Source organism: Aythya ferina (genome assembly GCF_964211825.1).
Source record: "Aythya ferina genome assembly, chromosome: 3".
Taxonomy (NCBI): domain Eukaryota; kingdom Metazoa; phylum Chordata; class Aves; order Anseriformes; family Anatidae; genus Aythya; species Aythya ferina.
The window spans coordinates 33,380,641-33,452,729 of record NC_140298.1 but is presented as its reverse complement, the minus strand read 5'-3'; the positions used below and the strand labels follow the sequence as shown (position 1 = coordinate 33,452,729).

At 45.5% G+C, this 72,089-nt stretch overlaps 1 long non-coding RNA gene across 1 annotated transcript; it reads right to left on the bottom strand.

Moving 5' to 3' along the window:
- Positions 1 to 19,406: 19,406 nt before the first annotated feature.
- LOC311435265 lies at positions 19,407 to 37,200 on the bottom strand. Its single transcript, XR_014692011.1, has 4 exons — positions 36,960 to 37,200; positions 36,486 to 36,603; positions 27,739 to 27,885; positions 19,407 to 20,243 (listed from the first exon to the last, which is right to left on the bottom strand). It is a non-coding gene; the product is annotated as an uncharacterized lncRNA (long non-coding RNA).
- Between the last annotated feature and the right edge of the window lie 34,889 nt (positions 37,201 to 72,089).

The following is a 72,089-nucleotide window of genomic DNA, read 5'->3' as shown; positions in this document are numbered from 1 at the left end:
ACATTTGTAGGGAGGGCGGGGGGCAGAAGGGAGAAATGTTATGAAATAAAAGATCAGAGGATCAAGAGCACTTTTGAGGCTCAAACATGCCACACACAAGCTCTGGGCCTGTGGTCAGCCGGAAAACATCAGTTTAAAATTCCACAATAGCCCTGGTATTTAATCCTTCTAATGCAAATTCCCTCCACCCCAGTCCTAGATCGGCACTACTACTGTGGTGGCACAACCCGAGCCTTTAAGCCCTTTTGAAGTATGCAAGAGTCCCTGTTTCTCAGCAGGAGGGCTGGGAAGCTATGTCAACAATGTCAAAAATGTTCCTGTGATTACTGTACCTTTCTGAGCAGAAACCAGGAGAGAAAGCAATTAATGCCTCCTAATCTTGCTCATAAATAAAACTTGTTCTCCATTGAAGCGTCATCCCCGTAGCCCCCTAATTAGAAGGGCTGTCTGTCACTTCCAGGCCTGCACCAGTGCAAGGAAGGACACCCGTTATCTCCCTCTGCCCAACACATGGGTTAGATGTAGACTTCTGCAAGCGAAGCCATGTCGGAAAGCAGCTGCAAGCAGCACCATGCACTTTTGTGATATTCTTCACGGTTCGGTTCCCAAAGCTGCCAGGTGTTGCAGGGCCTTGGGGTCCATCACAGGACCTAGGGCCTTGGGGTCCTGGCCAACCCCTGTGCCAAGCAGCTCTCAGCCAAGGCGTACAAGGGGTGAGGTGAGGGGAAGGAGCCGGAAGGCGCAGGTGTTGACACGCGATGGTGATGAGAGCTGCAGACCACTCCAAGTCAGACAGAGGGAGAGGCACGGTGTGTATCAGCGGGGAGTCCGGCCTTATCAGCAGGTGCAGTGCCAAGTATTTCCACCAGCCCCCCCTGCACGAGCTGGGGGACTTCCTATCAGCATCAGGAGCGAGACCGCAGGGAGCTGGGAGCAGTGCTCGCAGAGCAGCTCTCAGAGGACCTCCAAGTGTGTCTGGATCACGGCCTCTCTGGGCCTTGACACATGGATGCTTAGTCCTGAGATAAATACCTCAAGAGAGGGCAAACAGGGAGGTGGTGGGATGAACATGGGGCATGTGTAGGATGAGATGAGCTCATCCTACAGCTGAGTTCAGCACAGGATAACAGATCTATACTTTGCAAGGTCCATGCATGTGGGACAGTTGGGGTAGAAAGGGGCAAAGGAAGGGATGGGGAGGCTGGAGAGGAAGCACCCACAGTGGCTATGGTGCTGGTGGAGGTGGTGGTCCCCACCTGTGGGATGTCCAAGCATCTGCAGGACAGGCCTCACAGCTCTGCATGACAGATGAAGAAAAAGAGTCTCATCTGCACCTTTTTAGTCAACAACACCACCAAAACGAGCCACTGAAGTGCAACCCATCTCCGAGAGCCTTGTCCAAGACCTGAGCTCTCCCACTGCTCCCCAGCTCCAGCACCTGCGCAGCCACATGGAAGCCAGCCCAGATGGGAGAGGAGTGCTTGAGGCACTGCTTTCTCCGTGCCAAAATGGTGCTGCCAAGCCATTCCTGTGGCTGTACACTACCTTTGCTGAGCCCAAAATGCCTTGCAGGGAGGAGCACAGCTTTACTGGGAACACTGAGAGCTGGTCCCCACTCGCCCTCCCCACAGACCACCACTGAGGAGCTGTGGGACCCACCTGCTGCCAAGCACATGATCTTGCAAGAAACATTGGTCCTGTTTAACTTCAGCAACATAAAAATCCTACCCCTAATTGAGTGGGGGGAAAGCATTTCAGATCCCACACCACCCTGCGAGGCTTGCTCGCCCTGTGTGGAGGGGGGCACTGGGGCCTCAGGAATTTGTGATATAGCATTTCTCCCCCCTGTTGACTGCGCAGGACTGCAATGAAGCCAGGCTTGGCACTACCGTCCCCATCAGCAACTCTGCTAAGAGGAATTTGAGTTTTTATGACCACTGATAAGATTAAACTCTTTGTTGCAGCTGGTCGAGGCAGACGGCTTCGGGCCGCGTAAAGCCACTGCTGCAGGGGCAGAGCTGAGGCAGTTTGGTTGCTCTCCTTGGGAATTCCCACACTTGCAAATGTTTGGATTTTGTGTCAGCCACAGTCTTAACTCCACGCTTGCTGGTGCTTGCAAGGCGTAGACCTGTGGATGTAAAGAGCACTCCTCCAGCATGGGGTTCTCCCTGCTTCCTTGCTGAGCTCTGCTGGCAACCAGAGCATCCCTCCACAATCATTCTCGACACTAGCTCTCAGACAGGTGTGTCCAATAAACTACATTTTATTCTATCCTAAACTCTCTGTTTTGCTCTTAGGTGCAACTGTTAATGCAATGACTGCTCTCTGGCAGATGCATGCCAACAGAGCACTGATTTACTTCCCCTTGGTGAGAAATGTGCATGGACCCTGCAAAGATCAGCTTTCCTGGGTTGTACTCAGTTGTCATCTCATCCTACACATGCCACCAACATCATCCTTCCTGTTCAAGGCCAGGCTGGATGGGGCTTTGGGCAACCTGGTCTGATGGGAGGTGTCCCTGCCCATGGCAGGGTGTAGGAACCAGGAGATGTTTAAGGTCCCTTCCAACCCAACCCATTCTGTGATTCTATGGTTCAAATACCTACCTTGTCCTCACAGCCCACCTGTGGAGCAGACGGTGGTCTCATTGGAGCAGGACAGAGGGAAAGGAGAAGTACTGTGTCAAGCTCATGCATCCCACTGAGAACCCAGCTGTTTCCTCACTCCGGGGTGCTGGGTGCTCAAGAACCAAATCAGGCTAGCTGAGGTCCCTCGTGCCCTTTCAGCCCGTGCCAAGGAGGTAGGGTATCCAGGGACAGGTGTGCAGCACTGTTTCCATTTTAAGAGAATTATTCACACTGAGCCCAGCCTGCGGCTGCTTTCTGAGATTCCAGCCTGCCTGGCAAGCTGTAGGTAAGGCATGTCCTCCTCCACCGCAGCACCTCGTGAAATCAGGCAGTGCTGTTAGTTGCCTTTGCGGGCAGGAGGAGCAGGGAAGTCATGTTTGCCTTTGCAGATCGTGGCACAAGTGACTTGGCCCAGGCATTGCAGGGAGGCAGTAGCATAGCAAGGAGCTGACCCAGGCTTGCCTGTGCCTAGGGCAGGGCTGTAATCCCTGTTCATGCCCCTTGTGGCTCTGGTGACACCTCCAAGAAGCTGCAGGTGAACTGAGAACCTTGTTGCTGCATCCTGCCTGCAGAGTGCTTCAGAAAATCAGCAGCAGCGGGTGCAATTAATGAAGGGAAAAAAATAAAATGAAATATTGGCAGAGCAAGATGTGAGAACAGGGGCTACCCTCTGTCAAATAAAAAGGATAGGTGTCAGAATATCTTGCTCCCAGCCTCCTTGGTTCTAGTCCCACCTGCACAGGTGACAATTAGGACACAACCCTATGACATTTGGATTTTACATCATTTAAAATGAGCATTCTTGGAAACAATGTGCAAAGCAGAGTCATGTCTCTGGCCTGTTCTTTGCCATGCAGGTGTGTTACTCCAGGGTACAAAGCTGTCTCCATCCTGCAACGGGACTGTTCTGAGCCCCAGCTGGGCATTTAGGTGCTGCACGGAGTGTTCCCCATCACACGAAGTGTTGGTACTGATGTTGAGCCTGGAGATGGGGTCACACTACAACCTGCTGGGCCTCAGCGATGTCATATTTCTGTGGGGCTGCCACCAGCAGAGGTCCTGAAATACCAGTTTTAATTAAAAGCTGTGTTTTCCATTATGCTGCACAGCTCGTACATGCTGACTACTGCTCTTTCACCTCACCGGGGCTAAGTCCACTCTCTAAAAATATGTCATGTGTCAGTCAGACAGAGCCCATGGGGGCTACAGCACTCACAAGCCAGAACTTGGCTAAAGCAGAGAAATCTCTAGGAAACAAATGGAAGAGGACAGAGCGACAGTGGGGGCAGGGAGAGCAGGGGGGGAGCTGAGTGGAAATAAAGAGAAAAAGGAGATCTTGGAGGCAAGTGAGGGAAATGAAAGCAAAAAAAATGAGGTAGGCAAATATCTGTGGTAAAGAAACACCAGGTGCCTTCATTGGGATCAGCATATTTTAGGCATTGACTATGTCCAGAGCTCTCCTCCTGCCTCTTGCGAACATTGGTCCATGTAGAAAAGCCCAAGGAGGAGAGAAAAAGCACTGTTATGTTTGCTGTAGAGGGGAGAAATAGATAAATAAAAAGTTTATAGAATTACCTGAAGTCTCTCAAAGACTATTGGGTAGAACTGGCCTTCCAGTCAAGACCTTCTCCCAGCCTTTCTGACTCAGAGAAGTTCCCAGGTTTACCAAAAGATTTTGCAATCACTGATCTCCCTCCAGAGCCCAAGCTGCCCCTGGTGTCCAAACCCACCCTTTCCAATGCAAGGCTGTCCCTCCTCAACAGCCTGTGCACAACCATGGTGCTTCCTGCCCTTTCTCTCTCTGCAGCCATGACGCCACTGGGATTTGTCCCTCCTGGTGACTTGGCACCATGGTCACTGAGGTTGCTGCAGGCAGGCAGCTTGCAGCAGCCAGCAAACTCAGGGAAGCATGTCTAGCCCATGTCTAGCTGGAGCTGAAGGGCTGGTGATGGAGGAACAACAGTCCATTCTCATTGTGCCAAATCCAGTCTCTGGGTCTGGCTTGCCACTGTCTATCTGGACGACTTTTTACAGAGGTGTAATGGCTTACAAGCATTCCCTCTGGCCCTCCTGATGTGGTTTACCACCCCAAGGACCATCATCTGCCCCAGAGAGCTTGGTTGGTGGTGCACCAGCATGATGGCAGGATGGAGGAGGTTGAAGTCATTCGGACAACACTTGGTGCCCTGTGATTGTGGTGGCCATGACCCTGGGGAGGAGGCCACAAGCTCTGGTTGCCTGCTCACCCTCTCGCTGCTCAGGGAAGGAAAAGGTAGGGCTGTGCCGCCTTATCTCCCATCACCTGTAGATGGCTCTTTCATACTCTGGTAAGGCTGGAGCAAAGCTGCCTCAGCGCAGCGCTCCTAAAAAGCTGCCAGTGATACCACTCCAGTGGCCTCCAAGAAGGAGGAAAGGGGAGGAAAATGACCCCCCTGTAACATCCAAAAATATGTTTGGCTCATGTGGAAGCAAGTAGGAAAGCTTAAATCCTGTGCCTGCCCTTTCTTCCGACTCCCCACACCTAAAACGAGTAGATGCTCGGCTTTCCCGCGGGGACGTCACGGAAGCAGAGCTGCTGGACATGACCTCACGCGCTTGCCCTCCTGCCTGACAGCGGGACAGGGCTGCCAGGACACATGACTGCGGTAACACAAGATGAGAGCTATTTGCCCCGACTATATTAAGAACATTTCACAGGCTCCAGCTCTTGGTCCTCGCTGGGATCTGGTGTCAGCAGTTTTGAAAACACTCCTCTCTCCAACAGCAGTGGAAATTTGCAGGCTCCCCGTGAGACCCAGCACCCACAGGAGTGCCCAGAGTGCCAGAACAGGCTAAACATAGCACTGCTAATTTTGGAGAGGTTAGGTGATCAGATAAGGAGAGATGGGGCAGGAGGATAGGGAGAGAGTCAGCGGAGCTAGTAATGTTAGGCAGGGATTAAGAGGGAAGAGATTGTTAAAGGGTCTTGCTAATGGGCTCCAAAAGGAGCAGAGCTATTCAGCATCATTAGCTGCCTGCAGAAACCTGCTTTTCCCGCAGAGTTCCCAATGCTGCTTTGTGAGCCAGCTCCCAACACATGCAGAGTGCATCCACCTCTGATATCATGTAAGAATGCAGGATTCTGCATGGATGACCCACTCAATGCAGCGGGTTAAGTGACTGTTGCCACTGAGAGCAAAATTCACTGTACAAGTGAGTGGGAAACATCTTAGGATGTTTGCACTAAATGCCTAACTCTGCTGAAGTTCACACGACATCCCACAGCTCTGCTGGTGCAGTGTTCCTCAGCTGAGGAAGAACAAAGTCATCTATTTTAGCTTGACATACAGCCAAAGCTGGTTTGCCTTCAATGGACCAGCTTTGCACTGAAAGAGATGAAGGAGAGCTCACACGGACTAACCATCAGCCAGCAGGTACTGACTGGCAGCTGGACTGAGTAATATATTCGCTGGCTTCATTTAAAACCACATAAGGGTCTTTGCCTTTCTCCAGAACAAATCAGTCACTGGAAGAGCCTAAATGAGCTCCTGAGGCTTATACAGATGGTCTGTCACTGGAGACTGTTGTGTGTTGTCTGGGTGCAGGAATGGATCCTGTGCATCAGCATCTCACCGATGCTGGGCGAAGGGTGCAGCAGGTGACTGCTCACTACCTGCAGGTGAGGAGTCTGGCCATGGCTCAGTCCTGTGGCCATGTCTTGGAGCTCATGAAGACATTACAACAAGCTGCACTTCAGAGTACCACAATTACAGCAACAGAGGAAGTGAGGAAATAGAGAAATTAAGAAATTAAGAAATTAAGTCACTGATTCAGTGACTGAAGAGGCAATATTTCTGCTGACAGAAACAGCTACGATGGCTGTCTAAAACGTGGGGGCTCTTGCCCCCCAGATCAGCTGCAAGTTCACAGCTTTGCGTCTTGTTCCCTTAGCTCGCTCCTGGGCCAAGACCAACTTCCCCAGAAGAATCTGCTGGGAGAGGAGAGGTTTGTAAGCCATCTGGCTTCTGACTGGCTCAAGTGCCAACTGAGTTCATGCTCTGGGCATGCCAGGAGGCAGCTTTCTTTGAACAAAAGGGAAAAGGGGGGGAGAGGGAAGCCCTCCCGAGGAGCTCCCACTCTGTGAAGAATTCCCAAATGGCCTCCCACTTTCACATGATTTGGGCATTCGGCGTGAGGACAAGTGAGCCCTGACAGAGCCCTGTCGCATGCTTCAGAGACAAAAATAAGTACTGGCTTCATTTCCGTGTTCCCTTATCACTAACCCCCTGGCTTCATCCTGGCTTTGGCCACTGAATAGCTCACTGTGCCAAGACTCTGGACTTAAGAAAGAAAAAATATTTAAGAGCTGGGCAATGATGTTACCGTGTCTCACTAAGCCACCACAGATGGGATAAAAACTCATGAGACCCTCTGACTAGGGCTTGGTGGCTGCTAGCACAAAGCATGCAATTTCTATTATGTTAACCTGCAATTATTGTGCAATTGGAAGCCTACATTAGTGTGGCTGGGCGTCATGTCACTTTGCAGATAGCTGATGAATGAATGTTAAAGAAGTAGGGAGAAGAGCAATCTGCCCTTGTGCACAATCCATGTGCTAACCAGATCATCATACGGTGTTGTTAGATGCAATACCCAAACAAATATTGTTCCTAGGTCCCTTCTGAGAAGAACCTTACTTTCTCATGAAATGGAAAACAGACCACAAAGTGAAACTTGGTGTTAACATCCATAGGAAATCATGAGTTGCATGGCCAATCCCCGTTTTTTGTGCCCTTTCTGAATCTACTCTGCAACAGTTGGATAAAATGTAAAAGTCGCTTTGGGATGTTCATTAACAAAGATCTGTCTTTTGTGCAGTTTTGGGAAGGCAAAGCTCCAGCCGTGTGGTCCTGCAATCAGCTGGCTCTTTGCACGTAGTGATTGTCGTACTACTTTTAAAGGTTTCTATCCGAGCATCCAGAACAGAATGTAACTTTGACTCCTTTTCCTCAGACTCTGACTCACTTATGGGCCCTTAGCACCCCGTTTCACTCATCAGGGCTACAGTAGCAAAGGTTAGAAGCTTAAGGTCTTTAAAGACTCAGCCCCCAATTTAGACTGAGAACATATATTTCTCTCTGATGCAGAACTGGATGTTCCCTGTATGACTCCTCTACATAAAGCTCCAGTAATAGAACCCTCAAATCTAGCCAAACCTCTCAAGCATGTCCTGCCAATGCTCTTCCTTACTTTCCCTGCTGAAGAAAGGACTGGGCCTGGGGTTAGGAAGACTGCCCAGCTTTTTTGTGGTTTTACCTAGGTCACTCATTCTTGCAAAATTAATTTAAATGTTAATTAATTAAACAAACAAACAAACAAAGCAACCTTTTTTTTTTCTAGCTCCAAAAAGAGCATGGTGTGAGCTTACTGCCTTCAGAGAGAGAGATGAACTCCAGGAGTGAGTTAGGCTGAATCTTCTTATTCACATGGTTGCTTCTCAAACAAACAAACAAACAAAAAACTATCCAAAGGAGGCTATTACCATATCTCATCTTCAGGTACACAAATTTTGCAGCCTGAGATTTAAAAGATATCCTCAGAGACACCTGCTCCTAACCCCACATTCCCATAGGTATTTTCCCTTAAGTTAGACTCCCGTGCTTCTTGCGGTTTGTTTTTAAATATGCCCCATGATAAGGCTTTCAATACCTCTGCCACATGTAAGCATATGATCATTTCATGCCAAGTCTTCCCATGTGGCTGGCAGCAGCAGGGCAGTACAAGCAAAGAACAGCACTGAACAGATCAGTTTATCACAGCAGCTCTGGCTGGATGATGCTTGCTGCAGGGAGAGCAGGCACAGCATTTCTGCACAGGTGTGATTGCTGTGCTCAGGTGTCTGTGCTCAGGGCTCTGCAAATGTTCACATACCTGCCTGCTTTCCTTTTTTTTTTTTTTCCTGGCATGAATGTGGTTTTGGTGCATGGGAAGGCCTGTGCCTGGAAGTTTGTACATGTGGCAGCAGAACCTCGCGTGTGCTTGTCTCAGCTCATGACAAAGAATCAAGTTTGATTAAAGCTCTTCTTAACATTTGAGAGCACATTTTCCTGGATATGTTAAACTGTGGTCAAACATCATCCACATGCTTTGCAGTGGTCTCATTAGAAACAAGTCAGAAATGATGAAAGTTTTGAGCTAGAGTGAGGGTGTGTCAGGCCTTTGGATCTGGGTGTGTAAACAAGGGCACAACAGATTTTGTGAGTATAAACTCTGCAGACCTATAAGACTAAACTCCTGTGACATATTTATGTTTCCTCATACACAAATCACATTGACTCTCACACTCCCCTATCACGCGGAGTCACCGGACTTCAAACGAAGTGGAGGAGGCAGCTGGATTCACTAAACAACATCTTGGGTACTGTGAAAGTGTGCCAGATAATAAGGGGAGAATCGCAATTAAAATGTCAAACTGTATCACATTTCCATAACAAAGTCAGAGAGGATTTCCCTCTCTGTGCCTTTCCTTTCTGTTTAACTTGTTTAGGGAGCTGAGACTGCTCTTTCCATGCTGTGGTTTTCAACCCCTGCAAGACATACGAAGTATATTGTTCTTGCAGTATTTGCTTCCTTCATGAGATAATTTGTTGAATACTTGAGCAAAACTGTGTAACAGAAGGAGCTGAAGCTGTCTCAGAGGAAACTATTTAAATCTTCCTGCTCAGCACGAAGCCTTCTTACAGAGCTCTGCTCTTTGCTCTGCACTAATAATACCCCCACTTTGTTCTCATGATCTTGAAGGACTTTCCATCTCTGCTGCACTCTTACAAGGTATATAATGCTGATTTGTGCATGCAGCAGCTAAGGAAAATTTTAATGTGAAATCCAAGGTTATGTAGACAAACGCTCTATGTTATGGCAAAGGTTCTCTTCAACCTTGGCACACTGACTGCAGGCAAAAGCTTGAAGCCATGCTAGATTTGTCCAAAGACTCAGATAAAAATGGGAACTTCAGGTGTTTGGCAGTGATAAGAACTGCTTTGGACCTAAAAATAAATGTCTCTATCAATTGCCCCTCTCCAACTCACCTGGAAATCATTCAGTGGCTTGCCAGAGAGGGAAGAATTAAAGAACTAGACCCTAAAAAATAATGAAAAATTTCGACACGGACCAAATATCTACTTGGGGAAAAAGTGCTTCCCAGACAGATTTTACTGCAAGTTCTTAACTGAGTGGCCATTTACACAGAGTCTTGAGGCTATTAGTGCTATGAGCATTATCAAATGTCGTTTAGTGTTTGCTGTAACATTTAACGTGCAACTGGGAACCAAGATGGAAGCTGGTTCCCTTACCAGCTGGCTCTTGTCCCCTTGAAAAATATCTCTAGCTCTGAGCTAGCCCTTCCCAACCTCCATAAACACATCCCCTGCTTTTATACACTGTAATAAAGGAGGCCTCACTCTGTTTTGCCCGGCTGTGGCTGCCCTGGCCTTGCACAGGCACATCCAGCAGCTGGGCGTGAGCTTGAACTCTGGGATTCCTGCCGCGGCACCATCTGTGGAGGAAAGGGTGTGGAAACAGATGCTACCGGATGATGTCTGAAGCCACCCGAGCTGCTTCCCAGCTAGAAGGCCCCGGGCAGAGAGCAGCCAGACATCCCAAAGGCCGTGGACCTGCTGAGCAGAGTGCCACTGAAGAGGTGTCAGTGTGGTCTTTCTTACTCATGGAGCAAAACTGGAAGGAGGCTGCAGGCCTTTTCTTGGAAGAAGGCTGTGGAGTCCCTCTGGGGGTGACATAGCACCAGGACCTAGCAACTTCTTCTCTGAAAACCTTCCCCTACCTGCCACCGAGGGAACAGAGCACACAGAAGAAGAATGGCCTGTTCAGGAAGAGGAACCAAGTCTCTCCATGCTGTTTGTATGGATATCCTGCTGTGGAGAGACTTTTTTGGCATCTTGTGAGCTCAGCTACTCAGCCCAAAGGGAGAGGAATTGGTTAAAATGGATGTGAGCCCCTCTGTTCTGCTTTCATTTCAGTGTTGCAATGAACTTACTTTAAAGATCAATAAGCTCTGCATAAATTAAACTTGAACAGGCAACTGTTCCATTCCCACCTTCTCTGGTTTTCCCTCCACCTTCCCTGTACACACCACCTCTCTGTCTTGCCCCATCCATTCTGGCTTTCCACCCCTCTCTAAAGCAATTCAGTGTCCCCCCCATTTTTATGGACTTCCTACACTGAGTCCAGCCCCCTGTTCACAGATAACTGTCTCACAAGGGACACTTCTTTTTGCAAATTATGAACTCAAGGCATCTCCTGAAGGGCCCCACAACTACCTGTAAAGAGTTGGTGACTGTAACTCTCAGAGCAGATCCGTGGAAGCCGAGGGGACAAAACCCCTTGCCCTGCACGGTGCATGTTCCCACGCTCACGTCTGACCGCATATCAATAACCACATGCCTGGAGCAGCCCTGGAGCTGGCTGGCGTGACAGGACCTGCTTCTTCATCAGGACCTGAATCCCACGCCAGGCTTGTCCTTTCCTCCCCTCTGCAGCTGTGAGGCTCGCAGCCCCTCCAGCTGAAGTTACACCTTCCTCCTTTCAAAGCCAGGTCATGCCGAAACCTCCCGCTTAGCTCCTGCCGGTGGCTGTGTCTCCCTGCAGCACTCCTGGCCAGGACATCTGTTGTACTGTGTCCTGCAGTACCTCGTGAGTCATCTCCATTCTCTCGTATAACTGCAGGCACAGAAACGCTGGGCTGCGAATTGGCTGGTTTGGGCCGGTGAGCTTCACAGAGAGATGCGTCACTCCCCTCCTGTGGGAAGTTCCTATAATGCCTAACAGAAAAACATTACCCTGCCTGTGCCTGACAATTGCTCGGGCAGGTGGCGTGTGCTGGCCCTGCTGCTCCTTGTGCTGAACTCAATCATTTTGCAGTTACCTTGTGTTCCACCCATCTGTTAGCTCCATCCACCTTTTGGTTGCCTCCAGTCAAGCATTTCTGGACTTCATTTTGTACTTCGTCTTTCACCACATCCCAAGCTCTATCCCTACCCTCAGAACAAATGAGCAATTCCCATTCTCTTACACTCAGAGCTGGGCTCTTCCCATGGCAGTGCATCATGAGCTCGTCCCTGCCTGAGCAATGCCATTTCCAAGCTGCACGGAGCTGGTGGCAGAGGTGGGAACTCCAGCCCGACCTCCCCTGTCCTGCTGTGGGTTCAAGAAGAGTGCTCACCCCCCGAGCACCCAAGCACCCTTGAGGTCCTGAATGCAGGAGGTGGAGGCCGTGCCGTCCCCACATGTCTGCAGACACCCAGGCTGGCTCTGCAGCTCAAGGTCACCCAGGGAAGCTGAAGGAAAGGAGGCAACTGGACCTGGGCCACTGAGGTGCCCGGGTAGCACCGCTGCCACTCTGCGGGTGAAATATTTCCCACCATCTGCGCCGCCTTCCTAGAAACAGGGAGGTAACTCCTGCCCTAGCTGGCTGCCAGGCACTGACTTTTCTCTGCTCTCGTTTCTCATGGAGTCAATGCAGAGAAGGACGGCTCTGAGGCCTCCCTGGACTGCGCGCCGGTCTCCCAGGAGACCTCGGCACCGTTCTGGGTAAAGGCTTTGTTCTCTCGTCTCTGCCCCTGAGAGAGGGCCAGGGCCTCTCTGCTGCAGGTGAAACTCCAGAGCTGCTGCCAGTCACTCCTGCTGGGGCACCAGTGCTCCCCAGAGCCACCAGTGCCTGCCCAGTTGGGGCCCACTGGGGCTGGGCTGTCAGGAGCCACATCTCCACGACACATGACACCTTGTCTGGACACCTCCCTGGATAATGCACCTCCACTCCCCACCTGCAGTCACAGCCCTAGAGTTGTGGAAGGGTGTTCCAAAAGCCTCCTTTTCAGAAAAAATAAAAAATAAAAAGAAAAAATAAAAAGGGAGAAGAGGCATAGAGAAAGAATATCCCCCTTGTTTACTTCATTCTTCAGCAGGTAACCTTGTGATTCTGTGCTATTTTGGTGCCGACATTCCTGGGAGCTTACCGTAATGAGAAGCAAACACTACAAACGAAAATAACAGCATGAACCTAAGCACCAGTCCTGGATTCCCACCTAGAGATTGACTCATCTCCAAGGGCCGCTTTGAGATTCAGCATGACCCATGAGGAATTAATAGGGTGCTAGTGAGGAAGGGACGGACAAATGGGCTCCAAACGGTGCAAAAGGCTGCGAATCCCACATGCCGTTGCCCCGGCGTGGTCCCTCTTAGCCTGATGTTAAGCCTGCTGCAAAGCAGGACTGCACGCTATGTCCAAAAGCATGATCCCACCCTGCGGTTTTTAACTCTCTAGTGCTTTGCATGGCATCACCTTTAGCCACATGCTGCAGCAGCCGCTTCAGTTATGTTGCCAGAGTCCTGTAGTGTCAGGGAGTGAAGACACTGAGCAAACACACCGAGGAGCAGCAGGCATGTGGTACAGAGGTACAGCCCTCCCGTGAGACCTTATATCCTACTTGGTCCATCAGCGGTTGTCTCCCAGATGCCCCCCACCCCTATAGCTTTTGCTAACAGGATTTTCTCTCCCTTCAGACTTATGGTAATAATAACACACTTCAATACGGTCAGTCTAGATGGAAACCTGTCTGCAGCCTCTGAGCTTGAATTGCATGAATATCTGGATGTTGCTTTGGGAGAGGGCAGCCCCTGCACAAAGTTTTCTGTTACAAAACCAGCCCTGCCATGGTTATAGGGAAAGGAAGATGTATTTCTTCCCTTGTGAAACTTGGTGACATTGGGCTGAGCACAAAGCAGAGGCAGACTTTCTTTTTAATGTCCATCCTGGAAAATGCTGCGCCGCATCCAGCCTCCAGCCCTGCCGCCTCTCCCGCGATGCAGTTATATAATGCAACCCGAGCTGCCAAGGGACTCGGTCTGAATTCACCTGATTAAATTATTAGCCTCATGTCCTGGCAAACATTTCACCAGGACGCGTCGCAAGCTAGATAAACCTAGTGCCAGGTTTCAGGTGTCGGAGCAACAGGAAAGCATCGCCCGTGTTGGAGCGTCCGCTCCCGCAGCGGAAGAGCCCTAAGCCCATGGGAGCATAACAGCTGCACGTCACTGCTGCCTGTCAACGCTGCTGCCACCAGCCTCGTGCAATGTCACTTGTCCCCAGGGCTGCCAGGCCCCCCGTGTCCTGCAGGCTGCCCCCCTCGTGTGTTGTAGGGACCCCGTGCTCAGCTCATGCCTTCAGCCGTGGCTGCGTTCCCCAGGGCACAGCGGGTGCTGGGAAATCTCTCAGATTAGAAACTGGCTCTTGGGTGCCTGTGAAGCTTTGGATACCACGTGGCTGCTTTGGAGAAGCTCCAGGGGTATTGCAAGAGTGGAGGACTCATAGTGGCCTTCCCAATGAAGATGGAGCAGGCAATGGCATAGAGGAATTGAAGAGAAAAGTCCACCAAGGTTCCCTCTGTGAAGCCCACTCTCAAGGACAGCCCTGGGAAGTGGTCAAGGGGAGCCGAGCAGGCTTCATGCCATCACCTGGCTGCCCCTGCTACTCTGCCGGATCACCTGGCAATGCTGGCGGGAGCATTAGGTCATAACCCAGCAAACCAGAACTGCCAGAAATCAGGGGGGCAATCTGTGCTGGGCAGACTTTACAAAGCTGGCTTCAATCTCTGTGTGCCCATGAGGATGGATCCATATCTAAAAGGTTCATCTAATGCAAAAGGACATTTAGAAAGAAACAGCCCAGGGTAATACAATTGCTGTTGATTACCCACAGGTGTGACAGGGCTGCAGAAGGCAGGAAATACATTTTTCTGACTAAGAGATACCTGGAGGTTTGCCTGCGATGAGCTTTGTATTCATTTCACTTGCTCTAAGTGTACTCAATGGAGACAGATGTGCTGTTTTGTAAAAGGTTTTCCAGCTCCCAAGCAACCCAATGACTGAGTACACTCAGCAATCAATGTTACAAGCACTGCTTATTCTACACCCTGGTGCACTGCCAGGATCCCACACAGATCAACCTGACCTAGCTGAGGAAATCATTGAGAAATAAGAGAGAGAGAGGGAGAGGGGGAGAGAGAGAGGAAAAAAAAAGAAATCCCCAAATCCCCAGAAACACAATGTTAAACCCTCCCACCTGATCTGCAAAGCAAAAGCCAGCCCAGACCAAATATAAACCAAGGCTGCACAGCCAAAACAACCAGACTGTAGAAGGTCAGACAATCTCAGAAGAGCATATCGCAGCGGGGCAGACGTGCCCGCAGCCAGCTCACACAGGGGAGGAGGAAGGCTGTCTCCCCGCACGCACTCCTCGGGGATCCTCTCGAACTCTGCTCCTCCAGGAAACCACAGGGATGGCTAGCCTGGAGGAAGCCCAGCAGCTCTCAGCTGGCATCCCCATGCCTGGCAGCGGCCAGCCCAGAGGCAACACCAGCTCTGCTCCTCCACTGCCCATGCTTGGGTGGCACTGCAGTTTGTAGGATCTATGGGTCCTACAAAGGTGGAGTGAAGGAAGGACCCCAGCAGGCTGACACCTGCAGCAGGACGACTTTAAAGTTGTTGTTGAGTTCTTACTCACATAACATGTCTGATCCCTTTTAATCTTACTAAGCTAATAGTAAATCCTGCTATAGCAAGTGCCCCAGCACAGCCAAAAGTCTTTTCTCTTGTTCAAGTGTTGCTGTTTACTATTTTTTTTTCTTTTCTCCTAAGTCCTAAGATAAAGCTGTCCCCTTCTCACACTGGCAGGAGCAAAAGCAAACACATTTCTAATGAGGAGGCTGGAAAGTTCTTCCTGGGGTGACTGGACTTGCAATATGTTTATGCTTTGTAAAGATGGGATTACTTGTCATGGTGCTGGTCAAATGGTCGAGGGTGCCAACACCTTCTGACATGTCTGCATGGGTAGGAAGCTCAAGGGTTTAGCAGTCACTGCTGGCCTCAGCTTCAGCCCAGACCTCAGTAGAAAGTCCTTCTAAATATGTACCCCCCCATCGATGCTACTCAATAACCAGAGGTCATCCTCACCCCGAGTGTCCCAGGTATCCCCCTGATGCTCTTCCCATGGAAACTGCCACAGGGTATAGTTATTTCAGACCAGCTGGTGACACTGTCTCTCAAACGACCTTCAGGCTGCAAGGAGTCTGCTTTTCCCTAACTCCACTTTTGGCAACCTCTCTGCTACGTGACGTATCTGTGTGTGTTAAAGTTAACCTTGAAACCACGGCTGAGCGGCCAGGCTCCCAAGACCATCGCCTCCAGGAGCTCCATCAATCCTGTGCTCCCCACCTGTGTTGTGGATAGGACTTCACAAGCATTGCAGCAGCTGGAAATTGCTTTCTCTTCAGGCACGTTTTTATCTTTCTTATGTTTTTGGATTCCAGTACCACCTTGAAAGACTTCAGCTGCCTGTCCAAAAGGGAGGATTAAGGCTGGAGCTCATAATTTGAACTCCATTCCTTGCCAGCCCAGCTGAATCTCTCAGCTGTTCTTCACCAGATAATGCACTTCCCTTTCATTTCATACAAAGATGTTTAGCCTATGGTGTTTACAGTCATATGTTATCCGTACCAGGACAACGCTGAAGGGAGCATCCCTCATATAATGATAACCCCTGCATATCTTAGAAACACTGAGGTTTTCCACCTTGTGTTCCTGGACAAATTCCTGCCCAGAGCTTGTGTACTTGCTCTGCGCCGCAGTAAAAGCATGTGGGACCATCACAGCACAGCTGGATTTTAGAAAATCATCCCTCAGATGCAGGACGCTCAGCCTGTGTTCTTCCTGTTTTGGGCAAGGACCTGAAAACTGCCCAAGAGAAAACAAACAGGTTGATTAAGGAGTTTTGCAGCTTCTCAGAGAGGATGTTACCCAGCTGTCCTACAGGACCCTGACAAAGAAACCTCTCTCCTGCCACCTCCCCAGGCTCCTCTGTCATTCACACAAGCCTTGATGCAGGGTGGCTGCAAGCCTTGATGCGTGATGGATGTTTGTCTTCTCACACCATGATTATAAAATCCCAGTCATGGACACTTGTGAGGGATATTATGGTGGTTATTTGGTGAGCCCACATCCACCAGCTGCTTGAATCCATCACTATAGATGGTATAGCTCTTAGAGCTAATGAGAAAGTCCTGCTGATGTGCTGCTATTCTGCCTTGAAGGCTGTGTTCACATGGGATGGAGGACCAAGGTACCAGCAGCCTCAGATGTGCTTTGGGATGTCCATGTACTGAACTCTTGGAAGTGCACTCACAGACCCAGTGCCTGGTGTTTGTGTGAACAGCTCTCAACTAAATATTGTCAACTGCCACAATATTTCCCATTTATCTGGTTGCAGTGGGTGCAGAAATCAGGTGCTTGTTCAAGAATCACTTCTTTTATTTAAATGTGCAGGGGGTGAAAAGGAGAAGGCTGCTCTACCTCAGATGGCAACTGATGAAAACTGAGCCCTGCAGGCAAATACCACTTCTGGGCCGTCAGGGGGGTTATAACTTGTTGTTTTAAAGACAAGTTTGCTTGCTTTATAGCAGAAATCTCAGGGTAGATGTTTCTGAGCAGCTTACAGCCAGTGAATTGAAATAATCTAACTTAGACTGGAAATGAAACATGACCTCAAATATACCCCAGGTGATAATCCAAGGGGAAAGCGAATTGAAACGTAGGAGTTGATAAAAAGTGAGTGTACCCACATTTGTACAATATGTAGCAGGTAGTGCCCTGCACTTGTTTTGGGACTAGTTACTAAAAACAATAATGCGAGGGAACAAAAAAAAAAAAGGTGTGCCAAAGAACAGAGAAAGGGTGTGAGTAGCTGCACTTTTCTAGCACCAGTACTTTAGCCAGCGGGAACTCTTCCAAAGGGATGGCTTAACTCCATGCCATTACTTTATGCTTTGCAAATATTTGCCTTTGAAAATGACAGTATTTGTGGGTACTTGCAATTTTCTTTGACAGCTGCTACCAGTAGCTTTCCATAGAAAAACAAACTGGGGAAATGTAATTTCCTGAGGAAATTTCCATGAAAATGTTGCAGGTAAAACGTGGCTAATTTAGTAGGGGACTGTTACCTTTTGCACCATAAAAAATGTCTTGCTTCAGTGAAATTAATTTCCACATAGGCAGACTGGCTTCCTTTCTTACATTAAAATTATGGCAAGGGGGAAAAAAATTAACAAAACCACACACAACAAAAACAAATTAACAACAGAGAAATGTTCTGCTTTATGAAAATACCTCCCAAAAATACAATTGTCCTTATTTGTCCCCTAGAAGGACAGCCATGAGAATGGGCTCTTTCCCCCAACAACCACACGGACCTTGGGAGTGGGGAGGCAAACCTGTCAGGAACAGAGAGTTGTGATATGTGCTCTTTCCTTTATTTGAAAGGATAAAAAAGGAACTGGGACACTACTAGCTTCTGCCAGATGAAAAGCGCCAAGAACTTTTCAGGAGCTTTAGAACTGGCAACTATGACCAAAACGTTCAAAATGACATTTGGAGATCATTAGAGTAATAGCAAGAAGAAAGACCATAATGAATGATGATCTAGTTAATGGGTTTCATGTACTGAATAAATAAAAGAACAAATAGGCACAGAACAAAACCTGATGTGTCTCTCACATATAAGAGCTGAAAAACTTGATTCAGCACTAATCCAAGTAATTACAATAAGGTCAGGGAGAAATGCATAGCCTTTTGCAAGGTATTAAGCTGACAGATTTGAAGAGGAGAGGCGGGCAGACAGGGCTGGGTTGTAAATGTGCATGTCTCCAGGCTCACAAGAGCATTGCCCTAGGCTTTCTGGCTTTGCACTGTAGTCCCCTCTCACCGGAGGATGGGATCTCTGGAGGAAACAGTGGGTGACACCTAAAAGTGGGGCTGCTTTACCCTTTCTAATACCATAAAATCCCTCCACCTCGCCGCTTCTAATGCTCTTCACCTGAAAATAGAGCCAGTGCAGGTCTTTGCCCTCACCCTGCCACTACTTTGCCATGCCATAAAGCCTGCAGTGGTGGTGAAAGCCAAGGTAAAAGTGAAATCCTCCCTGATCCTAACTCAGCACTGGAGTCAAACCAGAGGCTCCAGGCTCTGGGATGCTCCTGTCATCCCCCACTTCTTTTTCTTTGTATATCTCTGGCCCAAAGGCTGCTCTTAGGGCAGCACGCGGTGCTGGGCTATGGCAGTGCTGGTAGCCATGGCAGTGCTGCATTTCTGCCAGTGGGCACTGAAGTTACCACTGTCTTATGGCACTCCAAATACCACCTTGTCCCCTCTCTGTGCAGCTCAGCAAAGCTGCAGAATCACAAACCCACAGCATGGTGGAGCTGGGCAGAAACCTCTGGAGGTGGTCCAGTCCAGCCTCCTGCTCACAGCAGGTTGTTCAGGGCCGTGTCCAGATGGGTTTTGAGCATCTCCCATGATGAATGGAAACTCCATAAACACTTATGGTCAACATGTTTCCACCTTTCTCTCTCTTTGACAAATCCAAACATTTTCAGCCCCAGGCTTTCAAGCCTAATCACTGAGAATCACTGAACTAAGGCAGCTCCGATGCCAGTGTGACAGCAAGAGAAGACTGAGGACCCACATGCAAATGCTAAACCCCCATCTATATAAAGAGCAGTGAGAGCACAGATTACCCCACAACGTGGGAGTCGTGCCCATGTACACCCCGACAGGGAGAAAGCCTCAAGGTCACCACAGCAGGGGCTGACGTAAGGCTGTAACCTTGGCAGGGTGGGAGAGGGGGAGAGGAGCGTTTCCACTTCGTGGAATAAATAGTACCCAAGGCTTCCCTGATAAGAGGGGCTGTATCAATAGACAACTTTATTCAGAAGGTTAATGAATTGATCTGATCATTCCTGAGATCATCTATTAGTTCAGTGCTTGCTCATGACAGGGAGCTGCCCCTGAGCATACGCTGCACATCAGCGAGTCGACTGTGCAAAGAAAGGCAGACGCATGCCCACAGAGAAAGAAAGCCTGAAGCAAAGCCTGACACTGAACAGCTGGACAGCAGCACTTCATAATGGAAGGCACGTTTTGAAAGCTGTGTTATCCAAATAAAACAGCAGAGGAGATTTAGGGAGATGAGAAGGACATGTGGCGAAGATGTAAGAGCTACCATCTTATTCTTTCCCAAAATAGTCCATAAATATTCCACGGGACCCTTTGTGACAGCAGAGGGGTGTGAGCCTGATTTTTATCCAAAACAGAACATCTCAGATACAATGAGAGTGGGAACTTGGTACCAGCCTGGAGGAAAAATGCCTGCATTTGGAGCCCTCCCCGTGCCTTCTGCAGTTTTCCCAGCCCCTACCCCCTGCATTAGGGGAAGCTCCCTGCATTAGGGATGCAGCCCTGCAGGGTCAGTGGCCACCAGCGCTCACCAGCCTTGTAAAATCCCCCATCCTACTCGGCTCTAATTGGCACCCCGGTTAGGAGGCTTATCAAAGGGCTGGGTCATAAGGGCTGACTTCTCCCCTTGTTCCTGGAAGCGACCCCGCTGATCCGAGGCTGAGGCAGGGTGACAGGTCGCTGTAGTGGAAGATGGAGCTGCCCCTCCTCGTGCTGTAGCACTGTGAGAGATAACGCAGGTCTCCCGGGCTGTCTGTTCGGTATGATGTGCTGCCAGCGCTGCAACAAAAGCAATAAACACAGAATCCCTGTTAAAAAAAATAAAAATACATTGTGGGGAATCATCAGCAGGGTTAGGAGTTGCCTCTCTGTCTGAGGGGTGCCTGTGGCTTTGCAAGAATGGTTACTCCATAGTTATTTACTGGTATTATCGACGTGCACAGGGGAGGTTAAGGCAGGGGTTTGCCTGAACCATACCAGAGTCCAGGCAGTTAGCTAGTGTGTCTTCAAGTCTACCATTTCTTTGGCCTAAGCATAATTTCTGCCAACCGCACAGACACAGAAAAATGCAATTTCAGTGCAATACACCTGGGGACCCCAGGAAGGCTTCTTAAGGCAGCACGGTAGGTGGTTTGGTGTGACCAGTCCTCATTCTGACAGCCTGTCCTTTGCTTTGGGAGCACTGGTGTTGAACGTTAGAGCTTGACTGAATACAGCCACAACTCTGTTCACGAGCACTGCATTTAAACCTGAACTGCTGTCATGTTTGGTCTTGTTTAGAGCCCTTATATATAGTTATAGCAGGCATTTACACCAAAGTTGGATGGTTCAGCTCTCCATTCAGCTACTGAGATCCATGCTCCTGTTGGACACTGCATCGGCTGGGGGTGTGGGTTCACTCAGTCCTCCTCCCCTCGCTCTCAGACTGAAAACCCCATTGCCTGGTGTGAAAGCCTCATTGTCCAGGTCATTTATAAAACAGAATGGGCATGGAGAATCCATCCGACGGTATTCTGCTCAACAGCGGCAGATCTGACAAAACCCCTCGGCAGTGTCAGCTGGGGCTAGATAAAAGCACCTGGTAAGCTCATCAGCCATAGGGTTGTAAGGTCAAGGAGGAGATAATCCCTCTGAGCCATGTCAATGGAACAAGCTTATTTCCAAGCTCTCCCATTCAGTGGCAGGGTCAGACCAACACCGGCAAGGAAGAGTATTCCCACTCATCCTCACTGCCCAGTGCATCTTGAGATCAGATTCGGGCTCAGCCAAAGAGATGCCACAAAAAAAAAAAAAAAGCTGTGTCCTGCTCTTAAGGGTTTTATCATCTCTTCTGGAGATTTCAAAAGAGAGTGTGCCACATGAAAACAGGTTTACCGCTGACTCCCGTTGGAGTCACGCAGAACAGCATGTTCCACTGCATCTTCCTGCCTTCAGGGCCAGTCTTCCTCCGAAGGCAGGTCTGAGATTTGCTGGTTTGTGAAATATAATCAGGACATTTCCATGCTGTCCCTGTCATGCAGCCTTGAGTTCAGGGACGTCTTGAATTCTGTGCTTGATTTGCCCTGCTTTGATGTCCCACGTCGGGGGCGTTGATTAGAACAGCGAAAGTAATTGAAGCTGCCCTTTGGTTTAGAATATTATTCATCCCTTCAGCCAGTTTAATGCATTGCTTTCACAGTCCTTTCTCCTCCTCTACAAAATGCAGCACTACCCTGAAAAGAAGTAAAAATGGCTTCTGATTTCAAAGATTTCATCTCTTAGCCAAAAGACAAAATAAAATCCTCAGGCTGGCATAGGCCAACAGCTTCAAGAAGAGGTGCAGCATCCCTTGCATGCCCAGTCAAAACAATTGGGCAGTAAACTTAGTGAACTACATTCAGAGATGGCTCTTGAGGGATATTATGTCACTGTGGCAGAGGAAGAAAGTGGAGGTGGCACTGGGATCTCCTCATTTTTCAATCTAGTCCCACATCAGCTCTGTCCTCCCAGCTGTGTTGACTGTGAGCTCAGTCAGGAGCCCTGGGTTCTGCAGCAAAATCCTGCTCTAAAAGGCTACCCATTATTTGCCCCAACTACCTGAAATTCTGCTTCATGCCTATTGTGCAGACATCAGATACTGCTTTTCCTCCTAAACCAGGCTGTGCTGTTTTGAGGTTCTCCTGCACAATTTCTCACTGGGAATCAGGTAGATACGGGAGAGGATGCATTTGTTTCATCTCTGGAGCTGCATGGAGAAATGGTTTTCAGCCTGGAAGCCTCACTGGAAAATAATTTAGATTCAGAGGGAAACAAATGCAAATTTTTGGAGGTTTAAATCACACGGGGAGGGGGGAATCAGGCTCATTGTTTTCAGTTGACACAAAATGTTCCTTGAGATCCAAAATGAAATATTTCACTATGGACACATGCAAACAAAAGCAAAGGGAGGGTGAGTTATGCAACTGCGGGCAGAAGGAGCAGTTATTGACATCCCATCCTTTTATCTCTTATGGAGGGGGCAATAAGAGAAACCAGCCTCCAAAACCCCTGCAGCCTGCTGCAAGGCCTGGTTAGGCTGAAGCCCCTGCCTGCAGTCAAGCAGCTGACCTAAACATGGGGCTCCTTGCCCAGGAGTCCCAGCCTCTAAGGGGTCCTGGGACGGGCACTTCTGCACTTCTCTGCCTTTCCTTCTCATTTAAATAACTATTGGGTCAGGAAACATCCCTCACCAGCCTGCTGGATTAGGGTATTGTTCTGGGATTTGGGGTGCTCACATTCCTTTCCCTGTGGAAAGACTATGTTCTTTAGGTCATAAGCACCCAGAGGAGAGGGGGAAATGACAGCTGCTCTCACACCCTGGGTAGGGTTGCTCTGTCCCTGATACCTACAGCCATGCTCCAGGCAGTGAGGAGACAGGGCTGCACCTTCACGTGTGGGGTACAACTCTATACTACACTCTTGAGACTGGATGCAATGATACAATCTGAACAGCACTATTTCATCTTGCAGATTTGTGAAGCTAATCCCATTATGATTTTTTCTCAGCTAGCATCATTCAGGAAATGCAGTACTAATGTGTGAATAGCTTCAGGACAACTAAAACCACATTTCCAGAGACTGTATTATTCTCTGGAAAAATAATGATTGTTCAGGTCTATTCATGAGCAGACACTTGCAGAATTAGTTCCATATATCTGGGAATGAACCATTTCAATCTCTCTCTTTTGAAACAGAGCAATTGTTGGTTATAAATAATAATAATAATAAAATAATGGACCAGGAAAATAGGATGAGACTCAACTGGAAGTTCTTAGAATGTAATGAAGAAAACGCTATTCACATTGGTGCCAGTATCATTGATATTAAGTAAAACACAACTTGATTCAACAAGCTTTTTCCTGATTCTATTATATTTGCCCCTGGTTTTGCTTATGCAAAGAGGATGTACTGCCTGCTATAGAACTGCCTTTGCCTGTGCTGTATTGTTAAAGGGAACCCACTCAGCCTGTGTTTTGGGACCCATGCTGTGCTCCATGAGGCAAAGAACAGGACATGTGCTTGGCAAAGTACAGGCTTTGTCCTCAGAAAGCTCCCAGGCCAAGTTAGAACCAGCTGCAGCAGGTGGCAGAGCATGGAGCAGGCAGTTTGTGACGGGCTAGGAGGAAGAAGCTAAGTGTGGGGACCTCAGATAGCCTCCAGTATGAGAAGCCTGGGAGTGTCAGATCCACAAATCTCCTTGCTCCTAAGGGAACTGAGCTGTGGTAATAGAATGTGGAACTCTATCCAGAGAACCACTAAAATGCAAGAGGTGTGAAAGGAAAAAGAGTTTTGAGTTAAGGAGGAAATAGGGCAATTAAACTTGGATGAGAGCATGAGAAGAGGAAGCAGGAGTACAAAGTGATGCAGGTGACGCCAACAAGCACTCCTGCTTCCTTTTCCTTTAAAGCAAAACCAGAACACTCTATTAGAAGAAGATAGACTTGAATAGATAAAAGAAATACTTTTTTTTTTCTTTTTTTCTTTTCTTTCTTTTTTTTTTTTTTTTGTTTTCTGGCATTGCATAATGTACTCGCAGTGGGCTGCACGTAGCAGAATGTTATTGAGGCAAATAATCTAGATTGAAAGTGCGATAGACATGGGATTAAATTTATCCCTTCTGTAACTTGGGAAAAGGACCATGTCTTAATAAAGCATGAAGAATAGCATCTTCAATTACAATACATAACACCCGCAGTAATTATGTCTTCAAAGTCCAGGCCAGCCAGGATGAAATCACAAACACTATCAACGCCCAGCTTCAAGGCACAAGATAATCAGCCATGAAAGGGCAGGGTAAATTATCCCTGCTGTCATGCTAGGTAGGTGAATTAGGAAGGGTTTTGTACCTTTTCTTCAAACATAGAATCATCTATGTTGAAAAAATAAAAACCTTCAAGAACATCAAGTCCAACATCCAGTACTGTTAACTGTAGATTGGGTAACGGAGTGTGTGGACAATTATTTTTTTGCAATGCAGCAGACCTTTTCTGCCTCTTGTTCCCCGGGAATTTCCTGTACAGTTTCTCACAGGTGGGTTTCTGAAGACCTTTTGTCAGAGGGGTGTTGTGTTTGGCTGTTTTCTTTCCATGGGTGTCTGGTGGGCAGGGTGGGCTTTGTTAGATCAGTGAATTTACAGGAGAGGATTTCTTAGAGCATTAACCAAGGAAGTATTGTTTCTCCTGAAGAACAAGTTGTTAGCAGCCAAACAAAACATTGCAAAACTAAACAGGACAGAGCGTGTGCTGCACTTCAAGAGGCTGATCTTGTTTTGACAAGAACCTAAAGCAAATGCTAGCAGAGGACAAAGAAAAGAGAACAAAAAGCCTTCTTCTCCCCTGGCCCGGTCAGAAATGAAGTCAACCTGATGGACCAGTCATGGGCCCGTGGGCTCTGTGTGCAAGACCCTTCTTTCCTCTGAGGATCTAGAGGAGGATATATTGTTCTCTGAACCCACTGGCAAGTGAATTTGTTTGCTTAGTCCATGATTCTTGATCATCCACATCAGGGATGCATCTCATTAAATGGAAGGTCTGTTACACAGATCTGGTTGTCTGCTCGCCCCTCCCCATTCCTTGGCATTTCTTTCCCATTATCCAAGTCACGTGCAGATATTCTGGCCTCTCTCTCATGTTTCTGTGTACATAAGGGAAACCCTGGCTGCATCACCCAAGCAGTGGCTGTTACTTCACCGGGCAGTAGGGAACTACCCTGCTCTTGCTCTGGCCCAGATCTGCCAGTAGTGGTGACCTCAGGAGCTCATTTCACACCACTCCACCTTCTGCTGGGCTGTTCCAGGTGAAACTTGCACTAGGATGCCAGTTGTGGGGAGTCAAGGAATTAGAGGACAGCAGCCACTGCTTCCAGCATTGGGTGACATTGACACAGAAACAAGTGAGCCTTGCAAACCAGGAGGTGACCAGAGCACAGCCTCTCTGTTGGCTTCATTTGCACTGAGACCTCAGGAGGGAAAGGCAAACGGTGGGAAAGAACCACGGAGATAGCAACATGTGATGTCCTCAGTGGTAGTGACCAGCTAGTCACTTGGGCAGGTAGCATGTTCCATCCCCACAAATTCACTGTCCATCAAACTCCAGAATATCTTCCATCCTGATCCTGATGTTTCTAATGTCTGGAAAGTGTTCAAGATGAGAAAGTAAAAAAATGACAAGCATGTGTACAGCTATTATGAAGAAAGAAAAGAGGAAATATAGAACGTGGCTTTCATCATGCCTGAGATTTATTGCCTGACCCCACCCTTCATGACATAGACATGTTATCTTCCTGAGAGATATGTCTCACTGAGGAAAAAGAAGACAAAAAAAAAAAAAAAAAAAAAAAGAGAAGCTTTTTAAAAAAAATATCTATTTTTATTTTTTAGTGCTAGAAGATGAATTTAATTAGAGGGATGCAAACTTCAGCAAAGATAAGTCTGGAAGGCAGGAGGATCGTTCCTGCAGTATAAAGACGTGGAGATGAGCAGGCTGGACTTGTTTCGGAGGATTTCTAAAGAAGTAAAGTAGTTTTAATTGTGTGACAAATTTCACTGACCTTTCACTGAAGACTGGCTTTTTACCTTTTATTTGATCTCGTCCATAGATCAACTCTTTCAGCTGAGATCATTTCAGCTCCAGGAAAAGAATTGCAAACCTAGCAGAGATGAAAGATGCTTGAACGGAAAATAATCTTTTTCTTCGACAGAAGAATTAAGCTTCATGAAACGATTGATTTCTGAACACAATGCATCACAAGATACTGGTCTGTGTCCAGAAACTGTCCTGCTGGCTTCCTCTCTCTTATTGTGCAGCAATCCTCTGTTCTGCTTCCTGCTTTCTGTACACTACACTGGCTGCTGTTGTTACTTCATTGATAGAATTCATCCACACGCTTGCACCTGACTTTATTTTTACAGCTCTCCCTACTTACAGCTGTTGGGCTGAGTTGAATTGCAGCATCTCAGCCAGCTCACGATAGGAAAAGGGCTGGAACAGCCATCCCCGGTTGACAATTCCAATTCCCCGCTATTACGGGCAGGCGCGTCATGTCACATCCTTCATAAACACAGCGAGCTCCATCATCAAAAAGCTTTTAAGGTAACCTTTGTGGCTCAGCTCGTTGTTGCATTAGAAGCTTGTTCTCCACCTCTCCTCCCCCCACGGGAGTTCTGATTATTTGTGTATCTCCCATTGTGCATTGCTTTGTTTTCACAAAGACGGAAAAAGAGATGGTTTCTTAAACCCCTCCTTTTATAAGTTTGACATGTAGTTAATTCTTTGTTGCGGGTGATTAATCCTCTGGCAGAGCATTTAGAGCAAGATAATATACAGAGTGATATGGAGAAATCAAAGCTGATGTTGATTTAGTGTCAATACCAAATCAATGCCAAGGTACCTGACTTCTGATCTGTTTTCCAATATATCAATAAAGACTATGGGATGAAATGTATCCTGGCATTTGAATGGAATTTAACAACTACCTCAACATTGTGGTATCTCACTATAGAGAGCTGAATTTCATCCACAGAGAGCACATGCTGATGTGTGCAACACTCTACCTTGTTTTTTTAAAAAGCATTTCCAAGCACTGCAGAGCCAGACTTGCTCTGGAGTTAGAGAAACATATGCTGCCTGTGCTAATGTGCCATAAATTAGTGTTCACCAATACTCCATGACTTTTGTGTCAGGGAAATTTTCTAGAAAGCAGATGAGACAAAAAATTATCTACAGCCAAGGAGGGTGCAAGTCACAGGCTGGAAAACAGCTCCAGAAGTTTGGAACTTGCTTGGCTTGTTTTTGCTTTTAGGTTTTGGAAGTGTCCTGACCTCAGGCTACCATAACCGGCAATTCTCACAATCTAGGAGGGAATGGCACTGATGAAAAATCCACACTGGCTCCACATTTCAAACATGCTCAGCTTACTGGATGGTTTCTAATTGACCAGTAGAGAATTCATCAATAAAAAGAGTGTAACCAACTACAAATACCTGTCACCAACATTATGTGTTTGGGAGGTACAAATCATACGCTGTCATTTTCCAGCTTGGTGTTAAGTCAATATCTAAACCAGATGCAGTGGTGGCATAAGATGTTTTTCCAACAAACTACCCAAATAGATTAATTGCTTTCGGTCTCATAGTAAAAAAGACACATGGGAATGCAACATGAAAACACTCCCCCTCGTAAAGACATGTGGAACATGAGCATTCACAATCAGCTATTCATTACAGAGGCTTTTGAATCTGTGAATAATTTCTACCTACTGGAAGAAATGAAAGGCACAGTATCTGCATAGGTGACAGGAGGAGAAGGGATCCCTTGTTCCCCATTGGAGAGGAACACATTTGGTTCTGCTACGTGGTCATCCACTGCAGAGGAGCTCAGAAGCAATCTGGATGCATGCATTTTAACTGCAAAAAGAAGAAGAAATTCAGCTAGCGGAAGGAACATCAAGAAATAGTGAGTGAAACTAGTCCAGGATTTTAATTAAGTGACATGAATAACAACAACAAAAGATACCAAAACCTGGCACATTTTGGTGGGCAGAACTAGTATTTCCTTAGGAAATAACATGTTAGACTTTGGGCGATTATGTCAAGCAATTTTTATAGTATTTTTTTGGCTTCCAGTTGTTGAAATGCAAATGCAATTAGGTATTTAGGAGCTAGACACTGAACACTGCAACCCAAACCTTAAAAACATTGGCTTTACAACCATAGTAGTTTGTCATTGGGCTCCCCAATGAAACCCTGAAAAACATTTAAGTAAAAGCTTCATTATAAACTTTGCCAAACTAAACTTGCAGAAACAATGACCAGTTGAGGTTGCAACTCATAGGGCTGCTCTCAAGGTTCAAGATCTTTTCAGACAACTGTAATTGAGAGGTCACTAAAGGGTCATGGTGTCTGATATCATCTGCAGTCAATGCAGAATCCCTTGCAGAGGATCTCAGGGTAACAGCACAAGAGACATACTTATTCTCCTATTAGAGGAAGTTTATACAACTAAGTCAACAGAAAAAAATACAGGCATGGAATGACTAGAAAGTCTCAAAGGATCAAGGATAAAATGAATAAACAAATCTACCCTACCACTCCATGACAGTGCACACGCAGGCAATGGTGACTTACTGCATTCCTCAGGACATAAGAAGCCCAAATGCATGTATGCCAGTGCAATCACCAGGGTAAGACAGCTGACTTCTCTACACCCTCCTTTTCTACAGTCCCCAGCATGGCTCTCTGTGTTGTCCAGGCACCAGAAATTTCTGTTCAGCAGACTGTTTACATATGAGTCCTACTGAAGCTTAAAAATAAGTATGCCCTCCAGTATTTTCATGAACACCAGTGGATGTAAGCAGATCCCTGAAATTAAGGAGGTGCTTTGCAGAACTGAGCCTGCGGTCAGCAATCAGATGGATCCACGGTGACACTAAGTAGATTGATACCTGGAATTTGCTTCCTGTTGTCTTTCCTGAGACACAACAGCCAGCACTGCCTGACTGCCAAGCAGATGAGTAGGGTGGAAGATCTATTTAAGCACTGGCTGCACCTCACAAATTCCAGTCTGGATTTCAAAGAAAGGAGATGCTTTTCTACACCCCACAGATGTTGCTCGTCTCTGTGCCAGCAGCTGAGGAATTGCACGTACCTCTCTTCAAAGCCTAGCACAATAGCCATGCCATTCCTGCATTTTGGGATCAATGCTAAGTCTTGAACAAGTAAGGTTTACTTTTCTTCACTTATTGTTACTGTATGGGATCTCTCTGAGTAAGGCTCTAGAACTTTGCATGTGAAAATAGCCTTTAAAGTCTGTGCTGGTTGTAATCAAAGTGAATGTCTGCCAGCATCATTTTTGAGGGAGTAAAACCAACACCAGCTATTCATAGTCCTACTCCCTGACCTCTCTCTTACCTCTTTTTCCTTGCTCTATGTTCTCCTCCCTCATGATAGAGAAACAGGACTGTAGATTTATGATCCATCAAGTATATGACTGTTGGTCTCTCCACCCATTCATGAGCATTTCTGACTATCTATATCACTGCCACGGTTTATGTGCTAAAACCTTTAGTATTTCAAGAAATCCCACACTTTTGTTGTTGTTGTTGTTGTTTGTTTGTCGTGTAAATGCTTTGAGTCAGGGTTTGTCTACTTCTGCCTGTGTGCTTATGCAGTGCTGAAGACAATGGGGCTATTCTTGGTTTATCATTAGACACCACCATAACAAATCTAACGACAACAGTTGGAACTACCTGCTCCCGTCCACACCCTGACACGAAGGTTTGTAAAGTATCATATCACTGTTGGCAATCCCTCTATAACACGAAACTCTCTCCTCCAGCATCAGAAGTCAGAACATCTCTGTCTGAAAAAATTCATTCGCACGATAGCATCTGCACACCATGTTCTGCTCAGAGGGAGAAACGTGTTTATTAATGAAGGTGAGGAGTTCGTTCACAGATGTGAATGTGAACAGCCTGTGCCATGCAGGTAACTCTATTCTGATGTTGTCAGATCTGTTTACCTTGGGTACTGATGATATCAATCAAGCCTGTGTTACACACGTAATCCCGGGTACCAAGGTCATCTACGTTAACTTGCACAGACAAAACCAAGCATTGGACTTAGCAGATTCTGGGTTCATTGGCCCCAGTTGCAGAGATCCAGTCAAAGGAAGATATGACTATGGGGCTCTGAGAAGGCTGGGATTACCTTGAAAAGATCTAGTAGCATTAAAAGACATTTAGATGATATGGTTAGACAGTTTAGTGGAGGACTGGTTAGTGTTAGGTCAAATGTTGGACTAGGTGATCTTGGAGGTCTCTTCCAACCTAGATGATTCTGTGCTTCTGTGATTTGCTGCAGAAAAGCTTCATAAATCTGAGGTTATCACTTTGCTATATTTGCCATCTTTCCTTTTGAACCAAGCTATCAGTTAGGAAGGACACTTGCAGAAGATGGTGAAAGATCTCAGGTGTTTCTGCTCCAGGGAAGCAAAGCAGGTGACATGTCAGTCAATGGTCCTTCATCGTCATTGATATCTCCCATTCCACTAAGCATCAGGCCTGATTTGGTCTCTCCCCAGATGACACAGTGGCCAGATTTAGATGGTGAGTACACATCTTGTCTATCATAAGTCCTATAAATAGTTGGCGTATCCATGTACAGTATCTTACTGGACTATTTACAGCATGATCCAAAGCCCCTTGAAGCCAATGGAAAGGATGCCATTTACCTTACAGGGCTTTGAATCAGGCCATTATAAACTCACCTCTAGGGTACGTGACCACACTCTTCCAGGCCTACTGCAATGTGCATGGCAAACCATGGGCTGTAACAGGCTTCCATGTGGGCCTGCTGCATTTTCTGGCTATGGATACATCATCCCAATAGGAGAGAGGAAAAATAAAACATAGAATGAAAGCAGGCACATAAAAGGATCAGGAAATGGAAGAAGTCCATATTCTGCTTTGCTACATTTTCCTGTTTGTGATAAGGGAGAGATTAGAGAGAAAAATAAAATAATAAAAGGACAAAATGAGAGCAGGTTAAGAGATATCTGGCACCAGGTCCTTGTGGCTTGAAGTCTGTTGTCTGTATTAAGATGCACTGGGTGAGCCTATTTTCTTTGTTTAGTATTTGTTATTGTGTCTCCTACCTCGAAATGGGAACAACAAGTCCTGAGAGGGCGTCTGCTCTCAGTCCTTCAGCATGGCACACGTACCAGCAGAATTAGGTTGTGTAAACTTCCTTCAGTGAAACTTTCACAGCAGATAACTTTATGCTTTCTACAGCAACAGTGAAGAGAGACAAGTGAAATGTCCCAGCGTAAAGGTGACAGGCTGTTCTGTCACTCCTCTCCCAGCCCTGGCTCACTGATGTGTTCTGATATAAGAAGACAGTGAGGACAGTATCACTGGTACCTGGGTAGTGCCCAACAACCCTGCTAACCCAGCAAAGCCCTTGTGCTTGGTGCTATACAAACAGAACGGACCCAGTTTCAAGTAAATTGCAATCCAAATATAAATAAAAGGAGGTGATTAGAGGAAAACATTTAAAAATGAGCTTTCATCTTTATCCAGCTTCCTGTAGGCAAAGTGAAGGGTTTTATGATTGATCTGAAGGAGGTAACAAGGAATATTTTCCCTGCCCATCTTACACTGCACCACTGGAAAAGCAGAGGTGGGCATGCTGCAGAAATCTTCACACCTCTGTTACTCGGTGTTCGGAGTCAAACAGGGACATATTTCATAACCCAGCCTTAGTAGGCGGAAAGGAGGCAGCCCTGATTACGAGGGAACTGATACCAGCACAGTGGGCCACACCTCAGCATGGGGCTGTGGGCAAGGAGAAGGCCCTGCAAGGTCTTGTTGGTGGGACCAAGGGTTTGGGAAAGCCACAGCATCATGCTCAACCCTTTCAGGGTGCAAGAAGAGGATCGTGAGCTGTGTGGGGAGACCCCCAAATCCTTTCTTCAGGCAGCGAGTGCTGCTGGGTGGAGGTGGCTCAGCTTCAGCAGATGCAGCACTGACTCCACCTCCTCACCAGGGCTGGAAACTGCCTGATTTCTGCAATTACACCTCTCCTGGCCTCTAAACCCTGTGATTGGAGAAGAGAGAGAGAGGGAACAGAAAAAGGCAGAAAGGATGGTGAGGACAGCTGAGGAAAAGGAGAAGGGCACAGCAGTGAAGAGGCAGGAGGGTCAAAAATTGTCACTGTAAAGAGTATCAAGGGAGAACTGAGAAAAACAAACAACAAGATGAACAGGGGAGAGATAAAGCTACCTGCAGTTGGGGAAAGGTTTGCACAGGGTGAATGGATGAAGGAAAGTTGGCTGCAGCAAAAATACCAAAAGACAGGAAGAAGGAAGGTCCTAGAAAGAAGAGGTGCAGGCAGTGCTGGGTGCTGTGGAGAAAGTTATACAGACTCTCTCCCACAGGGCTGGCAAACCTGCCCTTTCTGAATCACTTTGTGCCCTGAAGCAGGAGGGTTAATTTCCTTTTCTGCTGCAATCCTAGCCACTCTAACTGCGGATATTACTATTCATATAAATATCTAATAAAGGATATGGTGTGGAGCAGCTGGAGCTGAGCTGTGGAAGGTGAATGATGTTAATGATGTTTTTTCATTGAGGACTGAGCACTGAGTTTAGATCTTTTCATGCTCATCTGTCCCACAAATGAGGCAAGATGGACAACAGAAGACTGAATAAATAAAAACTCATGATTCTTCTGGAGACTGTTCTCAGCAAGCAGGAGAAGGCAGGTAGCTGGACACGTCCCTTGCTGCCAGCACCCTCATTTAGCCCTGTCCACAGAGAGGAGGCATCATTACCTTTACCACAATGAGGAGACATCATTCCCTTTACCACAACCTTGACTCATCTGTCGGCTTTTTTTGCTGAAAATTGTCTGCAGGTATCTAGCTTCTATAAGTGGGATTTTTCAGGAAGTGAGAGAGAGCCCTAGTGAACCTCAGACAAAACCAAGCCAAGCCTGAGGCAATGCTCTCAGCAGCTGTTCTGGAGAATGTCAGCATTGGTTTCTGCAGAACTATAGGGTCAGAGTCTTCAGTGTCCTCCCTGAACCCTGGTAACCAAAAAGGAGAGGGGGGATGACTTTCTACCATGGGTGACATAGTTCACTGCCTTTAATACTACAGAAGTTACTGGTCCAGCCAAACAAAGAGAAAGAAAGAAAGAAAGAAAGAAAGAAAGAAAGAAAGAAAGAAAGAAAGAAAGAAAGAAAGAAAGAAAGAAAGAAAGAAATCACCAAATGTTTTGACTTAGTTAGAAATAAAATAAGCCTCTTTGGCTTCGTTGTTTTGTTGCTGAAACCTTTTTTTAAAATTTACTCCAGTCACCGGAAAGCTTTAAGTCAACTGAGAGCACAGCATGGTGATGAGTGACAGCCATCTTAAGCTGACATCTTGGCCACCTCCCAGGTCTGGGCTTGCACCCCCATGCACTCACCCCAGAGGTGAGTGGATCTCCGGGGCTTCTGCTGACGGTGATCAACTTTGCAAAAATAATGAGCTCCCTGGAGCCAAGCTTATACTTCAGATGACAACCCGTCCCCTATCCTCCACCACCCCTGGCATGTTCTAGCCTTCAAGCTAGAAAATAGTGAGTTAGGATTTTAGAAAAAATCTTGAACTGCTCCAACAAGAGGTAAAGGAGAAATGCCGTCTTGGATATCCCTTAGCTCTGTGGCTACTTGACAAGCAGACTACCCCAGTTCACTGTTACCCAGTCGTCCTGGATAGCCCATCTCCTCCTCAGTGAGCTATTCACAGGAAAGTTTGTCCCACTCCAGAAGCGGATGATTTGTGTTGTCTATTCCACTGTCTGCCTTCAGGCTTTCATGGTGTTATTTTTGCATGCACAGTCCAGGGTTGTTTTGGTCTTATTTACGCAACCCTCGGACAGTCTGCTTGAAACCCAAGTCTCCGAGGAAGACGTAATGATAAGGTTTAGAGGGCTCTTGTCTTTTTACATTCAGCACTTCCTCCCCACACTGCTTTGTTCTTGACTGATATTAGTTTGGTCAGTGCAAAGAGAGGGAACACAGCCAGGGTGGTCACTGAATGCAGCCTGAACTCCACAACAACAGATCCCCAGCAGACAGCTTTATGCCTTGCTCATGAAAGAAAACTTTTCCATTGACATCCACAGGCAATTTGCTCATGGATTATCAGATGTAGTTGCTTCCTCCAGCTTTGCGCTGTCTTGTAAGTAAGGTGGATCCCACTCTAGCTATATGAAATACTGCCTTTGGTGTTTATGCATGACTTGGCCTCCTTAGTAATACATGCCTTAAAAAACCTACAAGTACAGCTGATCTGGTTGCAAGGGCCTATGCCTAGTGTGTGCAGTGCCACAGGCAGCAGATTTGTGCTTAGTATAGCAATTCAGAGAAGCTGGAAAACAAACAAACAAATAGTGCTTCACAGTGTCTAAAGAAACTAGTTTTAGGAGTGACATAACTACAAAACTGACAAAGCTGTTAAGTCACCTGGAAATGATAAAGAAATTCATTTTTAGGGACGTAGGCTTTACTGTTACTTTTACCAAACATGATGTAATGGATTTGGAATTCAGCCCTGGAAAATTTAACTAATATGTTTTGATGGAGTAAAACATAATAACAGGTTTGGGGGCTTCCCCTTCCCCTTCTCTTTCCCCTCCCCTTCCCATCCCCTCCCCTGCATGGATTTTCACCTACTCACCTACTGTCTTTACAGAATTCAAGGTCCTACTTCCAGGGTGAGCAAATTGTACGGTACTATATGCAACCTATTTGCCAGGGTATGTTCCAGTATGAGAAGGAACATTCTCACACCCTTAGCCTGTGCAGAAGGTCTTCTTTACACCAGCCCTGGGACATCACTCCTTTAAAGTTAGCTGCAGTCTGTTCCAGGAATTCCAATTCTCCTCTGTCTTCAACAGTCCAGGGTAAAGATCTTTTCTCCTTCCCCTGCAGCCTTCTTCCCTGCCCAGTGCTGGCTAATGCAATTGTATTTCTAGAAGTGCTGAAGTCGGCTGCTTAATGCCAAGCAACACCTTGACAGGTTTCATTTCAGGTACTTGATGAACTCACTGCTGGCTTAAAACCCATGGCAAGCTTTACTCTGCTTAATTGCTATGTCTTTCTATAATGAAGGGGAGAAGAATAGTAAGGCAATTACCATTGTTCAGATGACTCAGGAAACCAGTAATGAGAAGGAGAATCTCTCACCACTAGGTTACCAGATCACACGTGAGTTAGGTGTGTTTTCATGAACGGCCTGAGCCAATCTAAGTCAAATTTTTTGCCTAAATGTGTGGCATTGCTCTCCTGCCCCTGCCCATGAGTTCCCTTCCCTTATCCTGTGCTAGCTGTAGGGTCACAATCAGGCTGATCCAGCTGAATGCTCCACCCAACAGAAAACAGGAAAAAAAGGGAAAACTTCCCTCATCTGAGTCCCCTGATTTGTCAGACTGCTCAACTGCACCATCTCCAAGTCGCACAGGCGATGGGGTGGGAATGCATGTTGTAGGGCTGAGTCACCACTTTCAGATGTAGTACCAAAATTAGGTTGCCTTAAGCCAATGATGAAAGCAAAGAGAAAAAACAAACAATGTCTTTTTCATCTAGGAATTAAAAGTCTATCCATTTGTCATCATTACACTGTCTGATGTCTTTATAAGAATTGCAACAAACCTAAAGGATGCATCTCATCTCTGCTCATTCATCCAGCTAGTTTAAGCTAGTTTCTCAGATCCAATGGAGAGAAAAGCTTCCAGAGGAGGCTGCATCTCATCCAAACATGGGTATTTAAGGGAGCTAAGAAATCCTCTGAAGATGCTTTTAAGTACAGAGAGAATTCAAGCTTCAACTCCATGATATCTGCATTTCACATCCCATCTTGTTCTCGTCTGGAATCTGACTCAATAATCTCTACTCTGTAGTAATCAGGCACTCTCCACATTGACATATTCCCATGGAAAGCCAGTTCCCCTTCACTTCTCCTCCCCTCCAGCACTGGGACTGCACCTGCAAGGGGCCAAACATTTTCTTCAGCGCACTTTGGATCGGGCTTGTTTGGCCAGCAGCAGGTTCACAAAAGTAGGGTTTGTGACTTCATAGCAATCGGCCCCAAAAGAAGCTGACATCATATTCGCCAGCTGTGTTCTGCCCCGACTGCCGTCTGCAGCAGGCTAATCAGGGACAGGATGCTAGGCGTGATGCACCCAGCTTTCTGAGCTCTGCCTGGGGAAATCAGATAGAAGTGTATCCTTCCAGAAAGCGATTGATTTGTGGGGTAGAGGGAAGAGACGTTATTTTATTAATAATTTTTAACAGCAGCTTTCCCTCCGGAAGTTCTTTTCTGCTATCTTAGGGCAAGGCCTATGAGTGTATAACTTAAAAGATCTGGTAAGGAGATTTTGATCATAATGACTTAATTAAATGAGGTGTTTGGGGAGTTTAATATTACATCGTTGCTGATGGCTGGCTGATTGTTTTACTTGCCTTTGATCAACTGTGTGAGTGGAGGGTCATCCCAATCACCGCGGGCCTACAGTATCCGTCATCACCCCTCAGTCCTATTTGTCTTGCGTGTGTATGCAGAAGGCCTGCTTTTGATGAACTGTGAAAAGAAAGATGAACTGTTGTAATGAAAACATTCCCTCCCCAAGATCCTCTTTAGACAACATTCAATTGGTTTGACCTTGTCCCCTCTTGCGGAGGACGGTAATGATTCCTGCAGATGGCTGGGTCATTCCTTGGACACTTGGGAGCAAGGGAGCTGGATTCTCCGTCTGCATTAGCTCTCCAGCTATGTAGGCTGCAGCTGGGAAATGCAAGAGCAACATGGGCAGAATACCTGAGATAGTTGTCATCGAGCCGCTTGGAGTCCTCATAGATGTCTTGGGCTGTCTATTTATACTCAGGCACTTCACCTAGGCTCATAGCACATGCGCACCCTAGTACATGCTAACTCACCAGGGAGAGCTGAACCTCTCCAGGCTGCAGTCTCCTCTCTTGCTGAGGCAAAGGCATGGCCTGAGGGAATCTGGCAGTCTCCTGCCTTAATGCTCTCTTGCTCCCAAAGAGGCTGCCTTCTCTGAGATATTTAGAAAAGGGATATAAGACCTGGTGATGAACACAGCCTTAGTATCCTTTGAAGCAGTCTTTGGTAGAGGAAAACCCTAGATCAGTCTTAGGGAGATGTCCCTGCCCCTCTGTTAGCTAAAAAGGTGACCGTGTTGGAAATGGCAGGCCATTTGTTATCAGGGGAGAAAAGAGACCCATTCTGTTACTGTCTGGCCCTTCCGTGACTGCTCCAAAAGGAGCTGCAGCTACTTTAATGACATAAGTCTTGCCTGTAGAAATATAGACAAATGAAATACATGTCCACTGGCCATATCCTGCTGGTTTTCTCATTCTTCCTCCGTTTCAGAAGTTTCTTGAAAATGTAGTCTTCATATGCATGGCAGTTATAAGGCACCCTGACACTTGGGCGCAGGCCAAACACTGACCGTTCTTGCTTAGTCATGTTTCAGTGAAGCAAGAATGACACTATTTCTCTTGGAAATATCACAGCTGCCAGCACCCTGATACCTACGTTAAGGAGTCTTTTGCCAGATGCTGCTCTCTGTAGCTCGGACTGGTGGAGGTGGGTTTTTCTGCCTACCTCTGCAGCATGGAATCACATGACACATTTGATAAGTTTAATCATGTTTCCTTCTATTTAAGGTGTTCTAGATATTGCAGCCTGAGCTGGCTTCACTTTCTCTTGTCCTCTGCCAGAGGCACATAACAGTTTAGTCACCTGGAAGACCTCAGACCTGTCATTTAGCCAGTCAGGGGCTCTGTACTGGGGTATTCCAGTTTGACTGGTCCAGGTGGGATATGAGAGCAGCCAGAATGCTTCTTCCTGTGACAGCCTTAGTGTGTGCTCACCCCATAGTTTGCTTGTAGTGCAATAAGCCTGCAACCCCCCCAGTACTGTACAAGGGAGGCAGTGCTTCCAGCAGAGGTCTGCAGATTTAGTGACATTCATTCAGGCAGAATTCCTCATGGACCTTAAAATATTTTTGCCAGAGCAAGAGCTGGCAGAAGTGGCAAATAGAGAAAGAATGAGCTAAGGTTTGCCCCATGGAGTTTTCTCCAGACCAAAAATATTACCGAAACACCATTGCATGAAAGAAGTGGTCCCTCTGACTGGTATCCAAGGCAGGACAATGAGGCTACAACCCCTAGCTGGATTCATCATGCAGCTACGTGGGTAGCAGCCTGGTGCATGCGGCAACAGGCATCAGCAGATTACTTGCTTCAGTAACTTGGGCTGGGTGTTCAGAACCAAAAGTAAACACTCCAGTTGCAGGTTTGTAAAAAGGCTTAATACCCTGTATTCAAAAAACACCTTTCATTCAGCCGCATTTTAAAGCAACTATATCTTCTGCATGCACAGAACAGAAGGCGCAGCTAAACTTGGTAACCTTTCCCATCTCCACATGTGAAGAGGACAGGAGGAACAGCCAGGTGTTTATGCAATGCCTGAACACAGCACACACCAGACACTACCAGTACCGACCCTGGCCCTGCTCCACATGCATGGGCCCAGGCCACCTGGGATCCAGGTGATTAGTGCTCCCTGAGACAAGGTGGACACTCAATGGGTTAGCCAGGGGCTCGGCTGTGCTTACATCAGCTGCATTTGGTAGAGAACACAACAGAGTTAGGTGGCAGTGTCTTGCAGGAAGGAATACTCCCAAATATCAAAATAACTGAATGCTTCGGCCAAGAAAAAATGTAAAAAATCTCCCAGAAACACAATCCCAAAAGAAAACTAAAGATAGCATGTGGTCAGCTGAACTGTTTGACGTCAGGTATTTCATTGGACAACACATGAAGGTCGTGATCCTGCTGCCCACGGTATGCACCTCTCTGCCCCGCTGAGTATTTCTGAAGCATCTAGCAGCATTGTTCTCCGAGCACTGCTTTGGTGCCAGTACTAGACTACGAAAACCTTATCCTGCCTCCACACATGTCAGCAGATCAGTTCAGAAGACCTGCAAGTACCCCAAGCACAGGGATAGTGATTAATAGAACCAAGCACATTTCCTGGTAGCAGAGAAAGCTCTCCAGATGCCTGAGGAGTAAAAAAATTCCCCAGGAGATGCCACCCTGGGGACATTGTTCTATCAGACCTGTACGTTTGCAGACATGCAAAAGGAAAAATACAATAACTGGGGTACATTGTTTGAAAATGGTGTACATTTTCCTGATTTCCTAACTTCCAAGAGGCCTGGTACAGAACCCAAAGACCTCCCCTCCACAATGGAAGTGTACCTTTAGGTGCAGTGACAGAACCAAGCATGTGCATCATTATACATTAAGCTAGATAATGTTTTTCAAATGACTAGAGAAAGACATAGCTGTTCCTCTGAAAGTATTTTTGAAAGTATTTCCATTTTTCCATAGTCTTCATTTCAGGCATATTCTGGCATTTATTCATTTAATTGTCGTTTCCCTTGGTCAGCATAACCACATTGTGAGTTTTTTCAAAAGTAGTAATATAATAAAAAAAGCTTAGCTTGAAAGAAAATGTTTAATTTGAAATAAAGAATTTCTCATTCCTATTTTTTTCAAAAATAAAAAGATGGATTTTAAGATCTATGCAACTACCAAATCAATGAAGAATAAACCTCTTTGAAAGCTACAAAAAACCACAAATGCATTACTGCCCTTCAAAACTTTGCAGATGAAAGAAAGAATATCCACCCGTTTCTGGATTTTGGTAAAATTAGAAATTGCATGCCTCTGCACTCCCAGACGAATGTCAAAACTCGCACCTCATCAGCATTTATTATTATTCCCAGTTAAAAATGAATCTGTCACAGACAAAGTGGAAGGTCAAAGGACCTTGTTGGCCCTTGGCTGGTGTGTGCTTCTCAAAGCTAAATTCCAGAAGAGTCACAAAAGAGTACAAAAGGACACAGTAGAGCAACAGAAAGGAGCTGAGCTTGGGAACAAGGGAGAGCTGCTTTCTGTGGGGCTGTCTAAAATGTCTTTTGATTCTTAATCAGCCTGATGCTTGCCCCAGGTTAGCCAAGCTCTGACCTCCCTGGGGTACAGATTCATGGTGGCCACAGCTGGGGGACCGCAGCCCTGTGCCCACCTCTGGCCACCATGTCCATCCCAAATCCTCTCCTTCTGCATTGACACATATCAAGGCACTCCTCCGGGCAAAGGTCAGCTGCTTAGTGCTCCACCATTAAAAATGGACAGGATTAAAAAGTAATGGATAAAAATACAGGCCTAGTGAACCTGACAAGAAAGCAGCTTCTTTGTTGGGTCTTAAACCCCTGCTCACCTCACAGTCCTTTTATCTGTGAGGTGTGCATGTCACTGTTTTACGCAGGTCTAATATATGCATGGCAGCATGCCCTTAGCTTTTTCTTTTTATTTAATCTTTGGCTTGACAGTGTTGGAACTTGCTTCACCATGAAACTGGAGAAGGAGGGACTGTTGTGTGTGTCAGGTTTTGCTTTTGTTTTGTTTCTCTCACTTTTATTGAATTATATAAAGAAGCCCAGCGACTTTTGGCTGCTCCTGAGTGCTCAGGTGTCCGTCTGCTTCTGTTTTCTGGCATCAGATTGTACACAGTTCAAAGACCATCATACAGGCCACCATTAGAAAGATTGTTTTGGATTCTGATGAAGGCAGCTGGTCCAGCACGAAGCCTTATTTTTACATCAGCCTAGAAATCTGCCCTTCACTTTTGTTTGTTTGGATTTGTAACTCCATTAAATGGGATTCCACGTTGTTTCTTTGGGATTTTCTTCTGGTTGATCTCAGGATGGACAACCTAGTTCTAAGTCCTATAAGAAAACAATACATAAAACCCAAGAGTTGCCCAGTAGCAAAACACACAAACACACACACATGAGAATTAAGAACCAGCTTTGTGACTTTCTGCTTTGATAACAAAAATCATACAAAAAAAAAAATGGGCTGGAAGAAACTTGTGAAGGTCATCTCGCCCTTTCACCAACCTCCAGATAGGATCAGCTGTGCCGAAGGTGCTGGGGTTGAGATAGTTATCTCAGCCATTGCTAAAACCTTCCCACGGCAGTGTTTTCACACAGCTAACCATCCCACCGGTTCACGAGTCACACAACTGGAAAACGTCTCTTAACATCTCACCTGAATATTGTTGCACTTTAAGCCCATTACTTCCTTTCCTGTCCCCAGCAGACATGAAAAGCAACCTATCCTTCCTATTTGCAGTAGCCTTTCACATACTTGAAGGGTGTTATCACATCTACCCGTCTTCAATTCCCTAGACTAAACAAACTCAACTCTTTCAGTCTTTCCTCATAGCTCATGTTTTCTAGCTCTCTGATCACTCTTGTTCTTGCCTGCTGGACTCTCTCCAGTCAGTCAACATCCTTCTTGAAGTCTGATGCTCATAAGTGGACGCATTCAGTAGGTTATTTCGGGCCAAAGGACAGAGAGGAGTAATTTCAAAGCTGGGGCATCCTCACCGTGAATGACTTACTCACTCCAGCTGTGGCACCTCTGTAAAACTTGGCTCTGGGGCAGACTGGCAGTCTCTCTGAGAAGGTGTACATTCACAGATGCGTATCAGCACCTCAGATTCATCCTGGAACCTAACAGATAGCTGTAACCAACCAAAAAAAATATATAAATAAAACAAATAAGCAAACAAAAACCAAAGCATCCTACAAAGCATCTTCTCAATAGTCTGTTAGCAAAGTATTCAGGGACAAATGTCATTGTCCTGTTGTCACAGACAGGAACTTCTTCCCTTTCACATCTTAAGACTTATTCTTCAGTTGAGAGAATATGCCAGTGTAAGTATACTACATCTGCAAAAAGCCCAAAGCAAGGGCCAGGAAGACTGGTCTGTATATTCCACACAGTGAAAAGCCTGGAGGGAAGTGAGCTTACACTCAAAATCACGGTATACTGGCTTCTGAACAGGGAGGATAGGCTTGGTCACTGGACCACACTGACACAGCTTGTGGGCTCTTGGTCCCACTACTAGCTCTGTGGCCAGAGCTGGGATCTTTGCAGTGTGCTTCATGGCATGGTGTAGACATGCCTTAAGGAGCTCAGGGCTGCAGGATTTCTGCTGTTTGGTTTCATTGGCATGTTGCAGACTTTTTCCCTGGAAATTGCTCTTTCTAAACTCTAACCTTAACACTCCTCAAAAAACCCACACTTCATGAGCCAACATCCTTAGTTCCTGTCAAGAGAAGACAAAGGAAAGACGTGTTAAAACAGCTATGCTGCTACACCTCAGGCAAGGCTCAGCTCCACTCTCTTCTGGGGAACTGCTCCAGTACATATTGGCTAGGATTTGTGCCAAGATTTTTCAGTTAATATTTGCAAAATTTAATCACAACAGCCCAGATTCTACATTGCCTTAATCCCATTGAATTGTTCCTTAGTCCACAGCAAGTGCCTCCAGTTTCAATTAGACCATTCATGGTTACGGGCACTTTTGAATAAGAAGGGATCAAAACCTGATTCTGGAAACCTGATTGCAAAATGTGTTCATACAAACCAAAGCTGCATTTCATCTCCCCAACCCACAGTATATTATAAAAAGGGAAGGTTTATATACACACTACACTGGACCATTGTAGCAAAAGGCTGTGACGATGAGACTTGCTGGAAAGAGGAGAATACTGTAGACAGACTCTTTGCAATGCATCTCCCTGAAAAGCTCCCTCTTTAAATGAAAGAGAGATCAAACCAGATAAATAAGCAGTACCTACCCCAAGAGGCAGGCTTGCCTCCTGAGTGCCAGATAATAATAAACGATGTGTTTGTAATCCAAAGCAGAGATACAGTGGCATTTTCTTTGACATCAAATGCTAAAGAGGGAGTGAATAGTTCTGTAAAGTGCTTTTTCCAACACAGGGTGAAAGATCTTTCACTAGAGAGAGGATGCTCTCTGGGGATGGTTGTTCCTATCTTTTCATTTCAGATCAGCATGAAGAATTGGGCAAAAAGGAGAAGTGTGTATGTACCTAATACCACATAATTTCAGGAAGAAAAGAGATTATCCTATTGCTAAAGCGATTCGATAAATATGACATACCCAGGAAGGGGTAGAAGCTGAAGGGAAAAAAAGCTTGGAATCAAGAGGTAACTATACCTCTTTGCACCAAGAGTTAGTATTTCAGCCTAAAAGCTCCTTCCAAATGTAACTGTACAGAGAAGTGATCCCACCTCCTCTGAGGGGGCAGCCACCAGGGGACCTGAGGGGCATTCCTGGCAGCCACAGCACAGGATGGCCGGGGAAACACAGGGTCCACTCAGTCCAGCTAGAGGAAGTTAATTCCAGCAGAACAGAACATACTCCATTATAATTTGACCAGATCACTCTGTATCACTCCTCCACAAACACCAAATGCCCTCCAGAATGATCTTTCGTGCAATTAAATAGCCTGGGCTCAGTCCTGTGCCCCATCAAAAGATTAGAGGGCAGGATTAAACCTACTGCTGGACATTTTAATTCCGTGCATTAAATCCACCTTCAAAAAAATTGCATTGAGTTTTATTCTCTGGTTGTTTCCTAAGGACACACGTTGTCTCAGCAGTCGTGGGTTTCACTGAAACACCTGCTCTTTACAGGCTCCGTTGACTGAAGGACAAGGTAATTAGGTAACTTACCCAAAGGTCACATGGTGAGTAAAGCAGGATTAGCACTCAAGTTCCTCCTGGCAACTAGTCCTGTACTGCGACAATTAGAAAAGGTTAACCATCCTCTTTTAGCTTTTGTTTTCCATCTTCCAGAATGTGGCAGCACGTAGGCAGGGCTGGGCCATGTAACATTGCCTCAGCAGTATTTTGGAAAAAAAAAAAAAAACAAAAAACAAAAAAGGCAAACGAAGAACTCACCCCAAAAAGGGCTTTGAAAAGCCGTCATATCTGGTGGGATGTGGTGCCTAAGAGAGAACAGAGCAAAACAGTGGATTAAGCAAAGCACACTGCATATGAATTCTGGAAAAAGCCCCGCTCCCTCTGTAATCCCCAAAGCAGGCCTTGCGCACCCAGCCGCGGCGTGACACTGTGTCGTGCTGCTTCCCTTCTTTGCTCAGAAGCCTGGCTTCCCGTGCACATCTGCCCCGTGTGTAGACATAACCTGGTGAATATTAGCAAAGGGTCTTCTAGTTGAGCTAAAGACCCCCGCCTTAACTCCTTTTCACCTGAGACCTCTCACTCAGGTCCCCTGCATGGGCACTGCTGGATCAGGCCTGCCAGCTGGCACAAGGCTAGGTAGAAACAGGCTGCACCAGGGTCACCAGCCATGTGTCGTGCATGTGTGTGTACTTGGTGCCATTTTGGTCCTCAGCAGCACTGGTCTGCTCATGCCAATTTTGCCAGAACCACAGGGAGCAGACCTGCTGTGCGTGCTGGTCGGTGCAAGTCCCTCACTGGTCTCTTCTCCAACTTCTCCTCACCGCATATCCCACTTCTCAGTGTGCATACAGTCCCTCCATACACTACTCAGGTGGCATCTAGATAGCAAAACCACCATGAAGAAGTTCATGAGGTAACATTTGGAGGTCACTTGCTGTGGCCTCTCCGCCACCAGAGTAAAGAGAGGAAAGGTGTTTTGTTTTAGTGACAGATTTTGACCTTGGCTGGGGATGAGGTGTATGTCACCTGATGACACATGTCTCATTCCCGTGCCCTGTGTCCTTAGCTCCAAAAGTCATCCCCCTGGGACTCTTCCCATTGGCCTATGTGATGTCCCTGCGGGCCAGGGACCTCAGCTGTTTCCAAGGGAGGCCAGCAGTCTTCCTCTGAGGAAGGTGAACCTTCTGAATCCTCCTCCAACCCCTCGAGTGCTACACTTTCCTCCTCTCGAGGGTAAGCAAACATGAAGATCAGCCGCTCACCTTGTTACTGGAGCTCACTGAACACGTTTCACCCACAAACCTTCAGCAGGAGGGCATGTGGGACAGGCGCTCACCTGCCATAGTCCCAGAAGGTGCGTACCACACTGGGCAGTGTAACTGGGTGCAGTATTCTCCTCCCCCACTATAAATACAAGCCTTAGGGTAAAGAATTGCAATCAAAAATCTTTTTGCCTACTACTTTGTGCAATGGCAGCACAATCATTTTTTTCCCTGCCTGCTAGCTGCTTGAAATTCAGGTAGCTTTATCAGCCGAGAATTTACTGGGCCATTCGTCAGAAACAGCTGTTTTGGAGTCAGCCAGGGACCACCACCTCCCAAATACTCATTGTTGGGATTTGCATAACTTAAATTCACAGCCATTGAGAGTATTCGCAAAAGCAAAACCTGCTCATAAGCTGTGAGCAGGACAGCTTGACTTTAAAAAGTCAGCTCATATTTCTCGTGTGAGAAAGAGCACCTGTTTAAACTATGTAGATCTGACAAACAGTGGGTATGTTTTGGGCACTGACCCGTTAATAGAAAGGGTGGGGCTTTGCAGTCATTAATAGCAATCAGCAACTGAAACAAACACAATGAAATAAATCAGCAATTTCTTTAATCCAAGGATGGGTAGGAGGGTGAAGATCAGGACTGAAATAAACTTCAAACACATCATCTCTTATCCCCAGTTGGTGGCCTTCTGATATGCCCTCCACCAAAAGTCAAGCACCTCAAAAACATATTAACTATTTCTATTCCTGCAGAAATCCCAAATACTAAATGGTAGCTAATGAACTGGCAAAAAGTTCCAGAGCAAGACGCTATAATCAGAGCATAGCACTCGCACACTAAAATGCCATACTATCCCCTTTAAGACCTTTTCACAAACCTTGGATTAAAAGTCTAAGAAGAAAGAACAAATGTTCTCTGCACATTTTCATTAGCAAGCAGTGGTAAGGAGCTTGCATGTTTTGCCACCTCTTTGTCACTCTCTGTAGAAGGGGCTGTCAGAGGGACCATTACTGCCCATCTGAACCAAAGATGTCCCTCAGCCAGCTCCCCTACAAGCGAGTTCCTTCATGAGTGCTTTCAGTGCTATCCTTTGGTTTATACCATTCATAATTTTACCAGCACGATCCTTTGATTGTATCATTCATAAACTGATGTGCAAGTGGGACAGATTGTTGATCTACAGCTGCCTATCTGCCTTTCTGAAAGCAGCCATCTGTGTGCCATCTAAAATAAGCATATGGGGCTACCCCCTCACCTACAACTCTGAGGACATCACCGCGTCCGTGAAACCTTGGGTGGCTGCCCGCTCCCAGGGCCAGCCCTGGCAAATGCAATTCTCAACTGCTCCGTGCATTAGCATTGTCTGTCTCAGCAACCCAAAGGGCTTGAGTGCTGAGTTACGTACACCTTCTGAAATAGGCAGTGATCTCTTCCACAGCCACTAAACTCAGAAAGAATGCCTGGTACCCACAAGAAGACCAATCAACCAACAAAAAGCTAAACAGCAGAAAGCGCTTGGGTATGAAACATGCATGGCATTTACACAGTGCTTTGACTCAGTGCTGGACACGTAATACTTTTGGAGAGTGTTACGGGACTCCGTAAGCCACGTACAGCCCTTGCTGTATCACAGCCATGTATGGCCACTTGTTTCTTGGTAACGTCATTAAAGGTCACCAGCATGATAGACAATTCTTCAATATATTATTGTTTTGTCAAAATATTATTGATTTTTATCAAAAATAATAGATTTTTTGTTACATCAAAGACAGTTTACTGACATTCAATGAAGCATTTCTCTTTAGATCCAGAAGAAACGAGCCTCATAAAATAATAAATATCTTTGCATTTTATCTCTTGATGCCTCTATCTATGGAGGTATTTATATGACCCCCATAACTAGTCCCTGGGTACTTACCTGACCTGATTAGAAAACAGATCTACTAAACAAAGACATGATTTGTGTGCACACCAAACTCATCTTCTTAAAATAGCTTTCTGAAGGAGAGACAAACCTGCTAAGGGAGTGGAGTCAGCCAAAGAACATGTTGCTGCAGTAAGTTTTTTTGTTATACAGGGTGCTGCTTGGTTGTTGCCATGCAATTTAAAGAGTTTTTCTCTTAAGAGATTACAGCAAAGCCCATCAAAATACTGGGGCCTGAATCGTTACTGTATTTCAAATCTTTTGCATCATTTGGGTAAAGCAGAGGAGTTCATTTGCCTGAGTTTTAGGACACTGGTGAATTCCCATGAGACAGAATACCAGCAGAAGAGCTTGTATAATCCAGAGTCACCAGGATGGGGGTGGCAGGCTGGGGACCCACTCCTTGTTCCCCAAGGCCTGGACCTGGCCATCATCCTCACCAAGCCACTGTGTCACCTTCCCAGAGATGGAAGTAGCATCTGCCATGGGGTTGGCTGCAGGGGCTCTAGGGACAGCCAGGACTGGGGAAGGGGGCTTGTATCCCCTCTTACCGGCACACCAGAGGTTATTCCAGGGGGAGCTGAGGAGGAGCACTGAGTCCCGCTATTGCTTAAATGGGGATTTTGCACTCTCATGAAAGGAGAGAACAAGGTGCTACCTTCCTGAGAGGGAAAGGCCACTGCTTTCAAAAGAATATTGGCACAATAAATCATTTTGGAGGACTACTGGCCCAACTTTGGACGTGGAAGTGAACAGCACTGCAAAACACCCCCTGCCTCAACCTCTGAAGAAGTACCACAGTCTCCATTGCTTCCCAAAGCAGCACACCTACACTTCCAGATATCTCAAACACTGCCTGGATGCCCCAGCCACTGACTCAGAGATACTACTCAAAGGCAAGCACAGAGGGACTCAAAAAGCTGGGAGACTGTTTTTTGCAGGTTTGCTTTTTGCAGTGCTTTCGTCCCATGGAAAGCTGGAACACTGAAACCAAGCCCAAAACCTCCCAAAGAACCCCCTTTCAGGCTCCAGCTCGGCATGCCACCTGCCGTCATCATTCCTCCAACTGTTCTCAGGAGGCTCTTACAGCAGGCGCATCTGGGCTGCAGCCAAGTTGGCGTGAAGTTTGCATGAATCTTGAGACATTTTATGACCTTAATAATGTTTAGCTGAAATAAGCAGGGCTGTTTACAGCCTGGGCCCAGCCTAGTTGAAAGCATTTCTTAGTAGGGTGGTGGGTACATAAATCAGCATCTTGCCTCTTGCCTCTCTGTCATTGACCTTTCTGTGGGAGGAGAAATGGTGTAGACATGTGGATTGCAGAGTACTCTCATGTGCCATTGTGTTGGCACCGTATCCATTACGAGCTTCTGCCCTTATTCTTAGAGGACATGTCCAGTAATAATACACCCCAGTGAACTTTTCCATTATGAGATCATGATTTCTTCCATGGGAGACTCAGTAGCATGTTACGATTTACTGGCCTTTAGCTGACCATTAACAATTTTCTCACTGCAGTGACACAATGCTGCAAAGTTTTCTGAAATGAAAAAGTAGTGTCCACCCTTTTAAACAGAGATCCACTTCCACTTTTACACCTGCAAAAAGGAAACTTTACTTGCACAAAAGTGAATTTGTGTTTTTATATACTGGATTTTATATACCTGATTTATGCTTCCCGTCAGACAGCTCTGAAGGCCAAATACTTGGACTGACAACCATGAAAAAATTGTGAGCACAGGGACAAAAAGCAAATGCTAATTTTGCTCCTGAGATCCCTGAAAGGGAGATTTATACTTTTGAAAATGTCTAAAAAGAAACTCATGATGTTGTGAATAAGGCGTCAATATATTGTAACCAGGACAGGGCATCACTGTTGATTTATATTGATGTAATATACATGTAATCATGCTTTTTATAATCATTTCAAAGCAAAGATATTCACAGAGAAGTGCAATGGATGACTCAATTTTTTGTCATTGCAAAACAATAAAAAGTGTAGAATTTATAGCTGTATAATCAAGTTTTTATTAACACCAAATGTAATGAGATAACAAAGTCCATCTCCTAAGCCTTTTCTCAAGATGTGGTCTGGCCAAAGTTCTTCCCTCAGCTTTGTTTAGCTCAGATCCTAGACTGCATGAAAAAGGTTCTTGGTGAGAAAATTACACCCCACAGAGAGAGACTTAAGGAACTCTATTTAGCTGATCAAAGAGACAGCTAAGAGACAACTTGATTGGGGTTAAAAAGTGTCTGCACAAGAGAGTATCTAGAAAAAGAGGTTCTTTACTCTGAAAAGTGGAAATTGAAGTGCAAAACAAATTAAGAGCAGAAATCAGTCTTTAATAGTGCAGGTGTTAGTAAATTCTCATGAGACTTCCAGATTTTCCATTATTTGAAGTCTTTGGCTAACACCAGCTCTTTTTCTGAAAACAGGGCTGGTTCAATCACAGATTATTTGTAGGACCAAATAAAAAGTAGATTGATGGTGTGAAAAGCTACTGACTGTGACTTGGCTCAAGTTGATCACCTCTTCAGGCATTCACATAACTATTCCTTGGGCCCAAACCCATTGCATTGTCTACATCAGTAGACTACAGCTCACTTTTCTCCATGGCCTGTGTCGGAACATGTCTAGGGCACTGGTTCTGTGTAGAGGTGGAGCTTCAGTCACAACTGCTTTGTTTTCCAGACATTCCTTTTAAAGTACACAATTCTTCAGGACCATGGGTTACCCAAAGATCTGATGCTCCTCTGTGAGCTTTTAGAGCATGTGGTTGGACAGTTTGAAAATGTAATATGCCTTATGATTGGGGTGGGATTCGGGTACAATTTAGCTCTTTTCTCAGTACCTGAAGTACACAGAAGATGAAATACAGATAAAAACAAAACAAAACTAAACAAAACAAAAACTCTGCACAGAATTCTTGGTCTCGATATTGTCTCTATGCCAGAGTAATTTTAAATTGGGTCAATTCCTCAGGTAGCTCAGCTGATAAACCAGACTTGCTCCTAATCTGAAAATCACAGTGGATTCTTTCTTCTCCTCAAATCTGATTCTAGGTCCTTGGAAAAATTCCACAAGAGTCTTCAAATATTTTTAATCCCTTCTGTTCTTTGCCCTGTCCTGTTTCCATGCTCCAGTCCCTCTCTTGGTAGATATGAGCTACGTTCCCACCGACGTCATTAGCATATCAATTGTTTGCTCAGAAGACGGTCATTATGACTCTGTTCATCTCTGTTATTACTTGTTGCCCTTACACTGGTGCTGGAAGCCTTGTCAGCACCCGCAGAAACAGAAAACATTGTATGATAGGGCAATGACCGTAGCAACAACACCACATTAATCAGGGTCTGTAGTCTGTGCAAAGACCAACTTCCCAAACCATCAAGCTGTGTGATGCAAGGGACCATCAAGTTCCCTTTCAGATGAGAAACTACAAATCCTTCAGATATTCACCCCCAGACCTTCTTTCTGCAGGTGAGAACATGAATCTAACACCACATAACCCTTTCAGAGGACAATTGACACTTAATGTCATGGTGAATATTAGAGCAAAACATTTCCTATAAAAAGATGGATACATTCAGTAGACAGGACAGTTTAAAACTGCTAATTCCTGGTCCTCCTGACTTATCCTATCACTCTCTTGTATCACAAGAAGGAAAAAAGCATGACACAAATGACCAAGGACATGGGCAGTGATAGTGAGGCCAGCAACGAGGCAGACTTCACGTCATTGCAGTGGAGCCAGAAGGTCACCAGGCTTGGTGGCAGAGGTTGCCACAAGAGCAGTGCTGCACAGGAGGTCTCATAAGGAAGGTCTCAGAAGGAGATCTGTCCTGGTCCTCCTGGCCAGGTGGCTCAGACAATCTGCCTTGCTTATCATAGCTTGAGACAGCCCTTCAGCAGGGGGAGACTCCAGGCTTTGAAAATGTCATGGTCTGTACGCAGAGTTCAAATAGCCAACATGCAGCCACAGAAAGGGTGCAGGGAATGGAGCAACGAGAGGCTGGACCCCAAGCTGGTGTCTCAAAGTGCTCTCCAACTGAGACATCCAACTGTGCCCTCCCTGCGAGGCAGCACGAGAGGCAGGGGCAGGAGGGGACTATTGCACAAGCCCAACACAACCAGTACTGGAGGAGAGCAGGCTAACCAGTGTGGCTGGTACGCTGCATTAGCAACACGGAGGAAGTCTGACAGGAACGATTAGGACTTTCAGGGGGACATGGTGGGAATACCACCAGCTCCCAGAAGGGACAGTTGAAATAGAGTAGTAAATCCTTCCTTGTTCTTCTTGTTTATCTTTCCAACTGAGCCACAGGGCAGGGGAAAGTGCTCCTGTTGCAGTGATGATGTTGCGGCTGTGAAAGTTTGGCAGTTAGCAATCAGTTGTGGTGTCGGATCGAAGGTCATCTTGGCTCTTCAGAAGAGGTCTTTGGATGTGTGCAGACAGACTCCATTAAGAAAGCCACTCAGCCCGCTTGGAGAGCAAAAGGAGACCTCCCTGGGACTGAAGCCCACTGTTTTCAGTTTGTGGTCATGGCACATTTGTTTGCAAAGCAATATTCAGTCAGCCACAAGTCACAAGGTTCAACCTGCTTGGACTGTGCTTCAGGAACCTTAAATAAACAAACACAAAATCATGAGATAAGGAAAAAATAAAATTTCCTGAGGAAATACTTCCAAGCATGACACCAGAAGATGGCCAAATTTTCACAAATTAATGGGTGAACCAGGTTCCCCTCTTGGGTCTCCTCTGAAGCTTCATGTTGCATCTCATCCCATGACTTACTGCTGGGCTAGAGTGGTTTCTCTTCCCAGCATAGCATAGCTCAGTTGGATAGGACCCACATAGCTCATGGGAGCAGAATCCAAGTCCTAGCCACTTATCTCCTTGTGCCTGTGTGTTGCTGGCCTGCAGACCAGCTGGCTCAATCTAGTTGTGAGCAATGAAAGAGGAGTGTGATCCCGAGGCTGGAGGTAACATGATTCTGAAGATGTCACTTCACTAGTGGAGTCCAGTAACTTGTTTATGTAAAGGAGTGCATTAGGATTCACCTCTTTCTTCAGAGAGGAAAGGCAAGTTGCCAAGGGGTACTGTGTGGTCTGAAGTGAACAGAAGATGATAGGAAGCCAGCAGGAGACCTGGTACCTATTCTCAGCTCAGTCGTTGACTCATGGACACATTGAATAGGACACTCCTCCATGGATTAGCTCTATATTTAGGCAATGTAAAAAATCAACTCACTTGCTTTTGCAAAGCACTTTGAGATCATCAGATGTCAAGTGCTTGAATGTGCTTGAAGGACGTTCTGTCCTGTGCAAACACACTGAAGTTCCCAAAACAGGTGTGCCACGCTACCAGCAAAAGGACGCCTCTGACCTTTACAAACCCCTTTTACCAGTGCATCACGTTAGTGGAAAGCTTGGTGGCCTCCAGCTTTTTTCCAGGTGGAGAGCTCTGAGAGCTCTGCTATTCCCAGTCTGGGTCTCTGGCAGTGGTTCAGCAGCACTGGATCACAGGAGTATTCTGGGAGCTCAGACACATTTGAGCAACAGTCTGAGCAATAAACCCTCCTGGGAACAATAGAAGTGTGGATGCTTTTATTGTCTCAAGTCAAAAATCTCTTCTGAAGGCACTTCTTCTTCAGCACTTTTTTTAGTTCACCAAAACAGTGAGTTTGAGCCTTGAATCTGAAATAGAAAGACAAAGTTCACATGCCAGCCCTTATCAGCAGGAGCACCGGTTTTCATGTAATATCTTTATATAACCGAATATAACAATCAACATATATTAGTGAATATAGCATATAACAATTATTCACTAATATTTATTGTATAAATTACAAAGTACATTTTTTTATCCTAAATAAATATTTACTATTTATCCAGGCACTTGCTATTGACTTTTGAGACAAAACCTAATTGCTAATCTTATTAAAATACTTCTCCACAAATCCATCTTTGTTCTTCTGCATATGAGCTGTTCCTTGGGTAGATCTAGATTTCCTCCTACAAGTGTTAGCGAGGTTTAGCTGTCAGTTTTGACATCTTCACCCTCTATTTGCCAGGTCTAACCTCTCTTGCCTGAAAAAAATAAGTCCTTTCTTAGGAACAGAGTAGATGGTTACCCAACATAGTACCTCTCAAAGAAATCAAGAGAAGGTAATGGGCCCCAGACAGAGATGAAGCCAAAGGGAAAGGTTTTCTGGATATCAGCACCAAACACAGCTTGTGTTTGTAATGATGGGCTGCATTTCCCATTCCCATCCATCAGCTAACCTTCTTGAGTGCTGATGCAAAGATGACATCACCAGAAATAAAAGATCAGATATAGGATTATTATTTGCAGAAAATTCAAAGTAAAAAGCTAATTTCCTTAAAGAAGGTCACAGTTCAAAAGGTACTTGTTTAGATGATGTAGGGCAACACCTAAATGAATTACTTTCCAAACTTTTGGTGGTGAATCGAATGAAAGACTTGCTCAAAAAAAAAAAAAAAATCAAGTGTGTGTGGTGGGGATAATAGGAAAATCGGAGCAAAATGTTGAGTAACAATATGCCTTTATTTGCAGAGGACACTCTCAGGCCACACTAATGAACCTGGAGCAATATGGCCAGCTGCTCATGGGCAGACACAGTGAAGGTTCTCATTGCTGTTTAGTGCACGAGTGACCAATTACTTTCCTTGTCCAGGAATCAAATATTATTGATCAACAGTTGCAAGTATTTTTTCAGACAATTGAATATGCAGAGCATGAAGCTCACCCCCTCTGGAAGCAAGTGAGGGCAGCTCTAAATCACAGCTGCTGTTGCTTTCTGCTTGCTGTCCTCCCTGCTGCCTTACACTAGGGCTTGAGCCCAGGTGAGCAGCTGTGTCATACGCAGGGCACATGGTATTTATACTTCCTATGGTTGTGGCATCTGATAATATGGAGCATTACAACTGCTAGCCACGTAAGCAGACTTAATGGGTCTCTGCTGTTGCTGTTTGCATCAGCATAGGTTAGCAAAGAATCCTTCTGGGACGCTACGGTTTCAAGTATGGATGTAAGAGGCACCAAAGGTGGCAGTCACTGCAATGATATATGGTACACCACCGATAGTGTTCAGGCCTAATGCCTGCTGGTGTCACCTCTTGCTTGCAGAGCTTTAGGGCTGCTCTTTGCTGTGTGTGAGCAGTGACATGAGCAAAGAGGAGGCAGAGGCACAAGCCCAGCAGAGGGGGCAGGACAGAGACGACACCAACAGGCAGACACGCAAACCACTCTGCTGACCCAGGAAACGCAGCCAAGATGAGTCTTTATACAAAGATGGGATCACTGCAGCAGTATGAATTTGAAGAATACCCTACCGTGTGGCCCCCCTGGAAAGAAATCATTTAATTCCTCAGCCTGGAAGAGAATGCTTCTTTGCTGCCTGTGGCTTCTGGTAGCTTGGGGGCATTGCCTCACACTGCTTGCTTTCACACCCTTAGAACAAAACATCTGCAAGTACTGCACCCCAAAATCTTGTCCCTCACAAGATTTGAGACTCAGTTCTGGCACTCTGTGTGCAGCCGAGGGCAGAGGGCTGCTGAGTGGGAGCATTTTGCTTACAACCCAAACAGAACCAAGGTTACTTTGTGCTTCTGCAGAACTGCAGGGATAGGCACGACCTGTTTCATGAGAGGTCACACTGTTCCTCCAGATTCAACTCCAGCCCTGTACAGCAGAACAGTCCTGACTAAGACAAGGTGGATATCTGTAGATGATGTCCCTGGGATATGTTTGCAGATTTCTTGACTGCATTTGTGTTTTTAGGTGGAAGGTGAGAGCTGCAGTCTCAAGACACGTGTGTAGCCATTGGTTGGACTCATCTGAACGTACCTTTTTTCTGCATCGGGACTGTACCTGCAGTAGCTTAGCTCTCAAAGAACCAGTCTGAAATTGAAGAGACCTCTACCATGTATATCTCCAGCACCTGTGGCAACTGTACATGCAAACTAGAATAATTTGGGCTTGTAAAACTGCGCTGTTTCTCTTGCTCACTGCTCAGCAAGCTTTAGCTGTGTTGTGATGTATGAGAGGTATGCACAACACTTGGTGAGGAGTTGTCCATGCTCAGTGGAAGTAATGCTGAGAGAAGAGGACAAAACAGACATCCTCTTTATTTTCATGCATCATAGCACATCAAACATGCTCTCTTCTGGGTAGCAGACTTACAAGGCAGAGACGCTTCTGTCACTGTTCAGCACAGCCTGGCCCAGTCCTGCTGGTGGCTCCTCAGTACTCCATAACTCAGTACTCAGGACTCAGTACTCCAGGACTCAGTACTCCTGGCCCTCGTCCCCATGCAGCTGGGAATCATTGACTGACTGCTTACATCCCTGAACATCACATCTCACACTCATCCAGTACCCTGCTCTCAGCCATGAACACTCCAGCACAGCTCTGGAACTTCCTGAGGGCCTTCTGGCATCATCTGCAGGCCTTCTTGAGCAGTCTGCAATAAGATTAGGGTTAAAACAGTAGCAAAGCTTTTTTTTTTTTTTTTTTTTTTTTTTTTTTTCTGGTGTGATAACCTCTAAAAGAAGTAGAGCTGTGAAAGCACAGCCCTTGTAAAGTATCCAGGCTCTGTCGGTAGCATACAGCATTGGTCATAGACTGTCTCTGCAATGAACTGGACTCCTGCAAAGACAGTTGCTCTGTTTCCATTGTCCAAAAAAAAAGAAAAAAAAAAAAAAAAAAAAAAAAAAAAAGGGAAGCAAAGCACCATTAAAAGAACACATTTCACATGAGAGGCAGGGCATGCTGAATTCATTTTTAAGGTATTGGCCATATGGTCATTTCCATTTCAGAAAACTTGTGTTCAGCAGGATCCCAAGCGCACGCACAGACAAAACGAATGATAAATGAGCATCTGCTTGCTTAAAACCCAGTGTTTGACATAGTTTGTTTTCTTAAGCAATTAAAACACATCTTGGCAGTCTCCATCCCATTCCAGAAGGGGACTAGTATCTCTTCCTTTCACTTTGATTAAATGTTTGCTTTGATAAAATACTTAGTAATATGCTTTTTTTAAGGTTAACTCATTCACAGAAGAGATCTGACTAATGGAGGAGGATTTATACTTTTGGGGGCCTCTGTCATTTCTTTACTCCTTGTTCTGACATTCAAGGAGGCTTACAAGTTTCCCAGCAAACGGAGGTTACTTTGAGAAGAGATTACCATTCAATTAAAGCTGATCAAAAAAACCCTCCTCTGGTCTTATATCATCCTAATGGACATCTGAAATGTCCACAAGTGCTGCCAAGGAATAGCCCATTAATCTCTGAAGTGGTGCAGGTGTGTTTCTTAACACAAAGGGCATCCTGTTTAAAAAGGATGGAAATGCCACTAATATACCAAATGGCTACCACACACTTCAAGCTTCCTCCTTCAGCTTCTCTGGAGGTGTAGCAGTGTGCAGGGTTGACAGTTCATCTGCCTTACAGACTTCCCCCCCAGGTAGGCTCCAATCAGCAATAATTAAAAACAAAATCGGCTAATCACACTGCGCTCCCCAGGGGTCCTGACTTAACATGAAAAGCCTATTGGAATGCACTAATGGTTTTTCTATTTTAAAAGGAAACTGATTATTTGGCCCAGCCCAGCAACATGAAAATTCAGTGGGTAAGAAAGAATTTTGTGAATAAACAGTGAGAAGTATTTCATTTGGCATTGACAAGCAGAACGCTGGAGAAGCAGCCATTTTGCTGAAATATGGTATTTATGCTACTTTGACATCGCACTTTGTTTAAATACATTAAGATAATTTAACCACATCTGTAAGAGGCCGAAATGCTTGCTATTCAGCATTTCCCAGTCTGCAGATTGTGTGGCCTTGTCTGGCATAGCAGAGGTCGGGGGAGAGACGACGACCGTGCTGCCTATTTGGATAGCATTCATTTGGACGCCTGAGCACTGCAGAGATGGCCCGAAGACTTCTGCTGACTTCAGGCAGCACTGATTCAGGTCTTCGATGCCACAGTTTGGTACAAGACATCTCATTTGGACGTACAGTTGAAAGATGACAGCATTTATATTGAATCCACTTCTGGCCTAATCTCACCATGAAATTGGGTGAGATCTGATAGTCTGTTAAAAGATCCAACCTTTTATTACTTTCTATCCATCCTACTCCATCTGGGCATGATATTGTTTTTAAGAGCAGGATGGATTTTCACAGGAGGAAAGTCTGTGTACTAGAGTATTATTTATATTAAGAAATAATGGGTCTGACATGCCAGGGTGTGTTACAAAAATTGAGTATTGAAATGGACAGGGTAAATTCTGCTTATGCAAAACATTCTAATCATTTTTTTCCACCCAGAAATGTAAAAAAAAAGTCTGAACTCTGTAACTTAACTTGCTATATAAATAATATTATGGCGCTACCAGCAGGGTTACATTCCCCTTGTTCAGAGAAGGCCAACTCAAAATGAGGCAATTTCTGCACTCTTAAAAAGGCCGAGAAAAGACTGCCAGTTATGAAATTCCTCTCAACTCTGACCTGCTTTTAAGCTTACAGCAAAAAAAAAAAAAAAAAAAAAAAAAAAAAAAAAAAAGTTAAGTAGATGATAGAAAGGAGCAAAGTGGCACAACTGTTCAATAAGACAGCTGCCCTTGCAGAAAACTCTGTGCACAAGTATGTGATATAGTTGGACTGTGAGGTGGTTTAAGCAAGCCTATTTGACCATATATTGTAACAACCTCAGCAACGCACACATCTAGATATGTCATTTCAGTGGAGGGACAGTAACTTCAGTAAACTGTCCAGGTGTGATTCTGAGGCTCTGCTTCCATCTCCTGCTTAGGTGGGCTGGGAGGGGTGAGCAGAGCTCATGCTAACCTCTGCAGCCAGGAAAATTTACCCTTACCAGACTGGGAAATGTCACCCAAGCTCAGTGCTGTGTGAAAGCAAAATGAGAGACACTGTAAAGACAGAATAACCTGCAGGATTCTTCCAGCATCAGCTGAAGAAGATGCATCCCATGGAAAGTACAGCACAAAAATGGGGATGCAAGCAGAATCAGGCAGAAAGGGAGACAGGAAAACCAGAGACCTTCTGTGCATTGCCTGCTTCACAGCCTTTCATAACTTTCTCACCAGTTTCCTTTTCTAGCTGGAGACTTCTCATGATTAGCTACCAGCTGAAGCCACATAGCAAAACATATGCGTAATTCATTCGTGCATATAGAGCTAATTACATGCTCCACTGGTTGGCTAAAGGAATTCACACATCCCACCAGCCAAATAGTTTTGGACCAAGGAGTTTAAAAGCTAAGGAGCTGATATTACATTAGCTAAAATTTTTGGTAAATGCATGACTGTGAGAGGAAAAAATATGTGTACATCTAGGAAAAGTTTGAATGCCCCTTAGAAAGGAACCATCTGAGTAAGTTTGTTACAGATGATGTCCATATGGCATTTTGCAGGCAGGTGTGAACTTGCTCTGTCTGTATTCAGAGCTGGCCGAGCACAAGGAAGGCTTGGACAAGTGAGGTCATTCACTTTGGTTGTGCATGCTGTTAACACTGCCACACAGCTCTCCAACTGGGGCACGGAGAGACCTTCTTTATGTCCGCCTGCAGAGCAGATATTCATACAGGAGCATCCGCCTTTAACACTGACACATCTTTGCAGAGAAAGGGGCTTTGTTTAAGAAGAACCACCAACTATTCACTGCCGGAGAGACCAAGAAGGAATTCAGACATGATCCTATTGCATGGAGCCCTCTGATTGTCATTTGTCTAAATGGCCAATAATTGCATACAGTCACAGCCAAGTGACCAGGTTAAGGCTTTTTCAGAATCCCAAAGGTCTAAAAGTCAGCTGCTAAATCTATATGCAGGCACTTCAATAAAGACAGCTTGTTTTTCAAAGTAGCCAGTGCCCCAGTTCTTCCCAGGCCAATTAGAGATGTGCAGAATTTGTGGAAAATTGCCTTTCAGGTGTGTGGCTGTGGATCTTGGGCAGCCCTCTGTAGGCACCACTGTTGGCAAACATTGGTGGCATGCCAGTGTGGTGGTCAGTGGTACCTGTAAGATGTCAGCCAGCAGGAGCCACATGAAGGAATTGAAATTCTAGCCTTGTCGCTCTGTGTCTGGCTGCCAGATTCATACTTAGTTTTTGTCTCTTGCCTCCTCCTCCTCCTCCTGTGTCCCCCGCCACCCCCTCATTTCAATTCCTTTCCACCGCTTTCACCCTGCTGTGGTCTTTGACCTGCTCTTGTCCCTCCTGGTTTCTTCCTTGAGAACATGCTCTTGCAGTGGAGAGAAGACAGAGTGAAACATTAGACTGCATGTTACGATGATTAAAAGGCATGTAAGAAAACCAAGGCTGTCATTTTAATCTCTCACTAATGTTCATTGGCATGTCTTTGAGATAGGGTACCGTGCTGACAATAGTGATGGACAGGGTGTGAGATTGGCCCCTTGAACCCAGGGGCCTCCCAGGAATAGATCATGTCTAGACCTGGTTTGCATCAAGGGCCAAACCGGATAAGCTGATTAGCCAATTAGAAATAGTTCAGCTAGTGGAGTAGAGGGACCAAAGAGAGCTGAAACTGGAGGTCATGTGGATATCACAACTGATTAATAACCCCACTGTGATGTGGAACTTGGGAGGAGCTGGAGCTGAAAGGGGAGGAGGAGACCAAGTACAAAACCAGGAGATGAACAGAAGATTTTTTGTCTTTGTGCATTTTTTCCCTAGAACCTGAATGAGAAGAAAGATCAAACACCAAATCTAAATGTGGAGAACCGTGATATTTGATCCCCCACCAAATTATTTCAGGCATGTCCTTTAAATGTCATATAAAAAAGTCTCACTCTAGAGGTCTCATTTCCAATCTTTACCAGTATATTGCTTTTTGTTGCTTTATTCCCGTCAGTCCCTACTATATATGGATACTACTAACACTAAATATGTTTTTCATCACGAAACTCTTAGAATTTTCCATTGTGGGCACCATTAGTCAGGGATCATATGAATCATAGGACTTTAAAATTGCTTACTTGGAAGACTGTTGAGAGTAAAACAGGACCAATGTAGAGGTGATAACTTTCAAAAAATGAAAGAAATGCTCCCTCTGGGAAGGCATCATCTCTTCATTACCAGTTCCTTAGTCTGGGAACAACCTAATTAGAAGTAATCAGGCTACTGCTTTGTACCTTGTTTTCCAAGAACACAAAAGACCATAACTTTTCCTGTGATGTACCTGTCTGGCAAAATAATATTACCCACCCTCATAGCCTTCGATGCTGGGTAAGGCAGACAAATTCTATCTGCAATTCACCCTTAATGAAGATGCATGCTTAAATTGTTCTTAAAGGCTTTACAGGGTGGAGACCTCTTTCCCAGAAATCCCTTCCAGCATCCTTCTCTCCTTGCCATCAGGAAGGTTTTCCTAGAGATGTCTGATGTGCATCTGTCCTTCTGTATTTATAAGTATTAATTTGCAGGCTAGGATAGCAAGTCATTTCCTTCATCTCTGTAGAAGGTTTTTTTTTACTCAAAGGTTATTTCATGCCTCTTTTGCTATCAGCCTCCTTGCAAACTTCTCTTGCAATTCACATTCTTTCAGCCCTCTGTACTGTTGTTTATCCTCTTCTGCCTTTCCCTGAACACTCCACATCTTTTCAGAAGTGCAGTGCCCAAAACTGGACCAAGTGTTCCCCCCCAGGCCCCCCTAGTGCTGAGTAGAAGGCATTGTCCAAGACCTATTCCTACTCATATACCCCAGGTTAATAGCTGACATTTTCATGAAAGTATGACACAGTTGGCTCATTTGGCAACTCCTTCTGTGATCCACCAGAGTTCTCCTCTGTTCTTTTCTGCAAATTTTCTACAAATTGTTCCTTATTACAGGCTTATGCTGATGATTATTCCTAAGTATATGCTTTGCGTGTGTCCCTGTTGAATTGCATTCTGTGTTTCTACTTATTTATTTATTATTATTTTTTTTCAGAACATTCATCCAGTTTAGCAGGATCATTTTGAATTCTAATCCTGTCCTCTATCATACTCACAAGCCATTCCTGCCTGGTGTCATCTGTAAATTTAATAAACATTCTCAATATTCTTTCATGAGGTCATTAGCAAAAATATTCAACACTAATTCCAGATGGTCTCTTACATTTCTGGGCAACACAGAATGTGTTGAAACATTTCCGTGACTGACAATTCCCTCCACTCGTGATATTGCTGAGAACTTTGGGTCTGGGCTGTGTGGTCACCAAGGTTAGGGAAGGCTCTTGCATGTAGATGAAGTGAGCATTCCTGCTGGCATGGCATGTTACTTCTCTTTCCCACTTAAGGACTTGAAAGATCTGTATGCCTTCCTAGCCTGAAGGAAATAGATTAAATTCTGCTTAGTCAGATAGGCACTTTACTCCCTCATCTTCACTTATTCCTAATAGCGTTTCTATGTCCTCATTTCATCCCTGTTATTAAAACCTCATTCTTGAGCTGAGAGAAATCTATTCTTAAAGCTACCACATTTAGTTCAGACGAAGAGTCACTGCTGATTTCTCTGAGAACATAGTGGGTTGAAAGACTTCAGAGTAGTGTCCCATGCACTGATACAAACACACACACAAAAAAAGTTTGCACTTAACATAAAAGCTTTCTTACCAATGAGATGATATTTTAGGATGAGGACAATGTACAGGGAGTAAAAACCACATGTTCAGAATGTGCTCAGCCATGCACAACAGGAAAGGAAGGCCAGAGAAAGGACGTCAAACTATGAAACAAGGCTATTTGTCACAATTCCACAGAAGAAACAAGAAGAGAGTGCATCAGTCTTAGATGCTGACATATGGTGAAATCAGTATTTAATAAACATTCTCATTATTCTAACATAGGATCAAGATTTCAGCTTCACTGAAATAATAGAAACGTGGTTGGATCACTCATATGACTGGAATGCTAATAAAAAAGGATAGTGCTTGTTCAAGAATGGAGAGCAGAAAGGGAAAAGAGGTGGCACTTAGTGCACCTAGGCTGCATAAACTTGCTCTGAAATCCAGAAAACAGATGGAGTTAGCCTTGCTGAAAGTCCACAGAGGTGGAAAGAGGGTGCCATTGTCAGAGTTAATTGGAGTCTATTAAAAGTCATCCATCCATGAAGGTAAGATGTATGAGGCTCTTTGGGAATAACAAAGACCTGAAGTACAGGTGTTGTTGGGAATGGAAGATTTTAGCTACATTTAGAGACTTTGTTGAAAAAGAATTCAGCAGCATACCAACACTCCAGAACCTTGACGGCATAGGCTTGTCACAATTTCTGAATTTGGATTCAGAAGACCTAGAAAGGAAGTAAAGGAAAAGTTCTTCCACTTCAGAGTCTCAGCACTCAAGGAAGGAAGCAATGAGAGAGGACCAGCCTAAGAATGGGAAGTTGGAAGGCAATGTGGATGGGAGTTACCATGAAAAGGTAGATTTCTTGATTCTTGATGAGAGGCAAAGCAGAAGAAAGACTAATCCCAATGGGCTTCAGAAAGGCAGACTTCCTGTTTATACACAGGGAACTAACACATAATATCTTGTGAGAAACAACCAAAGAAAAAAAAGGACTTAGAACTATAAGCTCATCAAAGAAATAATGCTAAAGGCAGAAACACAGATGCAGAAGTAAGACTAGAAATGGAAAAGATTCTGTATTCTCTTAATTAACCTCAAGGAGAAAAAAGAACCACAATGGCAACCAGAAATAGATTCAGATATCTAAGGGTGAATATGAACACAGCCATATAGAATAAGGTCAGGAAAATTAAAATTAAATTAGAAAGAGACACCAAAGGTAAAAGACATCAATCTTTCACCAAAAGGAAGAAGGTAAATATTTGCTCACTTCTCCATGAAATGAAAATGGGGAGATCACACTGAGAAGATCATGTGTTTAATCTTTTTTCTTTTTCCCATCTAAAAAGGTCAGACGTACAGATACAATTAGTATAACTAATACCAATGAAAAAGAGGTAAGATTTAAGTCTAGAGTAGGAAAAGAACAGCCTTGAGAGCATGTAAGAATGTGAGACTCTACAGGCAGAGGAAAAGTTGTTGTTTTACCATACATGTACAATGTAGCAAAACTTCTGATTCAGGAATGAAGTTAAGAAATTGAAGAAATAGCCTGAGAAAAAGGTGGATGGGATAACAAAGCAAGATCAAGGGATTAAGTTCATGTAGTAAACAGGTTACTCTGGAGATTGCACAGGTAGTAAATTTTATGATGCTAAAAATGTAGAAAGATACTTTGGTTAGAAAGAAGTCTCTGGGAAAAGGATCTGTGTGTTAGCTGAACCTGAAACAGCAATAACATCCTGGTGTGGAAAAGGCAAATATCACATCAAAGTGTATAAACAGGACTGCAAGCCTGCACATCATGAAAAGTGATATTTGCACTGTACTGGGAAGGCCTTCGCTGAAATATTACTCCTTAAGCTTGAGGCACGCTCTTACATCTATTGGGAATGGTAAAGCTGGTCATGTTTTAGGACAACGAAAAGCACACTATCACAGTTTGAACCCCCCCTCCCACGAGCACCTAAGCCAACTGAAAGCTCTTGTGCACACACATCCTTGAATAAAGGTAATGTATGAGACATCATGGAGTCACACGCCTGGGAAGAACCCTTGAAAGTCTGGTGCCCTATCACCTCCAACTGGGAGGAGATACAATAGAAAGAGGATTAAAAATAAAAATAATAATAAAAAAAGAAAAAGAGAAAAAAAAGTTGCATTTGTACAGGTCAGGAGCTGCTGAGGACAGCACAGGACGTCTGCATTCAATTATTCCATATTCTATCCATATCGAGGTAGTTACTTTGACCGTACAAGGCAACCCCACAGCTCAGTGTCCCTCTCTTTGCACTGCACTAGCCAAACCATAGGATGCTGTAGAATTAAGGGAGCAGAATAAATAGGGCAGACAGCTGTTAGACAGCTGCATCAAGCTTTCTGACCCCTGTTATATCTCCATTAGGTTTGTTTGTATATAGTGCTGTACAAAAAGGTTAACTGGTGGCACTTTGAAGGAGAATTTTTCTATTACTCATTTTCTTCCTTAGCATGATTTTCCCTTTATTTATTTAGCTTTCCACTCTCACTTTAGTTTGCAATAATTTAGTGCAGATGTTCTATTTTTCTGTAATTTATTAATACTAACTTGCTTTTCCCTCTCTTTACTATAAATGTTTTTCAAATGTTCACACTCTGACTGCGTGACTTCCCTTGCTTGCCTCCAAAAGGATGGGAGCTGCACGCTCACACAAAAGAAAATGTACTGGAGGCATCCTATCAGCTACAGCACTGCACACAGCTGGAAGCAACAGACCACTCTTGCCCAAGGAAGGGAAGTGGGGAATGAGCTCACCCCAGCCACCCTGCATGTACAGGAAACCTCTTACACTAAGCAAGAACATGGAAACATGTAAAAAAAATAAATAATAAAATAAAATGCAGAGAGTAAGGAGAGTAGTTGGGACGGGACAGGAGATGAGTAGCTTCGCCTTGGGATCCTCAGCTGATTCATTTTCCTCTCTGTGAGAGGAGAGGGACTTCTGGTGTTTGTGCAGACAGTGGGAAAGTGTGTCTCTTCAAAAGGTCACCAAGGAGGCATCCAGCCACTTGTTCATCCAGACCTGGAGGTAGTGAGAAACTGATGTGGTGGCACTGTCCTGCATGCTGAGTTTCAGGCAGGACACTAGGTCAGAGATCAGCAAGTTCTGCATTCACCTGAGGAAGGACTCCCAATGTCCCAGCCTAGGAGACATTTCAGCCCCTGTCTGAAATGTGACAAGCACAGTATCAGTTCAAGTTGCTGATTTTCCATTCTTGCAGAGAGGCAAGTGCAATTCTTCCAGTATCTCTCTAATGATGGAGATGGAAATGCACCTCTTTGAGACAGCTTTCCTTGGAAGAGCATGATGGGCACCAAGATGTGGTTCCTGCCCCAGGTTTCTGCTAGATGCCCATAAGACACCCTCAGAGCAGCAGTAATGATTGGTGCCCATCAGCTGCTCATCCTCCACCTCACCGTGCAGCTAGTTGTCACTGGCTCTCCTTGGAGATCAGTGCCATATCTAGCACCACCCGTCCTTGCTGCCTGCACAGCGTGGACCCAAAATATCCAGCACATCTAAAAGACTAAAAAAAGAATGTTATTTCCATGAACACAGAACACTACAGATATATTCTGGAGCTATTGAATGCATCAAAAGGGCCCAGAATAGCTTTTTCCAATATGTTTTTAACACTCCCTAAGTTATTTGGATGGGGATCAGTCTGGTAAAACAGTCCTGCATCTCTCCTACTGGGTTTCCAGAGGAGATCTCCAAAACCTTGATGCCACCAGGCAGGCGTTATGTCTAGGCCAAGGGAGAATTAGAGTACAGCTAAGAGACAAAACAGCATCTTTCCATTCCTTTGTGCTTACCTGTTTCTCCCCACACTGTGTTGGCACTAAGAAAGAAGCAGTCCAGCATTCTGAAAGAGCTCCAAGAGAGGAAAGTATTTCCAAATGTGCGAGATCAAACCACTAGGGTAGGAAAAACAGGAAGCTACAGGATTAGGACTTTTTCTTAACCTTCTTTTTCTGTTCAGAACAATGGGAATGGGTAATGCTGACAAGTGAGGGTGCTAGTGCTGTGCTCTCACTTCATGACCAGCCAGACTGAGTTCAGAAGGCAAAAGCACTCTTTGTCACCCACCCTGCCCCATTTGCCTGAGCAGGGGAGCCCTTCAGCCTGGTGCCAGGAGGCAACATGCTTCTGGATGTGCATGGTCCCACTTAGACGGAATGAAGCATGGTGATCAAGACGCTGAAAAAGTCATGGAGGAAAAAAGGAGGGGGAAATTCAGAAGAGTCCAAATACACCACCTCATAACCAGTACACAACACAGCCCTTTGCAAAGGAAGGTCACATTCGCATGCAGTGCCAGAGAGTCAAAGTGGAATGGGCAAGCAGCAGTGAGAGGCTTTTTTCAATACCTAATCCCATATTCCTCGTGTCACCCTGTAGGTTTCACATCCCTTCTTTCCCCTCTGCTCACATCGCACTTTTCTCCACTTTTTGGCTGCTGCCCCTGCCTTCTCCCTTGGGTCACCGTGTGCTGCCGGATGTGGGCTCCTAGCAGCGTGAGATCCCTTTAGCTGACTAACCCTGCAGTGAAATTCTCACTCAGTGGTCATAGCCCCATGTTTTGAGAGCAAAATATTTGCATTTCAGTCACGTAGGTTATTTCAAGTTGGCACAAGGAGCAGAGCTTCATGTCTGCCACCCTGCTGTGGACGCAGCCTCTGCTGCGCTTGCCCACAGGTACCGCTTGCTCCAGCAGCTCTCCAACAACTCCTGCTGGCTCTGTGAACCATCTCCTCTCCCCTACACAAAGCTAACAACATCAGGCTAAGTTCCCAGCCACCACAAGGGACACATGCCCCATGGAAAGCAGAGGCCCCCAGACAGGAGGAAAATTTGAGTGACAGCGATATCCGTTTTGGCTCTTCCACAGAAGCACTAGGGCAGAATTCAATACATATGCCGAAGCATTTTGCTCCTCTCTGTCCCAGCTCATTTCTTATCCTTGCAAAAGCAGTTAGCAAGCCCAAATTGGCCTAACAGCCCATTAGGATCCAATCTGCTCTAAGCCGCCCACAGTGCAGAGACGATTTGAAAGCTCAGATAAAACTGCTGCTGGGAGTTCATCTCCATCTGTGGGGTGTGGTCTGGGGTGTGTGACCCAAAACTCTGGACTGCTGAAGCTTGATACATGATGGCACAAAACCCAGACCAACAGGGAAGTGGTGCTGATCCTGCCTCGCCAACCAAGTTCTGCTCCTTTGAGTTTATCGTGGAAAAAACAACACCGAGACTTGCTTGTGGAAATGGTTGTTTGAGAAAGGATGGTTTGAAACTTGGGTGGCTCAGGGGGAAACTTGCTGAAGTAAAAGCAAAGGTGGTTTTTGTGCAAAGGAAGTCAGGGGTTGGGGAAATAAAAGTGACTTGACAAAAGAAGAGCAGAAGATATTTTGTAAATTGCTAGAATAAATCTGTCTCCACACCCAGGAGAGAAAACAGATAACAGGAAACAGAGGACAGGACAAAATGCAAATGAGGGATCTGGGCAATATCACTGAGTGGTTCGATGCCCCTCCTGGACCCAGTTCAGAGCCTTTTAGAACTGATGGGTGACTTTCCATTGATCTCAGTGGACCATGTCCTGTTTCCCCCAAAATATGTCCTCCTAGGTAGAGACAAGCTGATGTTACAAGAGCTCCCGCACATCTGAGGAATGGGAAGCAACACAGAGAATGGGGGTTTTTAGATAGCTGAACTAACCTTCTAGTTTGCCAGGCAATAAAATATTTTACATCGGACAGTAGGGTCTTCTTGTAGATACAGCAGGTTTACCATACTCAAAGAGCACTTATGGATAGCAAAGCCCTGGAAAAATGAAATCAGTGTACTGACTTTACAGGGACAGCCACAGATGTTCCACAATGTGTCCACTTAGAGGAGCATCAGATACCAGCAGAAAGAAAGCCAATGTCACTCTCTGGGTGAAACTGCCCTTGTGAAGGACAGTCAGCATTCAGGTTTTCAAGTCTTTCTCTTGAAAAGGAGTTTCTCTAAGGCTGTGGTATCCCCCAGGTTCAATCTATGTGTCTCCCTGCACAACTGGTGTATGCATTTCTTCAAGCATCTGAAATGCTGCTCCAAGCTCCAAAGCAATAACTGGAGAGGGAGACTTGGCCTTCAGTTCTCCTGTGGAGCATGGCTGCTTGGATAATGCACAAGCATTTTGGTTGGAAGGTGTCTGAATTCTTTCTCCCTTTTGAGAAGGGTGGGATCAGGGAAGCATCTGCTTAGGCATCCGAATCACAGGATTAAAAGTTCTACCTCCGAGGAATATATGATCAAGTCTTACTCAGTCCCACAGGATGCCAAAGACATAAAGCTTACCGGGAGGAAGGAAATTAGAAAGGCTTTAGAAACAAGACTACAGCCTGTTCCATGTGGCCATGATGGATTAGACCCAAATTTTCTTATAAGCATGAGCCTGATTGTACTTGGCCTAGCATTTCCTGTTCAGAGAGTCATCCTGTGTCTGGGGAATGGTTGCACTTCAGTGAGGCATAATTCCCACAGATATACAATCCACTGCAATCGTTCATATGTACAGCGCTGTAAATTTATGTAACTAACTACAATAGCAGGCCCTTACCTAGGGGGTTTTGGTGTCACAGCTAGGGTAAGATAAAAGGTATCAACAAGAGGAAACATGCACAGTGAGGTGTGGCCGTGAAGAGCTTACTGCATTAAAAATGGGTAAGCATTATTTATGATGTGAGTAGGATTTAAATACTTGAAGTCAGATCCTCTGAAGTACTTGGTTTGCCTTTGAAGATGTGGGTCCTAAAGATTATTCAGGGTGAAGCATAGCCAGTACAGCAAGGTGACATTTTTTATGGGCTGTTTAGCATCCTTTTAGGTTATGACAAAGGATCCAAAGACCTGAGCTTCATGAGATCCCAGAGTTGCCATCTGAACTGGCAGAAGCACTGAAGAGACTGAAGCTGCCTGGATGCTGAAGCTTAATTAGGGGTGAATAAATCATCCTTGCCTGAAAAGTCAAGAAAATACCATATTCAGTGATGCTTGTGATTTATTATTATTATTTTGTTCTTTCTGAATGAGAGCCAATAGTAGGGCAAGCAAGGAAGAAACAAAGAGGAATATTAAAACAAAGCAGCAGAAGTTAATTCATAATTGGAACTAACAATAACAAAGGTACAGTTTGTTTTCTTTTGCAAAAATTTCTGAGACTCTTCAAGTGGCAAACCCATACGTCTATTTCACCTACACAGGTAATGCTCTCGCACCATGGTCTGTATCTGACTGTCATCATGATGGATGGACATCAAGTCCTACTGTATTGCTGATCCCCCAAAGCCCTTAAGCAATCTGATATCGATAATGTTGCAAGGCTAATCACTTAATAATAGGGCTCCCTGCAAACCAGACACCTCTACCACACGCCGTGGGAGGAGAAGATGCTTTGCATACATCATCCTGTCAGCTGAGTTTATTATTCTTGCATTCAAGATAAACTGCAGCAGCCAAATGCTGGCCTGTATAAATTCCAGCCTCAGGAGTCCAGCAGGCACCGGGCTCCTTGTTAAACACACACACACATGCATAAATCCAACCGGGTAAATAATACGACATCTTCCTATTCCCAGCAGATCTTTCAAGAGTTGTTGTTTTCTTTGTTACCTGGGGTGGTCCACGGACCAGCTGTATAAACCAGGGATAAGGAGTGAGTACATGGACTTTGCAGAGACAACAGGCAGGAGAGACTTCTGGCCACAAGCAGACCTAGCTGCTTTGTGCTAATAAAGCTTTGTTGTATGTCATTTAAACAAACACCAGACAAATAAGCTCTGGGCTTCAGAGACTTTATCTCCACTGTTTACCTCTCCCCAGGATTCACCACCATATCTGTTAGACAAAGAACATAGGCATCTAAGAGGCAAAGAAAGACTATAAAACCTTCAGAGCTCAAACCGAAGTCTTCCTAATAGGATTGCTGAAGAAAATCGTTTCTTCCTCTAAAACATCTGTATTGGTCTCTATTGGGATGATGAATTGGCAGAACCATGGGTATGGCCTAAAAGGTCACTCCTACATGTCCTGGCGAGAGGATCCTAGGAAAGACCAGATGCCAGTCACCCTTGTTGTTACTGGAGAAAATAATAATCAAAAGAAAAAAATAAAATCTGGCAGGATAATTCTGGCTTCAGCAATATCCCCACAGCCCTGAACCAGAACTGCCACCCTTTGGCACGTGATGGAGGTGGGTCCCGAGGCTGTACTCATTGTAAGCAGATCCAAGTCCATGGTCTGGCTGCCCAGTTCAGCCCCAGGGTATTAACATCAAGATTGGAATCAGTGGTTGGAAAAATGTCTCCCTACATGAAGAAACAGTACTGGGACAAGAGGGAGAAAGAAAGAGGGAGGTGGATGGCTATAGAAGTCTCTGATGGAACCACCACACAGCAGCCTGTGCAGCCTGAGAGCTTCTTTGTCTGTTAAAAACACCAAATCCAAGCCAGCTGCAAGCTTACAGAGCTATAGAAAGATGAGTTGGTGTGTCTTCTCCCCAGAGCCATAAGCAACAGCAGCTGACTCCAGAGCACTTCTAGAGAAGACTTTTGTCAGCGCAACCCCCCTCAAGTCTCCAGGCTCACAGCTCTTGAGAAAAAAAGTTGTCTGCAGTTATTGAAATAGATTTCTATTTTCCGTCTCTTTGACAGGACGATCATAAATAAAAGATCTTAATGAAAGGGGCTGACTCACCAAAGAGAAGAAAAGTGAAACTGAAACATCACAGAGCAGTTGCTAAGTGCCTCCTGTTAAAGTGAGAGCATCATGGAGATGGCATGCCAGACTTTGGAGCACTTGAAACTAGGCAAGATATGTGTCCCATTACAAGAACTGCAGCTTCAAAGCAAGCAGAGGCAAGAAAGGCTTTACAAACTTCTTTCATTCCCTCAGATAAGACCTTTCTCTATGCTCCTTCTCTTTCCACCCTCCTCTTAACACCATAAGGGACCACTTTTTATTTCTGGAAAGCTGAGGCTAGGTCCAAAGCGCTCACAGAAAGTAAAACGTAGGGATTTATGCACTGCCTACTTCTTCAAGCTCCTTTCTGCAGTCCTAGAAAGCAGCCTGGAGGGAAATGAGACTCCTTCCAGAGTCCAGCAACAGGAGGGAAATGAAGCAACGTCTCTGCTAGGAGCTGACAGCAGGATGCTGTGTTCGGGAGATACCTTGGACGCTGTTCCACAGCTTTGCACATCTGTCGTTCTGCTCCTGGCCAGAGAACAGAGCCGTGGAAAATGCTTCCTTAACCAAACCCTAGATGGGCTGGAAAATCAAACTAATGCTGGTTTGATTTTCCACGAGAACCTAGAAAATCTGATCCCAGGGCCCATAGCATGTTCGAGCCTATGCTATTTTTTAATACCACTTTTGGCAGCACATCAGGTGAATGGCAGATTCCATGCAGTGTCTCACCCTGTTTATGGCTTCCAAGCCATGGATGTCACAGGCATGCTGCCTGTCTCAGTTTTTCAGCTGCATGATGATCCCACCATTTTTACCACTGCAGAAACTTACATCTGCATTTTTGCCTGTGTGTATCAGCAGCTGCGTGACCAGCTCTCCTGGTGCTTGCAGATGACCTCCCCTATGAATAGGTGTAAATTTCAAGGAAGTCAAGGGTACCTTTCACAACATAGTGCTCATCACCTTGTCCTCACCTAGAGAGGGGTGATCCCATGCTGAAAAGGCTGTGTATGGGGTCAGGAGGTACTCCACAAACCCAGCAGCAGTCCACTACCTCAGTCCTGCAATGCCAGGTGTGAGCAGCTGGTGGTCTCTCTTCGGTTCCTGATTCCCCAGGAAGGAAACCATTTCTTGCACTTTTGTGGCCTCTGCACAAGGACTGTGTGGAATAGTATCCATGTTTGTGAGACCTCGCCAGCTCATCTCGGTCAGAGTGCCCTGATGGGATCCTTTATGAACAGCGTTGCGACTCCCTTTCCCCGAGCTGTGTATACACACTGCAGCAGTGTGAGCTGGATCCCATTACTCTGATGAAATCTTATATCAAGCATCAGAAACTGAACAAGTAATTACATGACTGGCATCTTAAATATCCCCTGCTGAGTTTATGTGACTGAGAAAAGCAGCAGAAGGGGGGAGGAATTACAATGAGTTTTACTTTTTGGCCATGTTGTTACTCAGTTCTTCTCCACAGCCTTCAGCTCCCCATTTTGACAGCCTCCCCTGGGGGCTGCCACTGACTTGGGCCAGAGAGACCTCACATGTGGCCCTGTGATGCCAAGAGTGAATTCATTCCAGCCATCCCGAGGAGCACCCTTTTGGCACTGCACTGGGCAGGGGCTAGGACTGAAGGAAAGAAGCTAATGGACGTGAAGTCAGGCCGTTTTATCATTTTTCAATCCCATGGCACAGAGGCTGGAAACTGAATAAAACCTGAAGCTAGAAGGAGGAAAGCTTTGCGGTGATGTACTCACTGGTCAGGCACTTCCCAGCTGCAGCAGGAGCACGGAAACTTATTCATAGAAGAGTCATGAATTTTTTTTTGTCTGTCCAGGCATTTGCACTTGGCAAAAGGTGAGTCCTGACCC